This window comes from Taudactylus pleione, unplaced genomic scaffold (assembly GCF_031769625.1).
Source record: "Taudactylus pleione unplaced genomic scaffold, aTauple2 ptg000053l, whole genome shotgun sequence".
Lineage (NCBI taxonomy): Eukaryota > Metazoa > Chordata > Amphibia > Anura > Myobatrachidae > Taudactylus > Taudactylus pleione.
This window is the reverse complement of record NW_028284455.1, coordinates 21,431,395-21,503,483: the sequence shown is the minus strand read 5'-3', so window position 1 is coordinate 21,503,483 and position 72,089 is coordinate 21,431,395.

Sequence of the window (72,089 nt, the reverse complement as noted above, 5' to 3'; positions counted from 1 at the left end):
GTTTGGAATAGTTGGTAGTGTATATTTGATTGTCTTCAATCCCTACTGTAATATCTAAAAAAATCACAGACTTAAAATTTTCTGTAAATACAAACTCAATATTTAAAACATTATTGTCTAAATAGGTGTAAAATTATTTTAAAAGGTTCTGTCCCCCTTTCCAAATAAAAAAGACATTGTCTATATACCTTGACTGCCAAGTTCGCTCCGAAGGGGTTATGATCCAAAATAAAATCATTTTCCCACTGCCCATAAAAATATTAGCATAACTCGGAGCAAACTTGGTGCCCATGGCAGTCCTGACCTTCTGCAGATAAAAGACGTAATTAAAAACGAAATAATTGTTAGTTAAAATAAATTGGACCCCCTCTATCAATAATTTTTGTAAACCAATCTCTAAATTGCTGTTCTCTAAACATTTTTTTATAGCTTCAACACCAGCCTGATGGTCAACAATTGTATACAACGATTTAACGTCTGCCGTGACCATGATATAATTTTCTTCCCATTGGATCTTTGAAATAAAATTTTAAAAATCCTTCATGTCCTTCAGGTGAGATCGATTTTTTATGACCAATGGTTGTAGAAAATGGTCAATAAACTCATACATATTAGATGTTACAGAGTTGATTCCTGACACTATAGGGCGTCCAGGGGGGTGTAAGGGGTCTTTGAGAATTTTGGGAAGTATATATATATATATATAAAACCGGGATTACTGGTTCAGAATTCCATAGAAAAAGACTTTCTCTCTCTGTCAGTGTATTGTTTTTCTTATATTTTTCCAGTAATAATTCAAATTTATTCAATATACCTTGAGTGGGATCTGTACGTAATTTATGGTATGTACTTCTATCCTCAATCTGTCTCAAGACTTCTTCTTCATATATTCCCCTACTTAAAATCACTACTCCCCCGCCCTTATCGGCGGGTTTGATTACTATGTCTGAGTTTGGTTGCAAATCTTTTAGTGCCTTATGTTCTTTGTTTGTCAAATTATATTTCATTTTCTTTGTGTTTACAGCTTGAATATCATCACTGATTAGTTTATAAGATGTGCCTACAAAGTTTCCCTTCATGTGGGTCGGATAAAAAATTGATTTTGGTTTAAATGGGGTCCTCTCTTGGTGCATCCAATGCAACAATGTCTTTGGACAGAAAAAACATTTTTATAGACAATTTTCTAATGTATTGGTTGAGGTCTACAAAAGTAGTAAATTTATTCAATGGAATAGAGGGAGCATACTTTAAACCCTTTTCCAGAACATTATTTTCATCTGTTGTTAAAGTATACGTGCTTAAATTGAAAATTTTTACTTTCCCGTCTTGGACTTTGGAGGACATACTTTCTTGTGTAGTTTCCCCGTTAATAGATTTTCCATTTTTTACTTTTCTCCTATCTTTATGTTTTCTCTTTCGTTTTAAATTGTTCAGTTGTCCACCCCTACACCCTCTTTTAGTTTTTATCCCATCGGGTAATAATTCTCTCCTCTGTCTAAAAAATGGGACTGATTCTGTTTTCCCATGAGCTATTGATATCGATTGCTTGTTTCCGGAAACGGATTTCTTTCCCTTCCACCTCCCACTTGTTGATCGCCATATGTAAGGGGCAGACCTCCCCTTTCCATTTGTAATCTTCTATTTCTATATGGTACTGATTTCCATTATGAATATTTATCTTGTTTATCTCTATTAAAACTGTACTTTGAATTCCAGCTACGGTCTACCACACTGTGTTTATATCCTTTTCTCCAAGTTCGAGGGGAAGGATCTCTATGCCTTCTATTAGGTTTTCCAGGAAGTGACATTACGCGAACCAGAAACACCGTCCCGGTGCAGCAAAGGAACATGGACATTGTAGTTTTTTATGTATAGAGATCAGCTGCCCTGGCGGTGTTCAGATTAGGGATATGGGGTAGTTAAGGATGGGTGTCAGTAAGAGCAGCATTCATGATCAGGACACCTTGACAAATACCACCGGTGAGGGGTCAAAACGCATTGGTGCTGTGAGGAGGCATTCCAGGACAGACGGAGGTACTATTGCCGGAAGGCTGGGGACATGAGCGTGTATCAGTGGAGTGCCTGAGACTTACATTGATGTGATACATCACACGCCCATTGAGGTTTTTACCTCTCTGCCATCTGGTAATTACAAACCATTGTCTGTCGGGATACCCTGCCTAGGGAATGCTGTTATTTTAATTGTTTCTGTAACATTAAAAACTGTGCTTTACTATATGCACTTTTTTTCTTTTTATTCCCACTGGGAGTTTATAAGGTCTCCTGTTGAGACGGGTAATTCTGAATCTTGGTCAAATTACTGATCTCTTCAAAAGTGGATATTCAGAAAAATATTGTGAGTGCAGGTTATGTGATTTTCTCCTGTTTTTCACAAATTGTATTAGTGGAGGTGTAGGGGTACCTTCATATGAAATTCACTTACCAGCTGCACAAGTCTTTTGCGCACAGATCCACATTTCAAAAAACATCTTTTTTGCAATGAATTTTAGAAAACTAAGGGCCTCATTCAGAGCCGCTCGCAAGCTGCTCGATGTTTATGGTCTGCGCATGCGCGAGCCCCATCGAGCGACTGAGTTTCAGTTGTTGCGGGGCTCGCTGCAAGACGGGGTGGCTGTTGATGGTGAGTGACAGCTCACCCCGTTTTGCAGGCGGGGAGGGGGGTGGTTGGGCAAATGCAGGCATTCCCAAAAGAACTCCTGTCATTTGAGGGCGGACCTACTGACATCTACTGATGTCAGTAGTGGACTTCCTGGTCTATTAGAGCAGGAAGTCCACTTGGGCTTGTGGGAGCTGAGACCCTACCACAGGGTCTCGTCGCAAGCCCGATGGTCGCGATAATCACGACGGACTCCAGGCCACTCGCACAAGCTGTGGGTCACCCACAGCTTTGCGAGCGGCCTGGAAAAAAAATAAACATGCCCTCATTCAGAGCAACTCTGAATCAGGCCCTAAATTATAAGTAAAATCAATTATTAGTATTAAAGAGGCCAAGGTTATAGTACTATTAGGAGCGTTTATCCCACTGATATTCCACAAGCATATTTTTAAAACAGACATATTACTATATCACATAATAATAATCACAGGAAAATTGGAAAAACAAATAGAAGAATACGATAAGCACTGAGACTTGGATTCCACCACAACATGAAGCACAGAAAGAGCCCTGAATGATTAGATTTCCATATAAACAGTAGAAAGTAAAAATAACTTGTGTAAACATGTCCCTGGGGAAGCAGCAACAGAGAGAAACACACCCTATTGTCATAGAAAAAGAGAAAAACCATGGGAAAACATGGAAAAAAGTTAAAAAACTATGTGAAAATATGAAAATATGTGACAGGGTCAATCGTCACCAAATTTATGTAGTAAAAGTATATACCATTCAAAAGACATATGTTATAGCAAATCAACAGACATAATGTAGAAGAATAAAAGGAACTTCTAATCATTGGACTTCATAAGTATGTATCATAGGACTTGGCAGGTTGGTGGGAAAAGCATAAAATAGAAAATCATATGCATCAGTTCAGATGAAAAAGTCCTCATACCATCAAAAAGTAGCATTACAGGAACAAGGGGCCAAATTCAATTCAGTGAGATGATGAATAGCCGCGGGAGGAAGCTCCCGAAGCTATTCAATACAACACACTGTTTGGGCGGGTAAAGAATTTCTTCTCGCACCCCCCTGGGGATGCGAGGAGAAATCCGACAAAAGTGCTGGGCACACAGCTATTTACCGGCTTAGTGCAGCGCTAACAGCCACACGCCCGGCACTATAGTCAGAGAATGCCGGTTATCATGCCTTAACACCCAGGTTAAGTCGCGAGAACCGGCATTCCCTGACTTAACCAATTCCTGACCAGGCAAACAGCGCGTTGTATTGAATAGCTGCGGGAGCTCTCTCCCGCGGCTATTTATCATCACACTGAATTGAATTCAGCCCAAGGATAGCAGAATCGGGAATTAATGTGGAAGCTCCGCCTCCTTTTTAAGATACACCATGGCATCTCAGGAATTGGCAAAGTCCTTGAAGGTACAGTATCTCCGTCAAACAGGCGCAGCCTGGCAGGGTTTCACAAAGGAAATTTACTGCCTGCTTTAATCAGTTGGCTACAGACAGCTGAGAAATCCTTATGAGCCCTGGTGACCTGAATAATCTTGAAATAGATGCAACTTGTGGTTATCACCAGGCCCGCCGAGATTTGCAGCGGGCCCGGGTAAAGGGTGTGTGGCCTAATTGTGGGTGGCGTGGCCACACCCCCTTTGAGGAAGAAAAAAAAACAAGTTTTGCAGGGCCCCCTCAACCCGGCGCATAACCAGTGGGGGGCGCGATCAGCTTGATTGCTCCCCCCACAGGCATAGGAGACTGCTGTGGCTGCTTCATAGCAGCTGCGAGTAGTCTCCCAGTGCAGCCCAACACACACAGCAGCATGTGCTGGGCTGCTGTGATTAAAGAGGGGGGGAGCTGTACCGGACCTAGGCCCCCGCCAGGCCCACACGGCAAGCCGGGGCCCGGGTAATTTGTACCTGCTACCCCCCCCCCCCCCTCTCGGTGCCCCTGGTTCTCACACTGTAAAAACTTATGTTTCCTCAATGTCAACCATAATAGTTCCTTATGAAGTTAATAAAGGCACCAAAAATAGTGACACACGGGCGGGCATTGACATCATCTTTATGTGGCCCCAAACGTTGGGCTCTCTCTAGAACCAAATCACTGCAATCCATACTTGTCAACTCTCCCTGATTGTCAGGGAGACTACCTGAAATAGTAGCAATCTCACTGACTCCCTGAAGAGTCTAGCAATCTCCCTGATTGCACCTTACCCCATTATGTAGATGTTCTACAATTAAAAAAAATAATAATAAATCGTACATGTATACATTCAATTGGGATCATTTTCCCTGCATTGGTTATAAGGTACAATGATCCCTATGGCTACATGTATGTACATTTTGTGGCACATCCCTCAGATTTAGCAGTACACCTTTACTTTACCGCTGAGCTCATTGGTGTTGCTTTCACAATCTCCCTGAAATGCTTTTTCACAAGTAGGCAAGTATAGTGCAATCTCCTTCTACCTTCAGCAAAGCCGGTAATGTTTGGCATAGAAAATGATTCAACACTGGCCCTTTAACCTATTCAGATAAACCAACTAAACAAAAATTATTTCTTTTAGACCGGTTTTTCCGGGTCATCAATCTTGTTACACAGCATATGTTGTGTTTTTTTGCAGTGCTGCATTATGTTGTTTTATCCTGAAAAGCTTCACCTAGCCACAGTTCAGCCATATTAACCCTCTGTGTTAAGTGATACAAGTAATTCCACATCTCTCGCATACCTTGTTTAAAGTAGCTGTTTGTTCCTGAAGTAATGGAGCAATAGTCTTCTTGAATGCTATAACCATATCCTGATAAGAAGCCTGGAATGGAGCAGTAGAGAGAGGTCTAATGCCCTGTTGTCTGCTGCTCTTATGCAGATGTTGGGACATGTACAGCCGCCATCTTGGATTTTACTCCGAGCCTCTCAGGCCTCTGCTGCTGTTTTCTTCTAGGCATAGGAGAGAAATACAACTCCATGCACTGGTGACTGGACTCCCATGCCTCTCAGGTAAGGACCCTGTAGTTTAGACCGCTCAGTGGTGTAATAGGGGGTGCTACCCTCAGCAGTGCCCATGGAACTCCGCTAAGACTTGGCTGTTCCCATCAGTGCCAAAACCATAAGTTTCATTTGACCTTCTAAATAAAAGCCACCATTGATCCCCAGCGGTTTTTGTAGGCATGTTCAGATCCCGCCGCATACCTGCACAGATGCCTCATGAGAGGACCCCTATGGATAGCATCTGAGAGTGACCTGCAGTTTTTAAAAATTACCAAATTTGGGCTGTTTTTAAAACAATATATTTAAAGGTAAAAAACATTTACCTGTTGATGTTTGATCTGAAATTTTACATTTCAAATAAATAAAAATTCAAAGTCTCTTTACATAGAATGATCTACTGTATAGTATATGTCTATATGTAAGATGTAATTTTGGTTTCTAAAACATATGTGTGCTATTGGCCAAAGTATTTGAATAGTTTAAGTGTTATGAGTCTGGTTCCTGCAAAATACATTAAGCTTATGTGCTTCATCTTAACCAACTGTTGTGCTGCATGCTGCTCACTGGATATTTTTTAGCAGTTGACTTAAGGCATAGTTTATAGAGACAAATATAAATCCCTCATAACACAGTACAATTGACTTAAAATGGCAAAAAGAAATATGTAGCTGAACACTGTTTTTGTGTTTGTTTAATCAATAATGTATGGCACCAGTGCTTATACATGCTAGCAGAAGGTATAAAATTTGATACCATAACACAAGTTTAAAATACTTCTGTTTAGTATAGTGTGCTGGAGGAAGAAACTTGTTAGAACTGTCATGATTAGTGAATAATCGGGATGTGCGCCAACCCCTGTGTTTTGATTTCGGATTATCTCCTTTGTGTTTTTGGATCTGGATTTGGTTTTGCTTTTGGGTCTGGATTTTTTAAAAAAATTGATAAAAACTGCTAAAATCACATAATTTGGGCTTTTTTGTTCCTGTAGTATTATTAACCTCAATAACATTAATCTCCACTCATTTCCAGTCAATTTTGACCACCCCATAGCTCACAATATTGTTTTCATCTGGTTTAGACCCAAAATTTGCATCAAGCTAGCTGGCTGACTAAGCTAAGTGGCTGCAGTGGGAGGCAAAACACATGGCAGTTCAACTTCCAACATGGCACATAAGGAAACATATGTTTTCATCATTCAAGAGGCCTGAGGAAGATGGAGTATGTATGTAGTTGAAGGCAGGTGCAGGAAGGGTTGATTCGTAGTAAATTTAATTATATTTTTTTATTCCAGATTTATGAGGGAGGAGGGGAGAGCATGTCAGAACAATATGTCCCATGTTTTTCCCACAAAATGAACTTGGTGGTTCAGAATATTTTATTTAATTAAAGGGGCATGCAGGAGATGCTGTCTTTGGCCATCAACATTTCTGGACATTTTTTGGCATTCAGCAACCACATGTAAAAGAATTCAGCAGCCGTTGCAGTTCAACTTCCAACATGGCTCATCAGGAAACAAATGTTTTTTATTATTTGGTGTGTGTATGTAGTTGAAGGCAGGGAAAGGAAGATTTAATTAGTAGTAAATTTAATTTAATTTTATGATTACGAAGCAAATTTATGAGGGAGGAGGGGAGGCAAATACAAAAAATATTTAAATCATTCACATCAGTCCTTGCCCCAGTAGAATCATTGAGCACTAGGCCTGCTGCTGCTGGGAGTGGATTTTCATCCCAGAAGGGGAGCAGGAAGACTACTAGTAGTACTTTAAAAAACAATTGACTGTTAAACAATCCTTTGCAAGGGGAGCAAGTATGACAGCAGTCACCCAGCTGCACAGTGGATCACTGACGCCATAACATCTATGCTGGTATTAGATGTGCACCAATATCCACCAATAATGGAGTGAGTTTTAGACAGTTAATTGAGGTCCTGTGTCCTGCTACCAAATCCTATCTAGATTCCACTTCACTAGAAAAGAATTCCCAACCTGTACAGGGATGTTAAAGGAAACGTAATTATTGGTCTCCAAAGTGCAGTTGTACCCACTGTCCACTTAACCACAGATATGTGGACAAGCTGAACATAGCAAATGCAAGATTTAAGGTTTAAGTCATACATTGTGTCTTTCTTCCCAATGGAAACAGATTTGAAGAGATTCAAAGAACTGTTGTGAAGCAAATTGTCAGCTCAAGTTGCACATGATGCAGCAATGGCTTCTCCTTCAATTTCTCCAGCAAGTGCATCTGCCGAGAAAAAACAAAGCTTTCCCAAAAGACCCACTTGTGATGCAGATGAGTCAACACAACCGAATTTTGACATCTGGTCAGATCTGAAAGAATTTTACATTTTTTAATGATAGGCATGTCAGACAGTCCGTTTAATTACTGGCAGGAAAAAAAATTAATTTGGAGGCCATTGCACAAACTGACTTTGCTTTACTTGAGCTGCCCACCCTCCAGTGTGTACTCAGAAAGAGTTTTAATCACAGCCAGGAACCTTGTCAGTGATCGGCATAGGAGGCTACTTCCTCAAAGTGTGGAAAAGATGATGTCCATCAAAATTAACTACAAATTCTATGCCAATTACATCCAAAAATTACAGAGGCACCTGTAATGGTGGATTCTAGCGAGGACAAATTAATATTGTGTGAAGTTGATATACACACTGATGAGGGTGAGGATTTGGATGATGATGATGGTGACAACATCCTGCCTCTGTAAAGCCAGTTTGTGGACATAGACATCATTGCCAGCAATGTTAGCTGCCAATTGGTAGCTTGTTTTGTGGGGGCCCAAATAAACCAATCGTTTCATGAATGATATTGTTGATGAAGGTGTTGGTGGTGAAGATGGCAGGTGCTTCAATATAGCAGAGAGAAGGGAGCTCTGATGCTGGACTGCTTGTTGGTACTTTTTTAGCCAAAGTTTCAGAATTTTGAAAAAACTTTTTGGATGGATGCGCTGCAGATAAGTAAGGTTCCTACCTCTACTTTCTCTGGCTTTACAAAGGGTATAGATGGTTTGACAATTGTTGTCTGGATTTGGGTAGAAATAATTCCACCTAAAAGAAGTGGATCTATTGTCTTGTGCCCAGGCATGGCAATGGGCTTTTCCTTATCATGGGCAACAACTGTTTCTTCCACTGGTTCCTGATTTACACAAACAACATCCTCATCATCAACATGCTCATCATCAACATACTAATCTTCAACATCCTTATTAGCGTCAGCTACACAAATATCCTGCTCATCCTGGTGCACTTCCACAGGAGCATCCTTGATTTCTATGTCAGCATGTTCACTTGTGCTTACATCATCATAAGAGGCAGAACCATCAGTCATAAATTAAAGGCCAAGGCCTTAACCTTACCTTGTCACTTCGTGTGGTGAAAGGCATTTTGCCAATTTTGTCTTTCTGCAGCTAACTTTCCTTTGATGTTTTTTCTACCACTGTAAAAGATTGGTTCTTTGATTTTAGATGCCCAGACATAAGCCCTACATGCCCTTGGGCATCTGCTTTATTTGATAATGTAGATAGACTAGTATCGTCATGACTGGTGGCACTGGCAGCAGCTCCAGCACTAGTATGTGGTTCCTGCTCTCCTCTGTTGAAGTCGAATAATTCCATGTAGTTCAACTGTTATCGGATGATTTGGTTGTCCGCTATCCGATTTATGTTGGTACAATCCATTGCGTGTGCACGCACCCAGTGTGCGCATGTATCCACACATTTGCACAACACTAAATAGCGAATAATATACAATACTCTCACACTGACAAACACAATATTCATGCAGGGTTTAGTTAGTAATGAGAAACAGCTTCTGTATACATGTCTGAGAAAAGTAATTAAAAAAAATACACCAGGATACTGTGAGTGTTTCACATATGAATTGAGAAGCCCTGCATACACACAAGTATGGCTGTGGCAATTGAAATATAACCCAGACATTGATATGCACAATTTAATTTGTCTGAATGAAGAAGTTAGAAACAATGGTCAGAGGTTTGCTTAAGAAGTAATGACAAGTGTATTCTAAATAGGCAGAGGAAAACCTTAGAATTAGCTATCAGACAAAGTGGCAATGGCAGTCAGCTGGGGGTCTCCACCCTGCTTGAAAGTGAACCTCGCTGCTTGTAACACCTTGCACTGTACTTTTAAAATATGTTAGAAAGGGATAATATATATATATATATATATATATATATATATATATTAAATCCATCATAAATACACTGAAATGCATAACCCACACACATAGACTTACATGCATAAACACCGCACATTACGCACAGTTGCGCGTTTATCATAAGCACTCTACAGATAAACGCACCACGCATATTAGTAACTTTACACAATATTCTCTACCACTTACACATACACAAATTTCCAAAAAGGTTCCTTAGTATAAAGGCTGATATTAGAAGGTTTATTCGTTATTGTATAATGTTATAAAACGCATGTATTTGATATCTAAAGTTTAGTATGTACTGTAGTAGCCACAACGTGTTTGGTGCTATTCTAAACCACATTTTAATTGCCGATCTCTGGTTCCATCGGCAAGGAGATCGCAACATGCGTCTGCAAGTTATGGATTATAGCGAATTATGTGTTAGAATGTAATTTGTATGTAGTGTCTATTGGTTAGTTAAAACACACACAAAGAGCCATTGGAGGGCTGAACTACCATTGTACCAACTGACCTATGACAGAAGAACCAAGAAGTAGAACCAATAGGATTATGCCAACTTGTTTCTATTGTATTGCCTACTCTCTGTAAGGGTATATATTCAGGCACTCTATATTCAATAGGGAGTCATCATATTCTTTCTGTTGATGGAGGCTTCACCTTTGATGCCAGATATCTGGATCCAGAGCATCTGCATAATTGACTGTACCTTGTTTATGTATAATCTTTTGCGCTAATTGTATTTTAGATCACAGCGTGTAACTATCTGCTTTTTGGTGAATAATATCTTTTTGTACTTTGGAACCACAATCAAAGTCTGGAAAGCAATTATTTTTTGTGTGACTTATAACGCTAAATAGCGACATTTATGGTGTATAGATAAGTAGGAATTAATAGTTGGGGACTCGAAGTGTGAAATCACACTACCATTCACATGGTAACATGCGGTTATCGATCTCTCAGCAAAGGGTGGAGGCGCCATACGCAGGAAAGAACGCATTGCGCCTCCGAATAACTGCTGACAGACCGCTATCCGTTACTGTGTGAGTTCAAGGAGCGCTGATTAGAATCAAGGATAAGGAAGGAAAAAGTATGTTTTCCTTCGATGATAAAATTTCATGTTAAAATGGGAAGTCACACAATAGCGTATACGTATTTCTTGTATTGCTGCCACGTGTTTAAACAAAGCCGTTGAGATTTCATTGTGATATTGATAGCGTGATAGCATTGTTTTAAATATCGCAGTTGGTGCTGCCTTATCTGCGTCTGCAAGTTATGGATTATAGAGAATTATGTGTTAGAATGTACTTTGTATGTAGTGTCTATTGATTAGTTAAAACACACACAAAGAGTCATTGGAGGGCTGAACTACCATTGTACCAACTGACCTATGACAGAAGAATCAAGAAGTAGAACCAATAGGATTATGCCAACTTGTTTCTATTGTTTTGCCTACTCTCTGTAAGGGTATATATTCAGGCACTCTATATTCAATAGGGAGTCATCATATTCTTTCTGTTGATGGAGGCTTCACCTTTGATGCCAGATATCTGGATCCAGAGCATCTGCATAATGTATTGACTGTACCTTGTTTATGTATAATCTTTTGCGCTAATTGTATTTTAGATCACAGTGTGTAACTATCTGCTTTTTGGTGAATAATATCTTTTTGTGCTTTGGATCCACAATCAAAGTCTGGAAAGCAATTATTTTTTGTGCGATTTATAACGCTAAATAGCGACATTTAGGGTGTATAGATAAGTAGGAATTAATAGTTGGGGACTCGTAGAATGAAATCACACTACCATTCACATGGTAACACGCGGTTATCGATCTCTCAGCAAAGGGTGGAGGCGCCATACGCAGGAAAGAACGCATTGTGCCTTCGAATAACTGCTACCACTTTGTTGCTGACAGACCGCTATCCATTACTGTGCGAGTTCAAGGAGCGCTGATTAGAATCCAGGGATAAGGAAGGAAAAAGTATGTTTTCCTTCGTTGATAAAATTTCATGTGAAAATGGGAAGTCACACAATAGCGTATACGTATTTCTTGTATTGCTGCCACGTGTTTAAACAAAGCCGTTGAGATTTCATTGTGATATTGATAGCGTGATAGCATTGTTTTCAATATCGCAGTTGGTGCTGCCATATCTGCGTCTGCAAGTTATGGATTATAGAGAATTATGTGTTAGAATGTACTTTGTATGTAGTGTCTATTGATTAGTTAAAACACACACAAAGAGCCATTGGAGGGCTGAACTACCATTGTATCAACTGACCTATGACAGAAGAACCAAGAAGTAGAGCCAATAGGATTATGCCAACTCGTTTCTATTGTATTGCCTACTCTCTGTAAGGGTATATATTCAGGCACTCTATATTCAATAGGGAGTCATCATATTCTTTCTGTTGATGGAGGCTTCACCTTTGATGCCAGATATCTGGATCAAGAGCATCTGCATAATGTATTGACTGTACCTTGTTTATGTATAATCTTTTGCGCTAATTGTATTTTAGATCACAGTGTGTAACTATCTGCTTTTTGGTGAATAATATCTGTTTGTGCTTTGGATCCACAATCAAAGTCTGGAAAGCAATTATTTTTTGTGCGACTTATAATGCTAAATAGCGACATTTAGGGTGTATAGATAAGTAGGAATTAATAGTTGGGGACTCGTAGAGTGAAATCACACTACCATTCACATGGTAACATGCGGTTATCGATCTCTCAGCAAAGGGTGGAGGCACCATACACAGGAAAGAATGCATTGTGCCTCCGAATAACTGCTACCACTTTGTTGCTGACAGACCGCTATCCGTTACCGTGTGAGTTCAAGGAGCGCTGATTAGAATCCAGGGATAAGGAAGGAAAAAGTATGTTTTCCTTCGTTGATAAAATTTCATGTTAAAATGGGAAGTCACACAATAGCGTATACGTATTTCTTGTATTGCTGCCACGTGTTTAAACAAAGCCGTTGAGATTTCATTGTGATATTGATAGCGTGATAGCATTGTTTTAAATATCGCAGTCGGTGCTGCCATATCTGCGTCTGCAAGTTATGGATTATAGAGAATTATGTGTTAGAATGTACTTTGTATGTAGTGTCTATTGATTAGTTAAAACACACACAAAGAGCCATTGGAGGGTGAACTACCATTGTACCAACTGACCTATGACAGAAGAACCAAGAAGAAGAACCAATAGGATTATGCCAACTCGTTTCTATTGTATTGCCTACTCTCTGTAAGGGTATATATTCAGGCGCTCTATATTCAGTAGGTAGTCATCATGTTCTTTCTATTGACGGAGGCTTCACCTTTGATGCCGGAAATCTGGATCCAGAGCGCCTGCATAATGTATTGACTGTACCTTGTTTATGTATAATCTTTTGCGCTAATTGTATTTTAGATCACAGCATGTAACTATCTGCTTTTTGGTGAATAATATCTTTTTGTGCTTTGGAACCACAATCAAAGTCTGCAAAGCAATTATTTCTTATGCAACTTATGACGCTAAATAGCGACATTTATGGTGTATAGATAAGTAGGAATTAACACCTCTCAACTGATCGTTCTCCATATCAACAAACATGAATGAAGTGGGTTACAGCACACAAGTCAATTTGTACCAATTTTACAAAAATTTTTATGAATAAGAAAATAATAACACACTGTGCTACCAATTACAGTGTCAGAATATTTTTTATGAATAAGAAATGAATAACACACTGCACTACCACTTACAGTGTCACAAGATTTTTTATGATTAAGAAAAGAATAAAACATTGCAGTACCAATTAGTGTTAGAAGATTTTTCATGAATAAGAAAAGAATAACACACTGTGCTACCACTTACAGTGTCACAAGATTTTTTATGAATAAGAAAAGAATAACACACTGCGCTACTACTTACAGTGTCACAAGATTTATTATGAATAAAAAAACAATACACTGCGCTACCACAGTGTCACAAGAATTTTTATGAATAAGAAAATAATAACACACTGCGCTACCACTTACAGTGTCACAAGATTATTTATGAATAAGAATAAAACACTGCACTACCACTTACAGTGTCACAAGATTTTTTATGAATTAGAAAAGAATAACACACTATGCTGACACTTACAGTGATGTCATTATGTTTTATATATTATGCATGTTATTTAGCATTTTGTTGTTGTCTTGTAGTCGGCGTGTAGACTAATCATTGATTCACAATTGAGAAAAGAAGTGAAAAGTTGAATTTTACACTCCGCTACCACTTACAGTGTGACAAGATTGTTTTATGATTAAAACACTGCGCTACCACTTACAGTGTCACAATATTTTTTATGAATAAGAACGATACACCCCTGGTTGAGGCAGCAGTCCCTTGATGAACAACACAGCACCCCTTTATGGAAAACAAAGTACCCCTGTGGAGCAGCGGAGTGCTGATGGGCCACCTGCAGAGTCACAAAAATACGTGGATGATACACTGCGGTCTGGCCGGCAGTGTCACTGAACAATAATAGCATAACTGTAGTTACTAACTAGTAACTACCTAGCACACACACAAAAAAACTGAAAAGATTTTAATTTTAACTTTTATTTTGTTTACACTGGGGAAGAGCACCCCTGGATTGACAGAGCACCCCTTGATGACCCAGCACCCCTTTATGAACTGCAGCCCTAGCCCCTTGATGGACTGAAAAACACAGCAGCAACTCTTTTAGTAATGCAGCCCCTTCCCCTTGTTTGACAGGACAACAGCAAGTGACACAGCAGAATCCGACAGCGGGAGGATGACGATTTGCCTCGTTTTCAGATCCGGGTCATGCAGGAAAACCCGAGCCATACATTCACAGAAGACAACAGTTGTGGACAGGGGAGGAATGGGAATTTAAAGTGACCCTGGAAAAATTTCCTGAAAGTTGCCCCCTAACATACCCCTACCACCTGCCTGCCATTCTTCTACCCCCTAGCACACCCATACCACCAGCATGTCACCTTCTACTCCATCCCACCCCCACTCCACCAGCCTGCCTCCTTGTAACTCCTAACACACACCTCTAGCTTACCACCTAACACACCCACACCACCAGCCTGACACCTTGTACCCCCTAACACACCCACACCACCAGCCTTCCACCTTGTACCCCCTAACACACCAAACCACTAGGCTGCTCCCTTGTACTGCCTAACACACCCACACTACCAGTCTACCGCCTTGTACCCTAACACACCAATCCCACCAGCCGGGATGTAGTTAATAGACATGCGGATGCATTGCCGCTGGTCTAAATCCCGACAGGACCTGCCTGACAAGGAATTTAAGATAGGCGTTAAAATGGCGATGCCTATCTTAATCCCGATGCTGGAAGACCAACCCACACCATCTCAATCGTCCTTTGACAGGTAAGTATAACACTTAGCCCGGGGATGGGGGGCTTAGGGTTAGGGATCCCTGGGGGGACTTAGGGTTAGGCACCCCCCCTGGGAAGGTTAGGGTTAGGCTATGGGGGTTAGGCACTGGGGGGGAGGTAAGGGTTAGCACCCCCCCAGGAGGGTTGGGTTTAGGGGGAGGGGGGTTAGGTTTAGGCACCCCTGGGGGGAGGTTAGGGTTAGGCACTAGGAGGGGAGGTTAGGGTTAGGCACCCCTAAAGGAGGGTTAGGGTGGGAGGGTTAGGGTACTTAACAGCGCCCATCAGGATCTCTCCCTGTCATATTCACCCTGTTGGGATTTGAACCGGCGGCTGTTGACCACCAGCATTTCAACCCCTTTCCCACCAGCCTGCCCTCTTGTACCCCCTAACACACCCCCACTACCATCCTGCCACCCTGTACCCCCTAACACACCCACACCACCAATCTGCCACCTTGTACACTCTAACACATCTGCACTACCATCCTGCCACCTTGTACCTCCTAAGACACCCCACCAGCCTGCCACCTTGTACACCCCAACACATTCGCACCACCAGCCTGCCACCTTGTACCCCTTAACACACCCACACCACCAGCCTGCGCCCTTGTTCCCCCTAACACACACACACACACCAACAGCCTGCTCTCATGTTCCTTCTAACACACCCACACCACCAGCTTGCCACCTTATTCTCCCTAACACACCCACACAACCAGCCTGTCAATACCACCAGTCTGCCACCTTCTACCCAGTACAGAAGCTATTACCTGGACTCAGCATTGTCCACAAGACACCAGAGTAGTCACACTCTGACACAGATAAACATCCGTGCCTGAGACGTAAGTTGGAAGTAGAGCACAGAGTCGAGTCTAACTCTACAATTCATGCCTCTCTGACATCACCAAGTCAGTGGGGCAACTCTTGTGACATCATGTTGCCTGAGCTGGTTACCCATGCTCCACAGGAAACTGCACTGTTGCTATGGACTGAAGATTAGAATGCACTCAGAGCTATGCAGCCCATGTATACATTCGGCACTACACGTCCCATCATGCCTCCACTGCTAGTCCCTTATATACAGCTTCTGTCACTGGATAATATAGCATGTTCCACAGTCCTGACTTTTTTGTTTGGCTGTCAGAAACCTTCCCTGCCAACTGTGGTCAGTACCAGGGGGTGCTGCTACTGCCGCTGCCTCGCTGAGTTTCTTTGTCCTCCCCTGTAGTGCACAATCCGAGATACTGGGGTGAGAAGGGAGGGAGTCATCAGAGGCAGTAATGAAGCATGATGGCTACACACTCTCCTCTAGCTCTGCGGGACCACATGTAAAAAAAATGTAAAAAAGTAAATGTTGCCCTGCCACAGGTGCGTCGGTTCCGATGAGCCCTTTGGCCAATCTGGCCCTGGTGGTGGATGATCCCAAGAAAAATACCTTGAGAAGATCCAAGCAAGTGAAGAACATTCCCCGGGATGGCATATTATTTCAAAGTCTACCATAAAGAGAAGACTTCACAAGAGCATATATAGAGTTCACCACACAGTGCAAACCATTCATAAGCCTCAATAATAGGAAGGCCATATTAGACTTTGCCAAAAAAAATCTATAAAAGCAAGTCCAGTTCTGGAGCAGCATTCTTTGGATAAAAGAAATTAAGATCAACCTGTACCAGAATGATGGAAAGAAAAAAGTATGGAGAAGGTTTGGAATGGCTCATGACCTGAAGCATACCACATCATTTGTTTTACATGGTGGAAGCAGTATGATGGCATGGTCATGCATGGCTTCCAATGGCACTAGGTTAGATTTCTGAAGTGTATGGGGATATACAGGACCTCATTCAGAGGCGGTCGCAAGAAACGATCGCTTTCTCTGAATGAGGGCGGGTGCTTCTTTTTTTTGGTGCGGCCTCCTGGTCGCAAGCTAAGCTGTGAGTTACCATGCACAGCTTAGCTAGCGACCAGGGTGACGGTTGCGATGGTGATCACCATTGCGACCATTGGGGCTTGTGACCAGACCCTAAGGTTGGATCTGGGCACTCGCAAGCCCCAGGGAGCTTTCTGCTCTGATGGAGCAGGAAGCTCCCCACTGACATCACTGGTGATGTCAGTGCGGCCGCCCACAAAACGGTAAAAAAAGGGGCGAGCTGTTGATCAACATCGACAGCCACCCCTATTGTAGTGAGCTCCGGAGCGAGAGAGTTTATCTCTCGCTCCGGGACTTGCGCCCCCCCTGTTGGGCCGCTGCGCGTGCACAGGGATACCCATCGACCTGGTTGCGAGCACATCGGTGCTTGCAACCGGGTCTGAATGACCCCCACTGTCTGCTCAGATTCTGCCAAATTTAGCAAAGTTGATTGCACAGTGCTTCACAGTGCAGATGTACAATGACCCAAAACAAGTTTTTTAAAGCACAGAAGTGGAATATTCTGTAATGCCCAAGTCAACCGCCTGATCTCAACCTGAGCATGCATTTCACTTGCTGAAGACAAAACTAAAGGCAGAAAGACCTATTATGAACAAACACGAAGACAGCTGCAGTGAAGGTCTGGCAAAGCATAACAAAAGAGAAAACCCAACATTTGGTGATATCCATGGGTTCTGGACTTTAGGCAGTCATTGCCTGCAAAAATATTCTTGACAAAGTATTAAAAATTAACATTTCATTTATGATTATGTTAATTTGTCCAATTACATTTGAGCCACTGAAAATAGGGGACTGTGGATAAAAATGGTTGCAATTCCTAAATGTTTCATGCAATATTTTTGTTCAACCCCTTGAATTAAAGCTGAAAGTCTGCACTTCAATTGCATTTCCATTGTTAAATTTCAAATTCATTGTGGTGGCATATAGAGCCAAAACTATGAAAATGGTGTCAGTGTTTAAATATATATGGACCTAACTGTACAAGCCTCCAATCACACTGTCACCTAAGCGATCATTTGGCATTCCTTTCAGCTAAACATTTTCAGTTGGCATTATTGTTCTTAGGCCATACACTAACTCATTGGTACTTAGGCATTACAATCAGAATTATGGCCTATGGTTTTCCAATTGGCTCGCCAGCAGACACCAGATAAGCAACAGGGCATAAGCAACCAATTGTTAGGTGCCCTAGTGGTGAGTAAGAAGTAGATACAACTAAAGTCGGGAGAAGCACAAGAGGGCAGAGGGCCCTGCTCGTACGAGCTTACATTCTAAAAGGAGGGGGGGGAGTGTGCTCTAAGCCCAGACATTTTACCGTATACTAAGATTTTTCCCTACTTTTCACCTATTCAGGGAAGGTGAACTAAAATCTGGGTTTACTCCCATTAAAACCCGTGTTAACACAGATTTCAAACTGAATTGCAACAGCTTGTGGCCTCTGTCTGTTTCACCCGTGTTAAGACATTTTTGTCCAACTCGCGGCTAACTGAATCGGCCACAAAGATTTTGAAAAATGTAACCCATTTAAAAAAAAAAATCTATTTCTAAATGATTGAGTCTGTGAACTTGAAATGTTGTCTTCTTTAAACCTAGACATGTGTTAAACCAAATTAAATCAGTTATGTTCTCAACTATTGAAAATATCTTAATCTTGGCCTGAGAAAATTAGGTTTACGTATAGACAAGCATGCACTAGCAGGAGCAGTGATTCTCCAATCAGTGCCTGAACATTTATTTTTGTCGCAGTCATGGATATGTGGATTTATGAATAACAGGATTTATGAATAAGGGCTTAAAGTAAGTTGAAATGTGCAATATGGATTTTATGTGATTTATTAACAGTAAATGAAACAAATTAGCCATACGTTTCTCAAATATACTTATTTTAATCATGACTCTGGATTTATTACAATATTTTAACACTGATGTGTCATAAAAATGGTCTTCCGTGTCACATCATGAAAAGGAATGGGAAACTCTGAGCTAGAGTCATTAGTCAGAGCAATATACCTTCTATTATAGGGTCTGCCAGAGGTCACAATACACTGTGGCCAAATGTATTCAATATCCCTTTACAGTGCAAAATTTATAGCAATGTAATAGTGGAGATATTATGTATTATAATGACAGAGTGCACCAGAGATATGTTTTAGGACAGAGATTATGTTTCAAGCCATACAGATGTGTCCTTGCTCATCTAACCTCAGTACGCCATGCAGTGCGATATCCCTAGTGTGAGTGAGCTGCCAGGTCCCGTGCAACGTTTTTCTTTGACGAACATGCATCTACGGCGCAATGTGATGCGCCACTTGTATATGTATATATATGTATATCTGTGCAGCTGGATCTGTAAATAGGAATTTTGCGTGGAAAAAACTGTGGCCGCTGAATCGTAGCACTTTGCATGCTGATCCAGAGTTGCACACAGACACTTTCTCATGCAGGCATATCGCTCTGCATGGTGTATGGAGGCTAGATGAGCAGGGACACATTGCAAAAGAGACGCCAGGCGCAAGCAGAGTCTCACGAGACCTGGCATGCCAAGAGGGCCTGTTTGGAACGACTGCCCGCAACAATGCAGCATCTGTAATGTAGATTACAAGCTACACTTGGCAGGGGCTTGGTGAATAACTAAAACTTCTCTGTAAAGCACTCTGTAATGTGTGTGCACCAGGGCTGCCATCAGAAATGATGGGGCCCGGGACTGACAAAATAGGCAGGGCCCCTCCTCTTAGGGGGGGGCAGTTTGTCAGAGGTGGGCATCGCTGTGGATAATGTGGGTGAACAGCATGATGGTTAGGGTGTGAGCCGTGGGAGGGTAAAGGTGTGAGTGCAGGGTGAGGGTGAATGTGTGAGGGTGTGGGTGTTAGTGTGAGAGCAGGGTGAGAGTGTGAGAGCAGGGTAATGGTGTGAGTGTGAGAGCAGGGTGAGGGTGAATGTGTGAGAGCAGGGTGAGGGTGTGAGTGTGAGAGCAGGGTAATGGTGTGAGTGTGAGAGCAGGGTAATGGTGTGAGTGTGAGAGCAGGGTGAGGGTTGGTGTGTGAGAGCAGGGTGAGGGTGTGAGTGTGAGAGCAGGGTGAGGGTGTGAGTGTGAGAGCAGGGTGAGGGTGTGAGTGTGAGAGCAGGGTGAGGGTGTAAGAGCAGGGTGAGGGTGTGAGTGTGAGAGCAGGGTGAGGGTGTGAGTGAGAGAGCAGGGTGAGGGTGAGGGTGTGAGAGCAGGGTGAGGGTGTGAGAGCAGGGTGAGGATGTGAGTGTGAGAGCAGGGTGAGGGTGTGAGTGTGAGAGCAGGGTGAGGGTGTGAGTGAGAGAGCAGGGTGAGGGTGTGAGTGAGAGAGCAGGGTGAGTGTGAGAGCAGGGTGAGGGTGTGAGGGTGAGAGCAGGGTGAGGGTGAGAGCAGGGTGAGTGTGAGAGCAGGGTGTGAGTGTGAGAGCAGGGTGTGAGTGTGAGAGCAGGGTGAGTGTGAGAGCAGGGTGAGGGTGTGAGTGTGAGAGCAGGGTGAGGGTGTGAGTGTGAGAGCTGGAGTCTATGTACCTGATCAGTCTCCAGCCTCTCCTGCTCCTGCCGTCCTTCCTCTGCACCACACGCGGCGGCTGTAAGTAGCTTCTCCACCCGCAGCTGCTGCTCCCTCTATCCCCGGCTGTTGTCTTCCTTGCACGGCCTCTTCCTGCTGCTCCTGCTCGGCGCTCACATTTACCCGGACAGAGAGAGGGACCCGGGGGGCAGGCAACACATTTTGAATATAGCACTGGCCGCCAGCCAATCAGAGCTTGCAGACCGGCAGACCAATCAGGAGCCACAACTGCGGCCGCTCCTGATTGTCTGCCGGTCCACAAGCTCAGATCAGCTTGCGGCCGGCTCCAAATTGAAAATACCGCCGGCACTTGTCCACTCCGCTGCTACCCGGGCCCCCTTTCTGTCCGGGCCCGGGACTATAGTTCTGGCAGTCCCCCCCTGATGGCGGCCCTGGTGTGCACTATATAAAGAATGGTCAATAAATATATGAGAGTTCTAGAAAATGATCAGACTATATATATATATATATATATATATATATGTATATATATATATATACTGTATGTTGGGTGATGTTTTTATTCCATAAGCAGTAGAAGCCCTTTCAGTAATTCCACAAAAAATACTGGCTTCCTCATCCTTAAAAGGCTACTAACAAAGAACAAAAGTTTGCATTCAATTGCACAGCGATTTTTTTAGGTGCGATGTGGTCACAATACCGACAGTCAGGATGCCGACGCGTAGAATGATGGCACCGGAATACAAACAACTATCACAATCCCGGTGCCGACAGTAAGTTCTTGGGTTAGGGGCTAGGGGGACGGCTAGGTATAGGGTGCGTGGTGGAGGTTAGGTTTAGGCACTAGGGAGGTGGTTAGGTTTAAGCAGTGGGAAGGTAGAGTAAGGGTTAGGGAGAGGACGAGAGTTAGGATACTGACCGACAAGTGTCGGTATCCTAACCCTATCAGGATTATGTTACATTGTAGTGCCCCCAGTTTACCATCTGTCACATTGTCGTGCTGCCAGTATACATTATGCCACATTTTCCATCCACGTCCTATTATTATAGTGTTTCACAGTACATATTGTTGTGCCCTCAGTATATATTATGCCACTCTGTAGTGCCCCAGTTAATTTTCTGTCACACTGTAGTGCCCACAGTTCATATTATGCCACACTGTAGTGCCCACAGTTCATATTGTGCCATTACAATGCCCACAGTTTATATTATGTAACATTACATTGCCCTCCAGTTCATATTATGCTAATTACAGTGCCCACAGTACATTATAAAATCACACACCCTTCTTACCTCGTAATATCCATTACATACACCACTGAAAATGGATTATCTCCCCATTAGACAGCCTTATCTTACATAGAAGTCTGGTAAGGGATAATAGCCCATTGACCTCCAATTTTATAAATCTATATTTATAAAAGGCTAATGCTGCTCCTCAACTCTATGTGAAGAATTCAGGTGTGTTGCGTGTTGGCGGCCACTAGATGGCACCCGACGGAGCAATTCAATTGTTGTTCTGTTCAGCGCACAGTTGACGGCGCTGACATTTCTTCTCACAACTCCCGGGCTGGTGAGCAGAAATGACTGAAAAGTGAACCGTTTGAGTGCTCAAAAGGGACTTTTCGCGGGCGTGACAATGTCTTGTCATCTTGATGAGCTGCTGCTCCTCACCTCTATGAGGGGAATTCAAGTGTTTTGCATGCCGGTGGCCAGTAGATGGTGCCTGATGGAGCAATTCCATTTTTGTTCCATTCGAGTGCACAAGAGCCACCGGTGCTGACTATTCTACTCACAGCCCCCTGACCTGGCTAGCAGAAGTGACAGAAAACTGACCCATTTGAGTGCTCAAATGGGACCTTTTCACGGGCGCGACAATATCCCATAAATTTGACAGGCTGCTAACTAGTAGATTTATATATAATTAAGTTAGATTTAACTTTATATGTTGCCATTTTTTTTACATACACACACACATGTATATATATATATATATATATATATATATATATAGGCAATGGGGGAAGCTTGTTTAACTTAGCGACATTTCAGATGTTTGTACATCTTTCTTCAAGGCAACATCTGAAGAAGTTAAACAAGCTTTTGGAAGTGTTTTATCTGTGGAGTGCTGCCCCCATTGCCTGTGTCATTTTGAGTATCTTACCTCTGTGCTGGGCTCAATTTGGAGTAAGTGCACCCCGACAGTTGGATATATTGACGGAGTGCCGATCCCTGTACTGCATGTATATATACAATCAGAAACAAATAGGTGGCACTCCGGAAACGCTCATAACGTGTGTAAACAGTGGTGTCTTTATTCAACGTTTAGGGGTTCTGTGACCCCTTTCTCATGAACACACATAATGAGGAAAGGGTCACAGAACCCCCGAAACATTGAAAAAAGACACCACTGTTTACACCCATTATGAGGGTATCCGGAGTGCCATCTATTTGTTTCTGATTATATCGGATGGAGTGGACTCCATGTGGAAGGCACCCAGAGAAAGGTACTGACCCCCTGTGGTCTCCAGAGTGCCGGTCTTTCTTTCTTTCATTGTCTATTATATATATATATATATATATATATAGATATATATATATGTGTGTGTTTGTTTAGTTTTCTTTTATGGATTTAATAAAAATTTTTAATTTTACAAATAATACATTTTACACTCCCCATTTACTTATTAAAAAAAAATTGTAAAAATTTATAGAAATTGATTGCAACCTACCATTCACAAACAGCCCGATTAGATGCTGAATGATCATGTTGGAGAGTCTGTTTGGAAGCATACCTGGTGTAGTGGGAGCCTATAGAACCATTTAAGTACAAAAATAGTCACTTTTTTAAACCACAGATGGTTACGGCATTCAGTGATGGGCCTACATTACATTGTGACATGTTGTGTACAATACCTTTTATAAAGCATATTTCTTAATACACACAGGGGGTCATTCAGACCCACTCGCGAGCGGCAGTATGCTCGCAAGTGGGTCGATGTTCCCCACTGCGCATGCGCACGACGGAGGGAGCTCCGTCGTGCGCATGCGCGAGACCCGGGCAGCAAAGGACTTTCCTTCGCTCGGAGTATCTCACCAAAGGGGGCATGCTGTCGATGGTGACTGACAGCACGCCCCCTTTGGTGGGCTTGCCGGGGGCGTGCCTGCCAGACGGAGGCGTTCCTATGGGAACGCCTACCGTCTGAAGCCGGCCCCACTGACATCACTAGTGATGTCAGTGGGAGTGATTTTGGCTCTGATAGAGCCAAAATCACTCCAGGGCTTGCGGTTGAGAAACCCGACCACAGGGTTTCACTCGCAAGTCCGATGGTCGTGATGGTCAAGACCATCGCGACCATCTTGTTGGATGCTCGTATATGCTGGTGGTGGTGACCCACAGCTAAACGAGTGTCCAGGAGGATGCTCCATATTAATGGAGGAGGGCCCTGATTCAGAGCGAGCGCTCTGGTCAGAGCGTCCGGCTCTGAATCAGGGCCACAGATCACTGGAATTGTGTGTACTGTAGTTTCATTTTGTTGGAAGTCTTCCACAATTATTCCAGTACCTAAGAAATCCTCCGTTAAGGGATTCAATGCTAGTGGCGCTGACATCTGTGATCATGAAAACGTTTGAGCGATTAGTGTTAGCCCTTTTCAGTTTGCCTATCGTGCAAATAGGTCAGCAGATGATGCAGTTAACAAGGGGCTGCTTTATGTTCTTCAGCATTTGGATCTGCCAGCAACATATGCAAGAGTCCTGCTCATGTACTTCAGCTTGGCATTCAACACAATCGTTGCACGATTACTGTATCCCAAACTTATTAGTTTGGGGGTTCCAGTAGCTACTTGCTGCTGGGTTGTCAGCTTTTTGGAGTATAGAAAGTAGCAGGTTAGGTTGGGGAGGTTTTCATCGAGTGTTCTAATAATCAGTAAGGGGGCTCCTCAAGGATGTATTCTATCCCCCCTGCTTTTCTCCTTATACATGAACAACTTCACCTTAAGTGACCCATCCAGGAAGCTCTTGAAATTTTGTGGATGACACTACAGTTATTTGTCTCATCAAGGATGGTGAGGAGTCCGCTTATAGACGAGAGATTGAGTGGTTGGTTCATTGGTGTAGTAAAAATAACCTGGAGTTAAATCCACTAAAACAATGGAAATGGTAGTGGATTTAGTGTCCCTGATCACTATTGTGGACAGCGTGTTGTCTGTGGTGGAAACCTTTAGGTTTCTGGGTTCTGTGATATCCAGGGACTTGAAGTGGGTGTCCAACACAGACACCATTGTAAAGAAGGCTCAGCAAAGGTTGTATTTTTTGAGACAGCTCTAAAAGTATAAGCTGCCGCTGGAATTGGTAATTCTCTTCTATTCGGCAATATTTCAGTCTCTTCTTTGTACGTCGATCACTGTGCTGTTTGGATTGACAACAAAGCAGGAGAAGAACAGAATGGAGAATTATTGGTGGTTTATCTCCCTCCAATTCAAGGATTATATCTGGCTAGGATTGGAAGACAGGCAAGTAATATTGTGGCAGATAAAACGCATCCTGGTTATGATTTATTTCAATGCCTTCCATTAGGTAGATCATGCTGGGTTAAAACTGCTAGGCACTTAAATAGTTTTTTTTTTCCCACAGACAGTTATCTTGCTAAATAATTAGTGTTGGATTAGCGGAACAGTAGGTCCTTGGAGACTGTGCTGAATTTTAATTATTATAATTGCATGATTGTTGCTTTATATGTGTGTGTTATGGCTGGTTTTTATGATTTTTTATGGTAGTAGTAGCTGCCAAAACAAATTACCTTGTATTTGTTATACTTGGTCAATAAATTTGATTCTGATAATATTAGTAAAAAACATACTGTAATTATGAAACAAAGCTGGGCCTTGATGCTTCTTTATTGTTTTACTCCTTATTTACAAGCGTTGCCTGAATCTACAATAATTGAATTTTTACGGTCAGGACATACACTTGTTCATTCATAAATGCCTCCTTTTTTTCTGCTTCAAACATTGTGTGGATATACTTGTGTGCTGAGAGTTGCTGCCACGCTGCATGCCCATATTCTGATATTCCCCTGTGACAGTTGCTGATGCAATATAGTAATTCATTGTTTCTTCAGTTAATGCAAGCAATACTGTTCCTAAGGCTACAAAGCAGCCTCAAGCTATGGTACTCACAATGGTGTTTCATAGTTGAGAGGGAATTATTTTTTGTAATGTGTTCGGATTTATACAATCATAATATTTGTCATTTATGGGAAAAGTTGATTAAAATTTATCTTTATCCATTTAGAGAACTTAAAGCACTTAGGGCTCTATTTATTAACATTATTATTATTATTTGTAGTAAATTTGTATTTTTATTTTTATTGTATGTATTATTATTTGTAGTAAATCCCTGTGATATTGCCTGAATTCGCAATGCGGTCAGTCGGTAATATCACACTACAATCTGCATTACCAATGCGGATTGTAGTAAATAGAGCAGGCTTGCCTACCCTCCCGATTTTCCCGGGAGCCTCCCGATTTTCGGGTGGCGCTCCCGGCCCCCCGGAAAGGCAGGCAAGCCTACCGGAAGCCTCCGACCCTCCCGTCCTCCTCCCTGAAAAGATTAGAAACCCCCGCAGTGGGGGAGCAGGTGACACGATTCACGCTGAATCGCGTCATCGTGGCCCCGCCCCCTGCTTCACACTGCCGAAAATAACGGCATTGTGAAGAGGGGCAGACGCAATCGTGTGGCTCTGTCCCCGGCTCCACCCTCAATGCACCACCAACTGGCTGGACCGCCCCCGGCTCCGCCCCAATGACCGCCCCCGGCTGTTAGCCGACAATCAGCTCCCTCCCGGAAGGCTGGAGCTGATTGTCGGCAACTATGAAATAGAACCCTTCCAGGTCATCTTAGTATAATGGTGACCTGTATCTCAATTCCTTCAGTATCAGAGTCACCATGCAGCCCCATTATCTGTCTTTTGGTATAAACAAGATCAAGAGGGGAGGTAAAATCAAGAAAGTCAGCCAATCCTGCACTTGTACAGTGAGCTGATCAACTGAGAATGGGCAGGCTGTTGCTATAGGCTTAAATTGGTATACAAACAGGGCTCCCCATGGAAGCCCTGCACAGTAATCAGGGTTTTCCCTTGAAGTAATGCACAATAAAGGGCACACCGTTTAATCATATGACCAAAACTGTTAGAGTAATAGTTAACAGAAAATTATTTCTTAGGATAATTATTATCAATGAGCGGTTCAAATTTGGAGAAATACTACAGAAATATAATTTTGGTGAACTGGGGTTTCCCTCGGCAACTCTGAAAACATGTCAAAAATAAGAATATTAAAAATATATACCTATATAAAGTGACACCAATACAGTGGGGGCTCATTGACACTGGGGGGTGGCAACTGTGATTCTTGCTGAATCAGGCCCTCTGCTCTGTACTTAGGGCCTGATTAAGACCCGGTCGCTAAGCTGCGCTCGTTCACTCTGAGTGATGGTCGCACAACTGCGCATTCGTATAAGTCGCAGTGTGCGTGCGCAAACAAGCGTCTGCGATGTGAAATCGTCCGCTCGTAGTACATAGCCTGGTCGCTACTTTGAGTGACAGATATTGCCTTTTGTGGGTGGTAGCAGGGGAAGGTGCTTGTGAACAGGGGAGTGGATGTGCGAACGCAGGCGTGCCCGACCGTCAGAACGGAGTTTAATGGGTGTGCATAATTAGCAAAGTAGCGTTATTGGACATGTGACTTGGATGTTTTTTTTATGAATTGCTCGCACTGCTTGTGGGAGCCAAGGTCTGCCTTAAGTGCTGTGAGCAGTTCCGATGGCTCCCTATGGTCCCGATTAATCCTACATTTCCCAGAGATGACGTTTGTTGCGAGTGGCAAGGGGGCGTCTTTAAACACTTGCAAGCGCAATGAGCCCTTGCCTGCTAAGACATAGAGGCATCCTTACACTGCAAAGAGCGAGCGCATGTTTTGCATAGACGGCCCCTTTTTGAGAGCGAGCGGCCGCATATAGCGTCCGGGTCTGAATCAGACCCTTAGTGCTTATAGTTATATTATCCACATTAGATCCCAGTGTCTCTGTCACTGGGATTTATTACTCTTAGGGGAATGGAGTTAATACTACTGGGAATATTTTTCCATGGGGATGGGGGGAGGGATATTTTCAATAGGGGTTAGAAGTGAATTTACAATAGGGGCTTACAGCCACGTGTGGTGGGTGGGGTGTATTTTTTTAACACTGTTTTTTTTTATACTCTTCTGTAACTGTATTACTTGGTGGGTGAGAATAGGCTTGATCTTGTTGAATGGGAGAAGTGATGGGTTCAAATGCCTAGGTCCTTCTACACTTCCACAGGGCCACCTTAATAATAATAGAGTTACAGCTTTTTATTCTGATGTCCACGTATGGAAGAACAACTTTTTCCTTGCATAACATGAAGGCTCATTACTAGAGATGAGTGGGTTCGGTTCTCCGAGAACCGAGGCCACCCGAATTTAGCATAACCAAGTCGAATCCAAGCAGGCTCGGAGGGTCCCACATTACTCGGTTCTCGAAACCTAGGCAAAACCATAGAGACAGAAATCTCGTGGTTCGCGATTTTTGTCTCTATGATCAATGAAGTATATAAGGGACCACGCGACAGATGCCATTTCCACTCCGGCTGTGGAAAGTGAACAGGGAGGGTGGGTAGTGTAGGTTTGGGAGAGGTACTGGTGCTATCTGCTGTGTCCTGGGCTGGTGACTGCTAATCCATTCTGGTCTCTGGTCTCTGGTCATGGTGCTATCACTGTTATTGTGCTGTCTGCTGATCCATTCTGGTCTCTGGTCACGGTGCTGTCACTAATCACTATCACTGTGCTGTCTGTGCTGATCCATTCTGGTGTCTGGTCACAGTACAGTCTGGAGATCCATCTGGGCTGTCTGCTGTGTCCTGGGCTAGTGTCTCTGGGCCCAAGTTCTGGACTCCAAAGAAAAAAAAAGTGTCTTTTTATATTTTTCTGTGTGTGCATGCATGTTAGGCTTAACCACAGTAGCGCACAAGAGCCAGCCAGCAACGTACGTTGCACTTGCAACCTTGTGCTGCCCGACTCCAGTCATTCTTTAAAAAAAAAACAATAAAAGTGTCACTGTCTTATATATTTTTTTCTTCTGTGTGTGCGTGGGTGTTACCACAGTAGCGCACAGTCGTGTTCAATAAAAAAAAAACAATACAAGTGTCACTGTCTTCTGTGTGAGTGGGTGTTAGGCTTAACCACATTAGCGCACAAGATCCAGCGACTACAGTCGTGTTCAATCAAACAAAAACAATTAAAGTGTCATATTTTTTTCTTGTTTTTGTGGGTGGGTTTTCGGCGTAACCGTAGTAGTGGACAAGATCCAGAAAGTAATGCAAGTTTCAACCTTGTGCTGACAGACTCCAGTCATTCTTAAAAAAAAAATACAATTAAAGTGTCATATTTTTTTCTTGTTTGTGTGGGTGGGTTTTCGGCTTAACCCCATTAGTGGACAAGATACAGCCAGCAACGCAAGTTGCAACCTTGTGCTGCCAGACTCCAGTCATGATCAATCGTTACTCTGGGGCCAATTTCTTCTGGAGTTGACAAAAAATATACATCATCATTTGTCGTTTTTTCTAATATTTTTGTGAGTGCGCACGACTACACATGTGTTAATTTTGTAACTTCCTCGACCTCTAGGAAGGCCCATGCCCCAGGGCTTAAGTCACGCCATCGATATGGTAGTAATAGTAAAGCAGGTTTTACTGAAATGAATAAAAGAAAATTGAAAGGATATTTGACTTTAGATAAACAAAAAATTGGCAATATGCCATTCACTACACGAAGTGGCAAGGAAAGGATAAGGCCTTGGCCTTTTTACTTTATGAAGAAGACTGCTGATTCTGATAGGCCTTCTGCTTGTAGTAGTAGTGGTGGTGGTCCAATTAAAAATGTGAAAGTTGTTAAGACAGCTCCGGAAAAACCAACTGTGTGCCCTGAGAAATCGAAATCACAAATCTGCAAGGAGAGTGCAAGTGTATCCGCTGTTGCCATGTGTGAGCCCGACCTACATACTAGTGTCCTGGAGGATCATCCAATTTCCAACATTTGTGTGCCCTCTGTAAATGTGGGGAAGGGCAGTCAACATCTTGCACACATAGTCATTGAGGATGCTTCTGTGGAATTGCACATGGAGGAGGAGGATATTTTGGTGGATGAAGGCGCTAAGGATGATGAGGATGTTGGTGTTGGTGATGAGGATGTTGATGCCAAGGATGTCCTTTGTGTAAGTAAGGCAACAGCTGTTGCCCATGGTTTGAAAAAGCCAAAGCCCAAAAGACAAAAAAATCGACTTCTCACATGTGGAATTATTTCCATCCCGATCCGGACAACAGTTGTCAAGCCATATGTGCTCACTGCCATGCAAGAGTAGAGGGAGGGACCTAAACCACCTAGGAACCTCCTCCTTGTTACATCACTTGGAGTGCATTCATCAAATATCAAAGTGTATGTCGCCAAGTTCCAAAACTCAAAACATAACAAGTCCAGTGTCACCTACCTGCTCTCTCTCTGTGAGATCCAAGCGCCTTCGATCTCCAACACCAACACCTGCATCATCAACATCCTCATTCGTCATCGGGAGTAGTCCTGCTGCATCCAATGTTGGTATTTCAAACATGATTGACTCCTCTCCTATCTGTGATTCCTCAGAAGGATCCTTGATGACTACGATTGTTGCTGCGGCTGCTGCTGCTGTCAGTGGATCTTCATCCCAGAAGGGGACCAGGAGGAAGACTACTTGTAGCGTATCCTCCAAAAAGCAATTAACTGTTAAACAATCGTTTGCAAGGGCAAACAAGTATGACAGCAATCACACAGTTGCACAGCGGATTACTGACGCCATAACAGTTATGCTGATATTAGATGTGCGTCCAGTATCCGCCATTACTGCAGTGGGTTTTCAACAGTTAATTCAGGTCCTGTGTCCTCGCTACCAGATCCCTTCTACATTCCACTTCGCTAGAAGAGCAATCTGTACAAGGACATTAAAAAAACCTTATTAATGTCCTCAGAAATGCCATTGTACCCACTGTCCACTTGACCACTGATATGTGGACAAGTGGGACAGGGCAAACTAAGGATTACATGACTGTGACAGCCCATTGGGTAGGTGTATTGCCTACAACAGCAACAACATCTCCCAAAAGACAGTTGATACAGAGGCAAGCTACTCTTTGTATAACTGGTTTCACTAAGAGGCATACCACTGAGCTCCTCACTTGGACTCTCCTCGGGATTTGTGATTTCAGACAATGCCACCAATATTGTGAGAGCATTACATCTGGCCGAATTCCAACACATCTCATGTTTTGCTCACACAATTAATTTGGTGGTACAACATTTTTTAGAAAAAAGACAGGGGCGTGCAGGAGATGCTCTCAGTGGCACGCAAAATATCCGAACATTTTAGACATTCGGCGACCGCTTATCAAAGATTGCATGACCAGCAGGTACAGTTAAATTTGCCCTGCCATCAGCTGAAGGAAGAGGTAGTAACTTGGTGGAATTCTACCCTCTATATGCTTCAGCAGATGGAAGAACAGCAAAAGGCCATCCAGGCCTATACAGCAGACTATGACATAGGCCGTGGAGGGGCAATGCACCTTACTCAAGCGCAGTGGGGAATAATTTCCATGTTGTGCAAGGTTCTCAAACCCTTTGAACTTACCACACGTGAACTTAGTTCAGACACTGCCAGCTTGAGTCAGGTCATTCCCCTCATCAGACTTTTGCAAAAACAGCTGGAGAAACTGAAGGAGGAGCTGAAACGGAGCGATTGCGCAAACTATGTTGGACTGGTGGATCAAGCCCTTGATTCACTTCATCAGGATCCAAGAGTCGTCAATCTATTGAAATCTGAAAAACATATTTTGGCCACCATTCTGGATCCTATGTTTAAGTCCTACCTTTTGAGTTTTTTTCCAAAAGACCAAAATCTAAAACTATGCAAAGAGCTGTTGGTCAAAAAATTGTCAGCTGCAGCAGCATGTAAAACGCCTTCATCTCCTCCTTCAGTTTCAACAGCTGCCAGGAAAAAACTACATTTTCCTTACAGAGTGTCTGCTAGTCATGCAGATCAGTCACCAAAAAATGACATCTGGTCGGGCCTGAGAGAACTGCCTACTAGTGACATGTCTTCTACTGTGACTGTGTGATACGGTCTCCATTCACAGAATGGTGGAGGACTATTTCAGAGCTAACATCCTAATAGACATGTCAGACAGTACCTTTCAGTACTGGCAGGAAAAGAGGCTATTTGGAGTCCCATACACAAACTGGCTTTGCATTACTTAAGTTGCCCACCCTCCAGTGTGTACTCTGAAAGAGTTTTCAGTGCAGCTGGCAACCTTGTCAGTGATCGGCATAGGAGGTTACTTTCTCAAAATGTGGAAAAGATGATGTTCATTAAAATGAATTACAAATTCCACGAGGAAGACCTCTAGCAACAATTTCATAAAAAAATGACAGAGGCGCCTATGGTGGAATACAGCAGGGATGAATTGATATTGTGTGAAGAAGAGGATGTACACACTGATGGGGGGGACAAGGATGAGGATGACAAGAACTTGTAATGTAAAGCCAGTTTGTGTATGGGATTATTTTCTTTTCCATGTCCAAAGCACATTGGCAACTTTTTTTATGGGGGTCCAAACAAATCAATCATTTCAGCCACAATTAGCAGTCCTTGTAGCTGAAATGATTGGTTTGTTAAACTGTCCTGTTGCGTATACAACATAAGGGTGGGTGGGAGGGCCCAAGGACTATTCCATCTTAAACTTTTTCCATTCCATTACGTGCTGATTGGGGCATTGCTGCCTGACACTTTAAATTAATGTTATGGTTGGTTTAAGAACCAATGATTTTTTTTTATTAATTTATAATCAATTTAACAGCCAGGGGCTGCAACCAATGAATTGTTTATAATTAATTTATAATCAATTTAACAGCCAGGGGCTGCAACCAATGAATTGTTTTTTAATTAATTTATTATCAATTTACCAGCCAGGGGCTGCAACCAATGAAGTGTTTTTTAATTAATTTATTATCAATTTTACACCTGGCTGTCACTGTCATCGGCGTTGCTGCGCAGGGGTGCTGTGCTCCTGTCTGTCGAGGGGCTTCTGCCCAAAATAATAAACATATGTGCGTGTCTGCCACACCTGTCATCGGAATAGCTGCGCAGGGGTGCTGTGCTGCTGTCTGGCAAGGGGCTGCATGAATATTGCAATGAAAACTTTTTTTTTTAAGTTATTGGGTTACAAAAAGTTTTTTTTTGTTTTAATCTTAAACATAAAAGAAATATGCCCACGCTCGGTTTTACCCATATCATACATGGTACCAGCAGCATGGCAATATTAATGCCATAAATGTATACAAAACAGAAAAACTTTTGCTATCGGTGCTAACAATAATATACTACAAATCTATATATGTGTGCAGCAAATAAAACAAAGTGGATTTTGGCCCTGATTCAGAGGCGCTCGCAAGTGGCCGTTCATTCATAGTCAGCCGATGTTGTCCAACCACGCATGCGTCGGTGTAACAGTGCGCATGTGCGTACGTCTGATTGCGGTGATTTTTCAGTCGATAGTATACACAGCGAACAGGAAGTGACATGTGCAATGTGATTGACAGAACTGTCCATTTTGTGGTGGTGACGGGGGTGGAGATGGGAAAACGCAGGCGTGTCAAGGCATTTTTTGGGCGTACAGAAATTATCTTATGCGAGCGCCAAATGTGAACGGAACAAGTGATACGTCCCTGTCTGATCCAATTTCCATTAAAACTGCTCGCTCAGCTTGTGGTCTGGTATAGTCTACTGCAATGACGATGGTCTCTTCCTACTTCCCTGGGCTCATCGATGGTGTAGCGATTTATCAATTGAGGACACAAAAACAATCATCTTTTAATTGCTAAACTGCTTGTAAAGTGTTTAGCAAATAGACCTTTTTTAGTAGCTAAAAACCGAACGCAGGTGAACTACTCAGCTGCTAATTTCTGGGTCATACAATCAATTAGCTAACAAATGGATTTTTTTTGTGGGCTTTTAAAATATTTGTAAGTGTTTCTTTTTTAGGGAAACAATATTGTACGCATGTTTGTTTTTTTTTCAGATTTTTTTTTTGACCAAGAAACCAATCGTCCTTTTGTTTTTAAAAGTGTTAATTAAAACTCATAAATTGTTTTTAACCCTTGTTTTTTAAAAAAAAATTAAATGTTTCTATTTCCGTTGTATTGTTTGTAAGTTTGTTTGAGGGATTACCTTTTAACCAGTTTTTGAATAAATCAACAATAGAATTTTGCAGATTTTGAACATAATTTTATTAAATGATTATGTCCATTTTTGGATTTTTATTTATTTTTTTTCAATTTTGGGATAAAATAATAAAAACAGGGATATACTGTAAACAAGCACATGCAGGTATGAGAAAAAAAAAAACAGACACAGAAACACTTACTTTGGCCAATCCGGCGCCACAAAAGGGCAGCAGGCGTGGTGATCGGCGCCTCAGATCCGACCACCTGCGTTCCAACTGGCCGATATTACAGCGATAGCCGAGGGAACGCAGGCGGCGGCGCACCTCCGCGTAGGCCCTGAGCTTTTGAAGATTGGTGATGGGGAGCGGATGGTCAGTAATGCGCTCGTCCATGACCTCAACTAGCACCATTAGCTCCCGCCTACAGAAAGCATTGGCTCTCATGATGGCAATGATTTTTTTTACACAAACCAGTTTTAATAAAGGTCCTAGAAAAATTTTGATTGGCTAATGTACTTTGTAAATTAACAGGAACAATTCTATTGGTTAGTGTATGAGTCATGTGACCTACACCCTCACAAATATAATGTGAGTTATGATAGGCTTGATGCAGTGACATGCGTAAGCTAATTTAAATTTAAAAAAAAATGGAAAATCTGCATTTAAAAAAAAAAAAAAACATTAGTAGCATTCAAACAAACTTTTACATTAGAAAAACCATCCCCTTGGTCAAACCGTACATATTCTGAAGGAATGACACACACTAACAAGAATAAAGTTTATTGACATTGAAAAAAAAATCAGGATTGCAAACATGTAAAACAAACAATTAAGGTAATTAATATAGTGATTGCCAGTAATCGATTCAAGTATGTTTGCAGAATGAAATAGCAGGCAATGGATACTGACAGGGCCACTTCCGGAATTGACTTGTGCGAGCGCTCACTGCAACCAAAGAGGAGACGGACGCTCGCTATTTTGTACGTTCGCTAGCTAGAGGAGGGGTTGGGAGAACATGGGGCAGAAGGTTAGCTACGAGCGAACATATGAGCAAGCGCTTGGATTTAAATATTTCCGCTCGTATGGCGGACGAGCGATCAGCCACTTGCGTCCGGCTCTGAATCAGGCCCTTTGTCATGATTTGATCAAAACATTTAAGCCTGCAGCCCAGCATCAAGGGACCCCATTTTTCTGCAGGTCCCTAACACTAGCATATATGCCTAGCACATCATTACATTGCAGTTAAATGTACTCACCTCCTAGATACAGAGGGACACATCTATACAGGGGCTGGCTGTTAGCCACACCCAACTAGGCCTTTTATAGCCTTAATTGATAGCTGCCATGATAGCACAAGGCAAAATTTTGAAACAAAACAGAAAAGAAATATGCCTGTGCTCGGTTTTACCCATATCATACATGGTACCAGCAGCATGGCAATATTAATGCCATAAATGTATACAAAAGAGAAAAACTTTTGCTATCGGCCCTAACAATAATATACTACAATTTGAATTGTCTCATTTGCATGGGGAAAACACAACCCTCAGATGAGATGGATCTCAGGGGAAGCAATCGGGAACTCGACTGCCAGCTTCCCGACTGTCTTATCCCGGCATGGGTGAAATGCCGGGCGTCTAGATGTAGACGCCCGCATTTCCACGACGCCGGGAGACCGGCGCCCGGCATCCCGATCGTAGTGATGCCGGGCACCGCGAGCGGACAGCCGCGGGGGGGAGGGTTAGGTTTAGGGTTCCCGGGGGGGACTTAGGATTAGTCACCCCCCCGGGAGGGTTAGGGTTAGGCTAGGGGGAGGGAGGGTTAGGCACCCCCCCGGGGGACTTAGGTTTAGGCAGCGGGGAAGGGGTTGGTTAGGGATAGGCACTTAGAAGGGAGATTAGGGTTAGGCACTTGGGGGGGAAGTTAGGGTTAGGCACCCCTAAGGAGGGTTAGGGTTAGGGGGGTTAGGTTAGATTAGTACATACTTACCTATCCACGATCGGGATTTCCAGCGCTGTCGGGCTTCCACTGCTTCGCACTGTCTATGATTGAGCTAAAAGGTAGGTAGTCTGTGTCTGTTGATAAACAGCCTTCAGGAGATGGAAAGCCAGAATAACAACAACTATAATAATGTGTCCACTGATAACCAGCCTGATCCCTTAACAGCAACATACCCCAAATGGCCAACTCATAACATGACACCCAGTTTGCAGCCTCCTCTTCCTTATGACACTAATTCAGTCGCCATGGTTGCTCCAGTCCAAGACAGTGGGAACAATGGCAATTTGAAGGCCACTAACTAACTCTGTTTTTTTTAATGTCCCTTTACAGGTTGGGAAACAGAACAGAAGATTTATTTTTGGAAAGCACGCTTCCTGGTCCCCTTCTGGGTCGAAAATAAAATGCCAGCAAGCATGCATGGCGCAGACGCACAACGTAATACTTAAACCTTAGGTCTGAAATTTTGCATTTGCTGCTCAGTTCCGCTTGTTCACAATATATCTCATATGGTTAAGTGGATAGTGGGAACAACGGCAGTTTGAGCTAACTATATTTTTTTTTATGTCCCTCTACAGGTTCGGAAATGCCAGTTTATAGAAGATTTGCAAAGCATTATTTAAGTAATTTGTTTATTTATTTTTGGAAAGCACACTTTCTGGTCCCATTGTGAGCTGTGAGGTGGTCAAAATTGACTGGAAACAAGTGGAAATAAATGTTATTGAGGTTATTAATACTGTAGGAACAAAAAAATGTGCTGTTTTTTTGATTTTTTAAGAAAAATCCAGATCCAAAACCAAAACACGAAAACAAAACACGGAGGGTTAAATGACAGGAATCTAAATCTAGACGCCTGTCATTTTACCGACGCCGGGAGACCGGTGTCTGGCATCCTGATTGAAGTGATGCCGGGCACCGGGTGCAGACAGCCGCGGGGTTAGGTTAGGGGCTCCCGGGGGGGACTTAGGGTTAGGCACTCCCCCGGGAGGTTAGGGTTAGGCTAGGGGGAGGGTTAGGGTTAGGCACCCTTGGGGGAAGGTCAGGGTTAGGCACCCGCCCAGGGGACAGGTTTAGGCGGCGGGGAAGGGGGGGTTAGGTTTAGGCACTTAGAGGGGGGATTAGGGTTAGGCACGTGGGGGAGGTTAGGGTTAGGCACCCTAAAGGAGGGTTAGGGTTAGGGGGTAGAATTAGATTAGTTTATACTTACCTTTAGGACGATCTGGATTTCCTCCTCCGGCGGTGAATCATACCGAATACATACACTATATATACTGTACTTCTGATACTGTCAGTGTATTTCGATCAGCTATCCCTTAATGGAGCTTTGAAAGACAACCTCTGAGTTGGCATTAAAGAAAAAAACTCTCCATTTACTTTATTAAAAGTTATTAGTTAGCAATAGAGAATGCTCCTATCCATGTCCTTTAAGGTGTGGCCAATCAGAATAGACAGGTCTTTATAACTGTATAAATGTGTGAATAAAACGCTGTACTGTACAATTTATCTTTTTCTGGCAGGGCATAGAATGATTAGTGCTATGTTGTATATTTTGAAAGAATAAGCATCCCACGTTTCAATCTTTTTTTAAAACAACTGAAAGAGGTATATTTATTAAAGGTCCATTTTAATCACTTTCAATTTAATGAAAATCGATGACTGTTTTGTTTCTGGAGCTAAATCACACATTTACTAACATTTAAAAAACAAATCAAAAATTGTCTGTTAGTAAATGTGTGATTTAACCCCAGAAACACAACATCCATGTTGTTTGATTTTGATCAATTTTAAATCTAAAATCAACCTTTAGTAAATATACCCCGAATACTCTATTATTTGAATATTATCATTGTGTTGGTTTTTTAAAATGAAAACTGAACAAAAGTAACTCTTGGTATGATCTCATTAGCTACAGTATTAGTAGTTCTGATTATACATTTTGTCATACGGTAATTTAAGGGGTGCTCAGTTTGCTGTGTGTGCTTATTTGTCATGTTAGATTTTCCATTTGGTGTGCTATGCAATATATTATATAGTCACATGTGAATATTCATCAACACTAAATTAACGTTTTTAAGGACATTTTCCTTAAATAATGTTATTTTAGTATTCATGAAGCCACTTAGCACAGGAGATATCACTGCTATCTCCTTGCTAAGTCCCCCTGTGTTTATTTCCACCATCCCCATACATTAGTATGGGGATGTGGAAATTATAGTATTCATCAAATTCCGAAAATTATGAATTTTTGGAATTTGATGGAGGTACTATCCGCCACTGTGAGGTGGCAAATAGCAGGTGAAACTTACCTGCTTCCAGCTGGACAGGTCCCCCGGCATCTTCCTCCGGCGGTCTGGTGCGTCCTCTTGCTCCGGAGGCTGGTCGGACACTGTGTTCTCCCAGCAGAACACAATAAAGATTAGGAAAAAAAAAACTTTTTTTTTTCTAATCTGTACTGTGGTCTGCTGAGAGACCATGTGACTGACCAGCAGGACAGAGCCAGAGGCTGCTGCGCAGACAGGTAAGTGCTGAAGGGGGGGGTGAGCAGGGGGGAGGGGGACCAGGTGAGCGGATGGGGGGACACAAACTTATCGCATGTGTAGGCAGTGCTGCGCATGCACTGGGTTAACGAATTTAACAGCGCATGCGCAGCACTGTTTCCAGCTGCGGTAAGGTAGGTATAGACTAGGGATGAGCGGGTTCAGATTTCTGAAATCCGAACCCCCCCCCAGCCCCCCCGATCCGAGTCATATCCGAGTCAGGCTCGACTTTTCCGCCTGACTCGGATCTGAAATCGAGGCAAAATGTCATCATCCCGCCTTCCGGATCTCGTGGGTTTAGAATTCTATAAAAGGTCCCCGCCTCAGCACCATTTCTCACTCCGGCTGTGTTCATAGGGGCTGTGACCACTCAGTCTTTAGGGGCTGACTGGGCTGTGTTGTGCTGCTGTTGTCCATAGGGTCTGGCTGGGCTGTGTTGTGCAGTCAGTTTTGGTCATAGGGGCTGGCTGGGCTGTGTTGTGCAGTCAGTTGCAGTCATAGGGGCTGTGTCCACTCCAAAGTCTATAGGGGCTGGCTGGACTGTGGTGTGCAGTGTCCCATAAAGGCTGTAGCCCTAGAAGGGTGCTGTAGTGCTGTCCAGGGGGTGATTTGTGCATCAGGGGTGCTCCCCCAAAGTGCACTCCAAAAAAAAATATTTTATTTTTATTTTTTTGTGTGTTTGTGAATTGTGTGCGCAGTAGCCGCATGTGCATCAACAAAGTAACGCCAACCGTGCCCCGGTGTCATAAATAAAGGGCCGGCTGGCTTGACCATTAAAGGGTGCTGTAATCCCCAAAGTGCACTCCAAAAAAAATAAAAAAATATTTTTTTTGTGTTTGTGAATTGTGTGCACAGTAGAGGCACGTGCATCAACAAGGTAGCATCAAGCGTGCGCCTGTGTCATAAGTAAAGGGCTGGCTGGCTTGACCGTTAAAGGGTGCTGTAACCCCCAAAGTGTACTCCAAACAAAATAAAAATCATTTTCTGTGTTTGTGAATTGTGTGCACTGTGGCCACACGTGCATCAACAAAGGAGCAGCGCCAAGCGTGCGCCTGTGTCCCATAAGTAAAGGGCCGGCTGGCTTGTCCATTAAAGGGTGCTGTAACCCCCAAAGTGCACTCCCAAAAAAAATATATATTTTTTTGTGTTTGTGAATTGTGTGCACAGCAGCCGCACGTGCATCAACAAAGTAGCGTCAAGCGTACGCCTATGTCATAAATAAAGGTCCGGCTGCCTTGACCGTTAAAGGGTGCTGTAACCCAAAAAACTGCACTCGAAACAAAATAAAAAATTATTTTCTGTGTTTGTGAATTGTGTGCACTGTGGCTGCACGTGCATCAACAAAGGAGCAGCGCCAAGCGTGTGCCTGTGTCCCATAAGTCTGTTAAAGGGTGGTGTAACCCCCAAAGTGCACTCCACAAAAAATAAACAATTCTTTTTTTTCTGTTTGTGTGCGAAATGTATGCGCAGTAGCCGCACGTGCATCAACACAGCAGCAGTGCCAAGCGTGCGTCTGTGTCATAAGTCAAGGGCCGGTTTGGACATCTTGTCCAGACTGAAGGACGTGCCAACAATGTCAATTTCTGACATGTCTACTATCACTGCATATAATACTGTCACCACTGACAAAATGGTGGAGGAATTATTTTCTGTGTTTGTGAATTGTGTGCGCTGTGGCTGCATGTGCATCAACAAAGGAGCAGAGCCAAGTGTGCGCCTGTGTCCCATAAGTAAAGGGCCGGCTGGCTTGTCCATTAAAGGGTGCTGTAACCCCCAAAGTGCACTCCAAAAGAAATAAAAAAATATATTTTTTTGTGTTTGTGAATTGTGTGCACAGTAGCCGCACGTGCATCAACAAAGTAGCGTCAAGCGTGCGCCTGTGTCATAAGTAAAGGGCCAGCTGGCTTGTCCGTTAAAGGGTGCTGTAACCCCCAAAGTGTACTCCAAAAAAAATATATATTTTTTTTGTGTTTGTGATTTGTGTGCACAGCAGCCGCACGTGCATCAACAAAGTAGCGTCAAGCGTACGCCTATGTCATAAATAAAGGGCCGGCTGCCTTGACCGTTAAAGGGTGCTGTAACCCAAAAAAGTGCACTCGAAACAAAATAAAAAATTATTTTCTGTGTTTGTGAATTGTGTGCACTGTGGCTGCACGTGCATCAACAAAGGAGCAGTGCCAAGCGTGTGCCTGTGTCCCATAAGTCTGTTAAAGGGTGGTGTAACCCCCAAAGTGCACTCCACAAAAAATAAACAATTCTGTTTTTTCTGTGTTTGTGTGCGAAATGTATGCACAGTAGCCGCACGTGCATCAACACAGCAGCAGTGCCAAGCGTGCGTCTGTGTCATAAGTCAAGGGCCGGTTTGGACATCTTGTCCAGACTGAAGGACGTGCCAACAATGTTAATTTCTGACATGTCTACTGTCACTGCATATGATACTGTCACCACTGATAGAATGGTGGAGGAATTATTTTCTGTGTTTGTGAATTGTGTGCGCTGTGGCTGCACGTGCATCAACAAAGGAGCAGCGCCAAGCGTGAGCCTGTGTCCCATAAGTAAAGGGCCGGCTGGCTTGACCGTTAAAGGGTGCTGTAACCCCCAAAGTGCACTCCAAACCAAATAAAAAAATATTTCCTGTGTTTGTGAATTGTGTGCACTGTGGCTGCACGTGCATCAACAAAGGAGCAGCACCAAGCGTGCGCCTGTGTCATAAGTAAAGGGCCGATGGCTTGTCCGTTAAAGGGTGCTGTAACCCCCAAAGTGCGCTCCACAAAAAATAAAAAATTCTTCTTTTTTTTCTGTCTTTGTGAATTGTGTGGGCTGTAGCCGCACCTGCATCCTCAGCAGCAGCGACAAGCGTGCGTCTGTCTGTTAAAGGGTGGTGTAACCCTCAAAGTGCGCTCCACAAAAAATAAAAAATATTTTTTTTTCTGTCTTTGTGAATTGTGTGGGCTGTAGCCGCACCTGCATCCTCAAAGCAGCAGCGACAAGAGTGCATCTGTTGGTTAAAGGATTACATCAGTGACAGCAGGGGCGGATTGGGCCGCCGGGAAAGCGGGAAGGTTCCCGCTGGGCCGGTCCCTTGAACCCCTCTGCTGGCCGGCCGACACTGCCTGTGTATAGTAGGAGCCGCAGGAGCTATCCACTCATGTGCACACTGTCTGGTGTCAGCGTTAGAGGTAGAACCCATGCGGATAGAAGGAGACCCTGGCCCGAGTGAAGGTAATTAGTGTTCAGATTTCTTCTTCACAGACCATTCTGCGCACTTATTTCCACCACTGCTCCCACCCTGCTCCTCACTACTACTCCCATCTTGCCCCTGCTGACCACTTTTACTTCCATCCTGCCCCGAACTACTACTCCTCCAACCCTGTCCCCTGCTTCACACTACTCCCACCCTGCCCCCTGCTCTACACTACCACTCCAGCCCTGCCCCCTGCTCCACACTACTCCCACCCTGCCCCCTGCTCTACACTACCACTCCAACCCTGCCCCCTGCTCCACAATACTCCCACCCTGCCCCCTGCTCTACACTACCACTCCAACCCTGGCCCCTGCTCCACACAACTACTACCTCCCTACCCCCTGCTCCACACTACTACTCTCATCCTGCCTCTGCTTTCCACTATTACATCCTGTCCCTACTATTATTCACAGCCTGCCCCCTGCTCTGCACTACTACTATTCCAAGCCTGCCCCACATTACTAATACTCCCATGCTGCCCCCACTTCCCACTACTATTCTCATCCTGCCCCTGATCTGCACTACTACTACTCCCATCCAACCCCCTGCTTCCCACTATTACTACTCCTGTCCTGCCCTTGCAACCCGCTACAGTACCCACCCTAACTACCATCCCTGCCTCTGGAACTTACCAGTAACCCACCCTACCCCCAGGCCTCCGGATCTTACCCTACTCCCTGGCCCCTTAGACATACAATATCCCCCCAGGCCAGGGACATACACTACCCACCATACCTCCTGGCCACAGGGACGTACACTGCTCACTTTCTTGTGGAGGCCAATTTGTTTTAATTTTTTTTCTGCAGGGCCAATGTTTTTTTTTTTATTTTAATCTGTGGGGTCTAATGTGTATTTTGTTTTCTTGTGGGGGCCAATGTCGTTTTATTGCTTTCTGTTAGGGCCACTGTGATTGTTTTTTTTTCCCTGTGGGAGCCAATGTGTTTTATTTTTTTTTTGTGCATTGCTTTTCCTCAGCGCATGTGCCTGAGTTACACCGCACATGCGTCATGATAATGTTCGTACAGAGTTGTTGTACGGATTCATACGCATGCACCAAGAAGTATATAAGAAATGTTTTGGGGGTTCGTGGGCTGTTACAGGGGGTTGGCTATAGAGACGCTGAATTGCTCACATTGGAGGCCATTCACAGACGGATGATCTGCATATAGCGTAGCGCTGGTGAAAGTTTAAATGGCGCGACCGATGGTGGCATCTAAAGACGCATAAAGCATAATTGCAGCATCTGTAGACACTGACAATAGGCGTCTTTGTCCTTGCATATTCAAAAGCATGTATGTACACCAGGGAAGGGCATTGTAGCGTAATTAGCATAGAGTCGCAGACCCAACTGCAAAAGACGCAAGAAAGCCTGCAACTGCGTCCAACGCAACAAATCAGGCCATATGAGGAGGGGTCCTGCCCCCCCTAGACAGACGCCACCCCCTCAAAAGACCCCGCCCCCATTAGGGCTGCTTCCATAAATTTCCCGGGCTGGTTTTTCATCCCAATCCGCCCCTGGGTGACAGCATCCTAGTAGGCATGTCAGATAGTCCGTACCTTTACTGGCAGGAAAAAGAGGCAATTTGGAGGCCCCTGTACAAACTGGCTCTATTTTACCTGAGTTGCCCCCCCTCCAGTGTGTACTCCGAAAGAGTGTTTAGTGCAGCCGGGAACCTTGTCAGCGAAAGGCGTAGGAAGTTGCTTCCACAAAATGTGGAGATGATGTTCATAAAAATGAATTATCAACTCTTCCAGGGAGACCAGCCTCCAGAACGTACAGAGGACCTGTGGTGGTGGATTGCAGCGGGAATTAATTAATACTCTGTGATGATGAGGATGTACACAACACTGAAGAGGGTGAGGAATCGGTGGATGAGGAGGATGAGGACGACATCTTGCCTCCGTAGAGCCAGTTTGTGCAGGGACAGATTAATTGCCAACTTGTTTTGTGGGGGCTCAAACGAACCAATCATTTCAGCTACAGTCGTCTGGCAGACCCTGGCGCTGAAATGATTGGTTTGTTAAAGTGTGCATGTCCTGTTTATACAACATAGGGGTGGGTGGGAGGGCCCAAGGACAATTCCATCTTGCACCTCTTTTTTTTCTTTGCATTATGTACTGTTTGGGGCCTAGTTTTTCAAACTGCCATCCTGTCTGCCACTGCAGTGTCACTCCTAGATGGGCCACGTGTTTGTGCTGCCCACTCGTGTCGCTTAGCCTAGTCATCCAACTACCTTGGTGCAACCTTTTGGACATAAAAACACTATTGTGAGGTGTGAGGTGTTCAGAATAGACTGGAAATGAGTGGAAATTAAGGTTATTGAGGTTAATAATAGCATAGGAGCAGAAAAACCCACAAATTCTGTGATTTTAGCTGTTTTTATGCTTTTTTTTTTTTCAAAAAAATACAGATCCAAAACATAAAACCCAGAACCCAAAACACGGAAGGGTGGTTTTGGCAAAACCAATCCAGATCCAAAACACGAAGAAAGATCCAGATCCAAAACCAAAAAACAAAACTCGAAAAGTGGCCGGTGCACACCCCTAGTATAGACAGGGATAACTATCTATTTCCTGAAAAGCTGTCATCGCAAAAATGACAGCATTTCGGAATAAATAGTTATAGGGAGGAGGAATGATGAATTCCTCTGGTAATTAGGTAGAACTCCATGCGAGTTCTAAACCTAATTACCTCCAGGGAAAGTTTAGTAATGATGAATAGGCCCCTCTGTGTTATTGTATTCCCAAACCTAGAAGAGCTATGCTGAGACTGACAGCATAAGCTGTTGTATATTTCTCTCATGCCTGAAGCCTGATTCTTAATGTCATAAAAGTTGGAATAGTCACAAATATTGTAATATAAAACAGGCTTAATTTGGTGATGTTGAGCAAAGATCCAGGTACATAAGTAACTGAGGTTACTAATAATATGTCACATATGCCATCACAGTATTGATAGGTGGTGTCCCACTTATAGACCTACTGAACTTATCATCATGATTTTAACTCGCACCCCATAGAAAAATGTAGCAATGTTGAGGCATTGTATTTTATTGCAATGTGTGTAGTCAAACATAGGAGCATCGTATTGCAGCTTCCTCATTGAGTTGTGTGTGTGTATGTGCTGGGTGGGAGTAAGAGGGTATTGACTACTAGCCTGAAGTGAAGTTTGTGTTATTTTTTTGTAGGTCAAGACAACATTAAATAATTTGTACATCTTTATTCTAAAACAGTACCAGTTATGTACATACAGTGTAAAACATATTACATACATTTAAGGGGGTATTTATAAAAGCTGGGAGAGAGATAAAATTGTTAAAAATAAATTACCAACCAATCAGCTCCTAACTATCATATTTTAAACATAACCTGCAAAATGTAAATTGGAAGCTGATTGGTTAGTACTTTATCTCTCACAATTTGATCTCTCTCCCAGCTTTGATAAATAACCCCCTTAATCAAATAGAGATATTAAAAACATTACTGTGTGTATAGCCTATAAAGTCAGATCAGAACCATTTAGTACAATGTTAGGTTATTTTTTTTAACAGCTTGTTTGACACAGTGGATCTTTACATTATAAAAACAAATTATATTGGAATGTTCACTTAGATCCAGATCACTGTGGGGCAGATGTACTAAGCTCTGGAAAGTGATAAACTACCAACCAATGTCCTATCATACATCTTCTCTTTCAGCCTTTGTTTTGAAAGATATTTTCCAATTACTGTCTAAAAGCATTGTGAATAATTATTGTCTCTGTATTGATACATTTAGTGCTAATGGGATCCCTTGCACTGTATGGCTTAATGTGATAAATCTTATGCTGTTTATTTCCTATCACATTTGTGTTACTATATTAGCTGGAATTAATAACCCATTTTACTGTGATCCTTACTAATGAGTGGATATTTACATACAGTATGCAATGAGATAAAAGCTAAAACTAAACTTCTATAGGTTTTTTACACTTAAGCTCATGGATAGATGTCAGACAGAACATTATATACAGGTAATGGATTACCTGATCAATAATAATAGCAAATTTGCTTCTATTTTGTGGTGGTTTGATGGTTTGCTTTATTTGTTCTGATTGGCTGGTGGTGCTTGATGGGCGGAAAAGCATTTATATCAGCAGGTCAATGTGGTGCAGGAGGTGCATGCAGAATATTGAGTAGGATGAGGGTAGGGGGTCTATCATCAACTAATTTCTACAATTGTAGAAATTAAGTTTTTGGGCCATTTATCAAAAAAGTAATCCAGGAGATATCACAGATATCTCCTGCTCACATTTCTCTCCCAGGATGGCCCACTGTCCGCATACACTAGTATCACAGATATCTCAAGCTCACCTTTCTCTCCCGGAATGGCCTACTGTCCCCATACACTAGTATCACAGATATCTCCTGCTTACCTTTCTCTCCTGGGATGGCCCACTGTCCCCATACACTAGCATCACAGATATCTCCTGCTTACCTTTCTCTCCCGGGATGGCCCGCTGTCCCCATACACTAGTATCACAGATATCTCCTGCTTACCTTTCTCTCCCGGGATGGGCCACGATAGTATGGGGACAGAATCATCAAGCTCCGAAAATACAATATTAACGGACCATGACTGTGTGAGCATTCACCATCTTCAGATAGCGCTTGCTCCCACACTCACTGCTAACCCTGCTCATTCCCTATAGGAAGGAGTCCCGGGTTGTGAAGAGGCATCCTTTTAAAACCCTCCGTCCCTGTCTGGTGCATACACTCTGCATCCTGTAGTGCCACTTGAAACATCCTTAGGATGCTCCAGGCCATTGGCATATGTGTGATGGGTGCAGGGTGTGCACAGGAGCCTCTGGATCCAGCAGGGCAAACACCACACACCCTGATCCCATGTTTACTACTTAAGTCTCTGGAGTCCTGCGTTAGCACTGCAACAGAAGCACAAATCACTGGAAAAATGATGCAGCCCCCATTTTGAGAAGATTTGTGCTTGCACAGTGGAGCAGTCACTGGGAACATGGTGCGGGTACCATGTTCCCTGAGACCTGCTTATGCACAGTAGACTCTGGCACAATTCCATAATCTACAGCACTGGAATAAGGATGGGGCCTGCACAGAGTCTACATACAGGCCAGCTCTTCTCTTAAGTAGTCCTTTCTCCAGACAGTGCTTTTCTTCCTATTACTGGTGGCCCTGCCCCTTTGGCTTGATACAATGACTTCAGATGTTCAGGGGCAAAGCCACCACAGGTAGAAAATTGCCCTTGTTTGGCGCTAGTGTAGCTTTTGCTTTGGGCTGTAGTACACCATCCTCCAACCACTTTGTGGAAACACTTTGTGCCCCACAATTAGGTGCAGGTGGCTCCCATTTTAGGTGGAGCAGCATGAAGAGGAACTAAAAGTCCAAGTCTACTTATAGTCAAGACAAAGTTCCAAGTGTGTGAGACGGTCCTGACACAAGTCATCAGTCAGTCTACTATATTTTTTAGTCATTGTCTGCTGATCACCAGTCAATAATAAGGCACACCGTTTGAAAGAGGAGAATCCCCTCTTTGAATCAAAGCTACCCTTTGTGTTTAAACTCTCCCAATGTGCTCTGCAGGGTCCCCCATCTATTGAAAACATATTTTTTTCTGTAGCCCAGGGCTATTTGTGTTTATGATTTTAGTGCAATGTTTGTATATATGCTTTGTACTCATGCATTTGTTAATAAGTATATTGCATTGTATTAATGCTTTGTATTTATATATACCTTGTGTTTTGTACATCTGCGTCACCATGTTATGTCTAATAAATAAAAGATACTACTACTATTATTATTATTATTATTATTATTAATAATAATAATAATAATATTCTGTGGCGGATCTTATCTAGAGGCTGCGAGGCTGCAGCCCCCTCCCCCCAGTAAAATCCTCCACTTCAGTGAGCCAGTGCTACACTGTGACTGGAGATGGCTTCTCATTGGAAGCGCCACCTGTCAGTCACGCACAGGAAGCCCCAGGGGAGGCGTCTCCTCCCCCTGGGACTGCCAGTTTGGGCTGTGATTAGCAGTGAGTGGCTTCCAGTGGAAGCCGCTGCTATGCCTTTCGGGTAGCCCTACAAGGCTTCTCGGGGCAGCAGTGAATGCAGCCGTCAGAAGCCGGTGTCGTACTCATGCGCCGGTCCCAGCGCCTGCCCAGGGCCATACAGAGGGGGCGTGGCCTAATCACAGGAGGCGTGGCTATGCCCCCTTGAGCAAAAAAAAGCACTTTTGTAAGCCCCTCAGCCTGGCGCAAAGCAAGCGGCGGGCGTGATCAGTGTGCTGGGCTGCTGTGAGAGTGAGAGAAGGGAGTGGGGGGGCGGCGCCAGGCCCCTCAGGAAGCCCGGGTAAACAGTACCCGCTCCCCCCCCTCTCGGCGGTCCTGCGTCTGCCAGATATATTGCGCAGGCACCGGGACCCGACCACAGGAAGTACAGCAGCAGAGGCAGTCCCCCTCAGGTAAGAGGGCATGAGCCGCTGTTGATAATAATTCATACGCAGATGTATTTTTTGAAACATGCACATGTTGTGACTAATGTGCACCAGATAATGCAATGTCACATTCAGGGTTTTGAACTTGTGTGCTTAAGTCGTATTTTGGCACGCCATGTCATACTAAGAGACTGGGCATATTGCTAATATATAGTTATTATCTCCTCCATTATAAGTATTTATAAAACTGAAAATTAAAATTAAAGGAGTATTTGATGAATATGTGACCTTGTTAACCCATGTGACAATAATTTACCAATAAGCATCGCCATGTATTCTATGGCACAGGAAATAATATGTTCCCTGCATAACCCGTCTCACAAACAGGGGATGTTACCTTAGCCAATCAAGCTCTTTAGCTCAACAGCAAATGTAGTAAAAAATCAGAATAATATGTGTGCACTGCCAACCATTGTAGATCCTCTTTATGCTTTTTTTAATTTAAGACCATCTGATCAGAAGTACCAGATGTGTGTTTGATTTATTTTGTGTGAGCCGCAAATTCTGCATATAAGACTTCTGCGTTTGTTGCCAACCTATAGAGAACTTGTCACATTCTCAGCTGATTGACACTTAAAACAGTGCATTTTACAGTTTTTATTTTTAAAGCTGTTTCTTTGAGAGGGGGCATTCTTAGTGTTAGACAAGCCTGCACCTCTGTTACATCATATTTCATAGTGCATATTCCACTTGTGAGCATCTTATCGCTTCCATTTCCACCTGACATTTCCTAATGCTGGCTGTAGGATCCTGATGACGCCAATGCTTATGTTCCTCTAGGTAAATTATTACAGCCAGACTCTAGCAGTAAGTCTAGGGCATGGCTGTTATGTGCTAGCAGTAACAGAAGCATTGTAATCATTTGGAGACAGAAGCTGCTGCTGAGTCTTATAATCATTGACACGGCAGGCATACACAGCAGCGGCTGCTGTCTCACAATGCCAGCAGGGCTTCGGTGTAACTGCATGCATATCATTAAAGCTGTAACTAAGTGCCCACAGTCATGGGAGCTCTGCTATAGTGAAACAGCGGTCGCTGCTAAGGAAAATCAGTTGGGTATGGAGTGGATGCAAAGCTCACAAGGGGAATGGAGGTCATTTATGAAAGTACAAAAAATGCTGAGCTGCAGTGCATATGACATTTTGTGATCTCATGCTTCTGTTTTTGCACAGACAGATCTATTTTTATGGGAAGCACTTGTATTTGCAGGTCAAGATGGCAGGTTATGCAAGTGGCATTTTTTGATGGGAGGAAGTAAAGGATCCTGGGCATTCCTCTGCAAATGTGAAATAGGTAAACTTGTGATCCTTGTTCTGCATCTAGATGGAGTGTCGGACTGAGAAATTAAGGGCCCACCAGGTCAATGCAGGGTCAGGTAGGTGGTCAGGCAACGTGACAGTTGGAATGGCGAGTGGCAGTTGGTCAGAGGGGAAGACATTGACATTTTGTTACAGTGAGGAGGAGACCCTTAAAGGAAGTGAACTATCTTTACACAAATTTAGTGTAGAAACAATGACTGAAGTTGAAGCTACTGAATGTGCACGGAACAACAGGTTTATAATTCGGCCTGAAGATGTTCAACCACAAAAAGGGGTCTTGTCGTGCTTTACTAACACCGGGCAAATCATTTTGTAGTTCTATAGAAGTTATTCTGTGGTCTTGCTCCACCAGGTGACAAACCCTATAATAAAGTAACAATGTATAATTCAAGTACACAGTCTGAAACCTGAACCCTAGAGGGTCCCACCTGGGTTTTCCCCAGTACCCCCTGTACCCCCATGAGCCAGTCTGACACTGACTACATGTAAAAACAGTATTTGTTTTCACGATAATATTTAAATAAGGTTTGGAGAAAGTGCTGTAAGGAGGGCGTTCCCTATAGCAGGGGGCTGCACAACATTTTTCTCTTCACAAAAGAAATAGATTTTTTTTATATGTACTTGGAGACACTTAAGATTAGGTCTAATTTTATATGTTCAATAATTTGCCTTTAGCACCTTTCCGGGACACTATAGAACACTCATTTCTAGGCTCATGTCAACCTAAGTAATGAAAACATTAAAATGTATAATTTGTAATAAGAACAAATTAGATGTCCCCTCATTCGTATAATTAATGTACTGTAATATATAAATGAATCTGGAATAAGTAGTATTTTAACTTAGCAAAAACCGTTCTACTCAGCAGGTCATGTGCACTCAACATTGAAGTCTCACAATTACTAGCCTTTACCCTTCTCTGATCTCTCTCAGCAAAGTTGCCTTTAATGCTTTTTCCTGGACAGTAGGTGCCCCCAAACTATGAACAAAACTCCTCCTTTGACATTCTGACATTTACAGAAAGTACAAAGAAAATAAATAACAGCAATATGGTTATATAGATATCCATCAGATAAAGCAATCATTCAGGTTACCTACTGTTAAACACTTCAACTATACAGTACCAGTTGTTTTACACACACTAACCATATGTTTGACAAAACCAGGGTATCTAAAGAGTACAAAGACAGCACTACTAGCATCCATACTATTGTATGTGCTAGAGCTGCTGGGATATACAAGAACACAAATAAGTAAAGAAAGAAATGGTGAAACCAGCACTCAAAACCACGGCAATCGCTTATACGGAGGTGAACGATCTGGGAGCAAGATAGGTATTCGATGAACCAAAAATGTACTGGCAGCACATACAGGGCAATATAATCTCGATTTAATGGTCTGGCATCTAGGCTCAAAGCTTTACCATTAAACACTGTGAGATAGATTTACTAAAGCTTCCAAAAGAGACAAGTGGTGGTATTACTCATAGCAACCATTCAGATTTTGTCTATCATTTCTGTATTGCATTCTAGACAGATGGGCAACACCATCACTAGTCTATTTTACAGGATTCAGTAAATCTACTCCTGTGTGTCTTATATGCAGCCACAGCAAAAATTGATCTGAATGTTAATAAATCAGTTAATGTGCAGCGATTGTAAAATAAGTCTAGATACATATTCGCAGTGTTAAGTTTTCAGCGCAGATGATGTATAAATGTTACATCCAGTTTTACATGTTCTGGCTGTTCTTAGGATAACTAAAACGTTTATGCAGTCGTCAATGTAGTTATAAAAAAGAAACATCTGCCTGTCCCAAATTCTACCTATAAATTGTTGTTATGCAAATCTGTCCCAAATGATAGTATGCAGGTCTTTCCCCTCTACAAGCGGACAGTTCCTCAGATATAGTATAAAGCCAAGTATCAATTTAAAAAAATCTTTCATACATAATAATAATAATAGTAAATAAAGTAAACCATAAACCATACTGAACCTTTCACAACAAGATATTCTATACACAGGATGATGAATTAGGATTCCTGAGTGTGCAATAACTTGTCATAAGTCAATATAGTTTACTTAACTTATCAACATTTACTGTAGATCATTTGTGCTGTGGCTGCATCTCTGAGTAGCTGTTTTTTTTGTTTTTTTGTAAGATTGGAGTCTATGGGACCTACTCATGATCACTAATGGAAAATGCTAATTTCTGGGTGTTTTTAGTAATGGGTTAAATCATTATCAGGTGCCTGATGGGACCACCAAATATTTAGCAAACTTGCCTGCAGGAACCTATGCCATCTACAGACGGAATTGCTTAACAGAGCCCCTCCCCCTCCTATGGGAAGGAAGTCTGGGTTGCAAAGAGGGATCCGATCAGATCCCAACCCTCCTGCTTCACATGGGCAGTACGCATGCGTAAACTCTGGTCGCACATGATCACTGCCAGTTTGGTCCCAGCAGTGTAAAATTCTGCTGCTACTAATTATGGGCAGATACATTAATATAGAATTGCTTCAGTACTTTAGTATCCTCCTCCACAACTGGCGGTGTGTTGGATACTTAATCATAGTGTGCAGACTGACCCCCGATAACAAACTATTGCATCCAGATTAGAGATGTGTGTTTCGGTTTTCCTGAAATACGAACACATCCAAACCTAGGGGTTCCAAGTCAAATCAAGTCCTAGTTTGGAATCACTTTGAGGTACAAAGTCGAACAGAGTCCTGGTTTAGTTCTGCAGTCAATTCGGAACTCTGATTTAAAAACTGAACTCAGGTTTTGATTCATGTAAACAGGTCCAAAATAGCTGTTTTATCAATTTTTTTTTAATTGATATTTATAATTTTTCAAGGAATCTAAAACCGAACCAAAACCGATTCCGAACCAAAACACTTGACGGTGGTTTTACCAAAACATGATGATGAATTAAAACCATAACCAAAACACGGAGGTCCACGCGTATCTCTAATCCAGATTAAATTGCTGTGTACTGAATGTACTGTCTGTGTGTTTTTTGGTTCTTTCTTTGACTATTCTGCTCTCTCTTACATAACAGTCACCTCTGTATATGGGATAACCATGGTTTTGAGTGCTGAGTGACTGTTTGTTTAAAAGCAGGACATATGCCACAAGCACGTACTTCTAGGTCTACAAGTGATGCTCATGCATTTTTTTCAATGTATAATTAATAAGAGCAATCATGTTAAAAAAATGCATCTAATTAGTGACTATTGTATCAAAATGATATGAGAACATCAGACGAGCTCACTTATCTTGCTGGTAATGGCCTGAAAATTTCTGATGACTGCCTTCCATGCAGGCTAACAGAATAATCACAGGCATCTCATTAAAAGTTCTTAAATTGCCTTCGTTCCAGTTCTTGCTCATCTGCAGTTCAGAAGTGAGCGACACTTGTCTTCGGTAGATTGCAGACAAAGAGTTTCACTAGCAACAGTTAAAAAACAAAGAATAAGCATAAGAGGAGACTTCCGCTGGGGTAATGAATCTGGTGCCTGGAGATTCAGCACTGAGCTGTCTTCATTTCCTTATGCTTTTGTTGTCACTCATTTCTGGGATAAGGGTGCAGTTTGGCTTTTTCATCAAATTTGATGTATTTACCAATTAAAGTAAATTGATAAACGATAGGCATTATTCCTTTATGAGAAAATGTAACTAATGATCTGAATTTTTTTTTTGCATATATTTATTTTTTTCTATCGCAACAAATTTAAATTCAAAGAAATAATATTGATTTTAGATATCTCAGTATATTTTTTATACCACTCCTTATTACTGCAAAGACGGCATTCACAAAGGAAATTGCTTTATATTTTTAGATTTGGATTCCTGGTAAGGGACATTTATGAAAATAGTTATATTGTCAATTCTCTAGTGCATTTCAGAAAATGAGAGTGAGCTACAGCTGCTCCTTCCTATGGTTACAGTATCTTTTCCTCTGCATCAATATTGAGAAATACACCATATAACTTTCCTTTTAAAGGTGAGGAGGCAATATAGGCGAGAGGTTGGGGAGCAAGGCACCTTGAACTAATCCGCCCCTGCTGCGTGATGCTGATGCTGTGGGGGACAGGGCATTGATGACAGGGGATGTAGTGGGCATCCCGGCGCACACAATGCCAGCGGTCAGATTCCCGGTGCCGGAATGCAGACAGCAGCAAGAATTCTGGCTCCAGAATCCAGATGGCTGCGATCCCAATGGTGAGTATTAAATTTAGAGTTAGGGGATAGGGTTAGGACGGGGTGGTCAAAAAGCGTCCCTCCAGCTGTTGTTGAACTACACATCCCAGCATGCCTTGCAACAGTTTTAGAATTGGTCAAATAGCAAACCTTGGGAGGGCCTGCTGGTATGTGTAGTTCTACAACAGCTGGGGGCCGCTTACTGCCCACCACTAGGTTAGGCACTTGGGATAGGGTAAGGCTGCGGGAGGGGTGGAGTAGGCTGCGGAGAAGGGAAAGTTAGGGTTAGGCTGCAGGAGGGGAGTGTTAGGGTTAGGCTGTGGAGGAGAGAAAGTTAGGGTAAGGCTGCGGGAGGGGAGGGTTAGAGTTAGGCTGTGGAGGAGGGAAAGTTAGGGTTAGGCTGAGGGAGGGGAGGGTTAGGGTTAGGTTGCGGAGGAGGCAAAGTTAGGGTTAGGCTGCGGGAGGGGAGGGTTAGGGTTAGGCTGCGGAGGAGGGAAAGTTAGGGTAAGGCTGCGGGAGGGGAGGGTTAGGCTGTGGAGGAGGGAAAGTTAGGGTTAGGCTGAGGGAGGGGAGGGTTAGGCTGCGGAGGAGGCAAAGTTAGGGTTAGGCTGCAGGAGGGGAGGGTTAAGCTGCAGGAGGGGTGGAGTAGGCTGCGGAGGAGGGAAAGTTAGGGTTAGGCTGTGGGAGGGGAGGGTTAGGCTGCGGAGGAGGGAAAGTTAGGGTTAGGCTGCGGGAGGGGAGGGTTAGGCTGTGGAGGAGGGAAAGTTAGGGTTAGGCTGCAGGAGGTGTGGGTTAGGCTGCAGGAAAGGTGGGTTAGGGGTAGGGTTAGGGGAAGGGTTAGTATACTTACCTGCATGCGCCAGGATCTTCACCATCAGGATTACGCTGCAAGTTTTCTGACCACTAGCATTATCAGCACCAGGATCGCGTACCCGACCCGATGACAGGATTCACAGCGAGAGGTGAGTGTGGGACCCGTGATTGTTATATATTTTCCCTGCATTCTGGGAGAACTCCCCGGACATTCTGGGAGAATAGGCAAGTATGAATTAGACTTTCCTCATGTTGTTTATTTCTAAAGCAGACACTGTACAAGTTAAAAAGGGAAAGGAATAGGGGTATTTCACATAGCATGTTTAACAGTTTCCCTGGAACTTTCAACACACTTACAGCCAGGACAATTGATTGTTGCTTAGGTAAAATATCTCCCCATGATGATTACATATTCCTGAAAAACTTACATATAATAAGTGATAATCTAGGTCCACCTAGCTGGAGTTTCTTATTAATAGTTTCCTTATTTGCATGAATAATTTAGTTTTACATATTAAAAACATTTACTGGTTGACTGAGTTACTTCTACTTGTTCACTTTAAACAAATGGCTTGTGGACGGTGTTGGCACCATGCAGATCTAAAATGGAAGGAGAGGGGGCTGTTTGTCTGGACAAGCTCAGAAAACCGGCCCATGATAATGAAATAAAAATGTATACTGGAAATCCTGCACTGAAAAATATTAATAGTTCTTTAATAAAAAAGTGACTAAACACCCTCCTTGAGAATGAAAAGTACATGAGCATATTTTCTTTTATGCTAACATATACATAGCTGTTGGCAGATGCTATTGCTGGCAATGATACAGCTGGCGATCACAAAACAAACAAGGAACATGAAACTGAAGTGCAACAATAAATGCATTGGATATATTTAAACTGTTAATATTAAGAAAACAAAGAATGTCACATGCCATCAGTGTGATATAGTATTTCATAGCTTGGATTCCATTTGTCTTCTGAAATAGAAACATATTTATTCAAACTTAGGACAACCTTGTCCTCTGGTTTACTTGTCGATACTTAATTTAGATATTATTCAATCTCATTATGAAAGTTGCTTAAGCACAGGGGCAGTATAAGTCTGCAGGGAGCCACTGGTGATATTACATGTCAACTTGAAAACAGTAACGGCCTGGTTCCTAGTTGCATGCAATCCGATGGCAATGTTCACATAGATGAGCTGAGCGATTTTTTGCAATTGCGCAATTTTTTAAAAAAACCTCTTACGGCACATGCTTTACACAGAGGGTTCGCTCCAAGGTGCTGTTGCGATCAAGTTAGACAGTATTAGAAAAGTTGTAATAGAGTCAAACGGTATCAGTGATGGGCGTTCTGGGGCCGTAACTGGGAGGTGGCTAGTAGTGCACACAAAAATCGTTGTTCAGTGTGCGTGTTATGGGAGCGTTGCGGTCATCTGAATGCAGGTGGCCTAGTTCCCAGTTGCACAGCCACAGGCCTAGGAGCCCATGGTCAGATAGAGAAACTGTACCTACCGTAGAGCTGGTGCAAATTTTGGTGATGGGACCCATGGTGGCATATAAGGATGCATCAATTGGTGTTACAGCGGACGCTGACAGTGGCTGTCTCAATCTTTGCACATTTGGCCCCACCAATGGAGCAGCATTTGCATAAACTCGCAGACGGGTGACCGCCTATAGACGCTGCTGCGTGCACTTTTCCATGCGACTTAGAATCAGGCCTAAGGCTCTCAAGAGGGAGTCATTAACAGAACTATGCAAAATATCAAAGGGGTGATATTTCACCTTTTAAATACAGATCTACTGTTGTATCTTGTACTCTGTATAGCACGGAACAAATCATATTAGGTTTCCTATTATTCAGCTGCACAACATATCTCCCCTCACGGTGTATTGCCTGGCTTTTAGTAATTAAAGGGATTCTTCAGAAGCTTTAATTAATGCGTAGTCATGATCACTGTAACTGCACAGTGAAAAATTAGCTCATTTTATAGAGAAGGCTTTTTAAGATCCATGGCGTAGCAAAAGTAATGCATTACAATTTGTTGTACAGAGGTATCATTCTTCTAAATTACAGTATTTACCGGAATATAAGATGACTCCAGAATAATATAATGCTATAAATCTGCTACAGTCAGTGTGTGTATATAATATTAGCCCTCAATTATAAGGTGTTACAAATTTACGCAGCACCATACAGAACAAAGGGCCTGACTCAGAGGTGGAGGGAATGCAACTGCGAAAATATGTTAATGACTCATCTGCTGTCTTCAGTACAGAGACATTGAAATAAATATATTGGTTAAAGTGCTCCAGATACTTTGTAATATACCTGACAAGTTATTTTCTATGTGTTCTTGGGTGTAGTGGTACTGATATAGTACATATTATAATCAACCATACGATAAGTCCAGAATTTCATAAATACTGATACCAAAAAATTCCACTCTATCCCTAACTGTACATTACCTTAAAAAGTTTAATTAGTTCAGTAACTTGTTCTATGGTAAAAAATTGTATACAGAGATGTTTCAGATCGGCCATTTACATACAAAAGCCACAACCTCGGGACATCGGTCGCACTATCAAACTTATGAGCAACACTATGGTGTCTCATAATATCGGTCTCATGGTTCAGCCCAGCTGAGAATTAATTCACTTTGGCTGAGTAAGACAAAGGGTGACATGCCTACGTTTTTTGTGGCCATCCCGTTACCTCCCTCAAACAAGATAATCTAAAGTACAACATGAAGCCTAAATTAATAGTTTAAACGATGTTTATATATCTTTTGGTTGTAAGTTTATAGTCCAGTGCCTAGTTACTGGACAGTGGAAAATCTCTTTCCCTATTTTACCCTACCAAGTCTCGTGCGCTCCTCCACTCTCCTCCAGCTGTGTTCTGCTAGTACTTTAGATTGTCTTTTTCATTGCCGCTACATAACTGATTAATTCAACAGATTTTTTTAAGTGCCGCTATTTAGTATTAACATATTTATCAGTGCTTTCTTTATGTTTGCTATATTTAAGTGCTTTTCAAGTGCTGTTGAAGGCTGCGCACACATATGGAAGAACTCTTCTGACTTTTACATATATTAACAATACAATAGTTGACACAGGTAGATCTGGACTAATTTGTTGAAACATGTTAAAAATATTCCTGTGGCCACAAATCTGCAAATAATTGCACAAATCCGGTTGTAATATATATAATGCCAGGAAGCCTATAAAACTCACAGTAGCAATTAGAAGTAAACAGTGATAAAGTACCAGCCAATCAGTTCCTAAATGCCATTTTTCAAACACAGCCTGTGACATGGCAGTTAGGTTCTCATTGACTGGTACCTTATCACTGTTTATATCCTAACAAAGTTTAGTAAATAGACCCCTAAGTTTGTTAAAGTGGTGAAAATTTTGATTCGCTTCACTCTTTTCTTTGATGAAATGTATGTCATTCTTGTGAAATTAGCCATGAACGTTATGAAGTTTCTATATCCACATATCGATTTAACTTCCATCGTACCACACACATCTGTATGCACCAATTCCAGGGGTGCTTCAGCTCTGCTTGCTGATTCTGGAAATGAACAAAGACTTGGGCTTTTCTGTATAAGTCACTGATATTCCTATAACCATCCTATTTAGTAGATTTTGGACACTGTTATATCCAAGGTTACCTAATCTTCTGTGCTAGACAGAGCCCCTTAGACTTTGAGTCAGATGTCATCATTTTATAGCACTGTTGTGTTTTAAGGACATATAACTGACAGCACCAGATACCTGTTCCTATTACAGTCCCTCTTTTGTTCTGTACAATGCACTTTACTTTTTTGAACTGGACTCTGTAACTTCTTTGCTCTAAGACACTAATGGATATGAGATTTGCTCCAATAACTGGTGCATAAAGCACATCTTGGATTTCTATGACTTTGGTTTTAGTTCCTGTTTTCAAGTGGGTAGTGACTGTTTGAATTGATGTAGCTGTAAGCACTTCATTTCCTATTTCTTGAATTGTTGTAGGATCACATATGGTTAATGTAGTGAACCACTCTTCATTGCAGCTGAAATGTCTAGTGGCATCTGAGTCAATATACCAAAAATCTTTCCTAGAAGACTCAAAGCTGACTCATCTTTACTGTTGCACTTCTTACTTTGCGTAACATTTATCAGCTTACATTCAGATGCTTTGTGACCTATTTTATTTAATTTATTGTTTTTTGTGTGATTTGCCATTCGATTTGCATTGGATTTTCATTTGATTTTGCCTTTGGAGATTTACTAAAAGCAAAACCGAATGTCAAATCAAACATAAAACTGAATTCCACTCAAATCCCACTCAAAATAGAACATCTGCAAAAAATTGGTACTTTTACAGAGACCAACATACAAATCCAACATTTACTAATATGCGATTTGAAAAGGAACAACAAATCAAACTTCAACTCGAACTTCAAGTCCCCAAAGTAATAGACCTGCTTTACACTGGTTATTTTAGCATGAGCAGGTATGAATTGCACAGATGCATGCACAGATCAATGAGATGTGCAAACTTTAATGGTCAGAGCTGCGATGTATGTTTTAGTAACCTAGCTGTTCTCACCATTGAAATCAATGGTGAGAACCGTTCATTGGCTGAGAGAGGTGAGGGCTCACTTCTCTCAGCCAATGAATGCTCAGCTCATACATTTCTAAGAGAAGTGCTGCGGCTGAGCTCAGTGAGCTGTAATTTGAGATGTACCATCCTTAGAGAATGGTAATTATGTCCGTGGGTCTGGACTACATGTTTTTTTTATTTTAGGAAGATGTGGATGTCTACATGGAGAAGAGGATTGTAAGTGAGTATGCGTGAGAGTGAATGGGAGTGTAATACAGTTCGATTTTCACGGTGTGTGTGTCTTGTGTTTATTTGAATATTTATTTTGCAGGTGAACTAGAGGTATTAGTGGGTTATTACTGCCATGCATGCTGGTACTTGTGGTTCTCCAAGTACCAGCATGTGGGGGGAGGCTTGCTGGGACCTGAAGTTCTCCAGCAAAAGACAATATTATTACATCTATCTTTTACACTACACTTTCACACAATCAACCCAGCACCCACCGGCCAGGGGTGCCGGGGATATCCCCTGGCTATCAACCCCGGCCTGGGGTGCCTGGGGAGGGGGAACCCGGTGAAAGAGTACCCCAGCTGTGGCATTACACATTCACTAGAAGGAGTCTGGTGCTGGTTTTGGAAAATACGGAGGATCCCTATGTCTGTTGTCCCCCATATTTTCAAAACCAGGACCATCTCAGAAAAGCCTGGTGATGGATGTGCTTTTAGAGGGGAACCCCACGTCATTTTTTTTTTAAATTTTAACACTTTACACACTGTTTACACACAGAAGCATGCACGGATCTCACTGATCTGTGTATGCTTCTGTGTAATTCATACCTGCTCATGCTAAAAATTTGAGCATGAAGCAGGTCTATTATTTGGGGATTTGAAGTTTGATTTGAAGTTCAATTTGGACATGGGAATGCAAAATTGAACAAGAAATCACCCTTCAAAATCAAATCAAATCGAATTTGATTTAGAAAAGGCTTCAAAATTCGAATTTTAGTAAATGTGGGATTTTGACAGGGATTTCTATATTCAATTTGATTTTATGTCAGGTGAGCTAAATCAACCATATAATCGAATGCAAAATTGAACCTTGATAAATATACTCCAAAGTGTCTGTTCGGTTGCTGAAACATCCAAACTCAACACGGGACAGGGTGATCAGCATTTGGACTTTTCAGCAACCTCACAGGTACTTTGTCTGCTGTTTGCTCTCCGGTCAGTAACTGCATATTAATCTGGATACCAGAGAAGTGGCAAACTGGATTATTTTTTAATTGATGCAAGATCTCATATGAGCATCTGAACACCACCAGAAAAGACTGTTAATTAGTCTCCTTACAATACTGGATCATGACTACTGACTGATATTCACCTATATACTGTAGATCATTTTAACACACCTCTGCAGCCAGCACACTGGATTTTTTAGTGGGGATATATATATATTTACATTCATTTGGCAAGAGCCGGGAATCTACTATGCACATTGAATAATTCATAAACATCATTGCGTTTTATATTATTATCGATTTATATGCAAAATTGTATTTCTTTTTATGATGTCATCAATTAAATACGCATACATTTTATAAGTGTCTTGACTGTTTGACTCTGTCATGTCAGGTCTTATATTATACAGAATGCAGTGCCATCCTCAGTTTTATAGTTTTTATATACTTTTTTTAAGTATTTTTGAGATTCTATGGGTTCAGTTAGGCTACTGCAGCTATTTTTAATAATTAGTGGATCTTTCCAGGTGATTAAAATGTAGTCTTTCAGAGCCTGATCTTTTTGGGAGATTATACAATACATGCCTCAGATTCATTCTTCTCATCCTCAAACACTGCCTACAGTGCTGTCCACATGTCTTTTACATTTTGCCATGTATGATAGACTACATGTGCTATTCAACACTTAAGCCTACTCTTTCCATGGCTCTTTCTATATCATCTGGGCTTGGACTGTCACACAGGTCAATTGTAATATTCCACAATTAATTGCTAATTTCCATTTGGTGTAATTTTATGCACCCTTCAATTGAATCAAATCCATAATGGATGCAGCTTTTGTATACAAGCTGCACACTGAAATAGTTATGCAGTTTCACTGGTTTACACAATGACACAGATACACACCTTTACAGTGTTTCTAGGTATTGAGTAGTATAATAAAGTATTTCAGATGCTGTATCTACTACCTGTACTTAAGTTAAGAACATGGTTTTCAAGGCTATGTTTAGTCTTTTTAATGCATTAGCAAATTAATTGACTTGATTAAGTGTATAATTCAACAAATTAATTTAAAATCAGTCAAAAGGTTGGAATAGACCTGCTGCTGTGTTAGGCTCTGCATATAGTGAGCAATAACTTCATGGTTTCCTAGTGTTGATTTATGCATGTCTGCTTGTATATGATAGTTGATGCATGCTATTACGGCTAATGGGCGATCCTACTTGGGCATCTGCATTCCTTTGCGCAGATGTTTTAGTGTATGCTGTTTTTCATTTGCATGTTCATATACATGCGTGTATGCTACTGCATGTGTATGTGGTTGCTATTTCGTGCTATTTCTTGTGACTCAGAATCAACCCCATATGTGTTTTAAAAACACGTAAAACAGAATCTGCATTATCATTTTAAAATGCTAATTTTATTTTGAAAACCATTTTGTAGAAGAAGGATTTTTAAAGTTCTGGAAAGTTTGAATTTTGCTGACACAAGAACACCAAATCATTACTTGTGGTTAAAAAGCTAAATTAACAGTTGCTTTTAATTCACTTTAAATTCACTTTCTTGCAATTTCAGTAAAAAACACTGTTTAGTGGGAATCTGTATGTAATGTCGGTTATTGGCATGCCCATAGGCAAACGCAGGGGGGGTTCCGTCTGCCTGGAAACTGGAAACCCCCCTCCCCAGCACACACCATGACCACAATAGAAATAGTAATATAATAGAATGTTACTAGTGCTGCATGTTCTCACAAATGAAATGATTATCACCACCTGTGGATCTTTTAAAATGTGTCAGCTAGTAATAATAAATATACCTGTGCACCAACTAGGACATGTGGAAAACAAGCACTATTAGGGGTGCACTGCTATAGACCATAAATAGGGTTAATTATTAATACTGTATAATAATACACTATCCAGTACATAAGGAGACCAATATGTAAATATATATATCCAGGGCAGTGCTAAGTTCTTCTGTCGCTCCCCTAGACTCCCAGACTTGCTCCAATGCTCTGGAATGATGCCCACATCTGAAGAAAAACATTCTGCTCAGACAGGATGGATCTACTGCCGCATCTAATGGCTTACTGTGATCGCTGGTACTTTATATGCTGGAATTATGCAACACAATATACTTTGTGTATGTATTAAAGCTGGGTAAGTACTAATTCTGCCCTCTTCATGGACTGGCCACACTCGCTCTAAAATCAAGCATTTGGAAACCCCCCTCTAGAAATCCTGCGTTTGCCACTGATGCCTCCTGTCACAATACCGACAGCGGCATCCTGATGGTTGGTATCCCGACAGGGGTCGGGTAAGTATACTTACCCTCCCCACCCTAACCCTCCCTTCTTGTAGCCTAACCCTCCCCAACCCACACCCTAACCCCCCTGTTAGTCCCTGAACCTAAGTTCCCCTTCTTCGTTCCTAAACCTAACCCTCCCCCCTTAGTGCCTATATCTAACCCTCCCCCCAGTAGTGTCTGACCCTTACTCTTCCCCCTAGGGGTGACTAACCCTAACCTCACCCCCAAAACCTAACATTAACCCCGCTAACTGCCCTAAACCTAACCTTTCCCCCCCGCGCGGCTAACAGGACGGGCGCCCCGGACTTACCTCGTTTGGGTATGCATTTTCCTGGATTCCAGCATCAGGTTTAAGATAGGCGTTGGTATTTCGACACCTATCTTAATTCACTTACCAGGATTTGAGCATCGGCCTTTAGACTGGTGGCTAGTTAATTCACCCAGAGTAGCTGCAAGAAAAAAAATTCTTCTTGCACCACTGCCCACAATAAAACAAGCCAATAGATATTATACAAAGGAAGCTGTTTATAAAGGGGCATGTGGAGGAGATTGATGGCACATACGTAAGGTGCATGTAGAATGATCTGATGACACATAAGGGGTAAAAGCACTCTAGGGCATGCGGCACATAAGGGGTAAAAGCACTCTAGGGCTTGAGCCGAAAGCACTCTAGGGCTTGCGGAAATGAGACCCTACAACAAGGGTCTCGTCGCAAGCCCGATGGTTGCGATGGTCTTGACCATCGCGACCATCTTCCTGGCCGCTCGCTATAGCTGTGGGTGGTCACCCACAGCTATGCGAGCGGCCAGGAGGCCGCTCTAAAAAAACAGAAGGCCGGCCCTGATTCAGAGCGAGCACTCTGTCAGAGCATCCGGCTCTGAATCAGGCCCACAGGCTGCAGTGCAGACAGAAAAATAAAATATGTATTTTTTTTTCTATCACCATTAACAGCCCCGCTCATTGCCCAGCTCTCTCATCTCTCGGCCGACGTTTAGCCCCCAAAAATCGCGGTCTCATACCCCTCCTTGGCCCCCTCCTCTCCACTGGCAGACTGGCAGACCAAAGCCCGCCCACCTCGGACCCGCAGAAGCTCTGCCCCCGAGTCAACCATAGCTCCGCCCCCTCCCAATCGTCTAGTCTACCAGTCGGACTAGCAGGAGAAGTACAGGCAAACACATCCAGGTTATCTTTCCACAGGTCAGCGTAATGTCTGGCCACTGTGTATGTATGTGTCTATTTATGAGTGTGTGTGTTTATGTATGATTTTATATATATATATATATATATATACATGTATGTATGTGTGTGTATAAATGTATATATGTATGTATGTATATACTGTAAGTGTGTGTGTATATACATATATATATATATATATTGTAATACAGTCAGGTTAGGGGGTCCCTCTCCAGGGTAGAGGACTCCTTCCTTACACACACAGCAGCTGGGAAACAGTACGCCAGACTGGATTCGAGTACAAGCTGGTCGGCGCCAGTCTTTATTGTGCAATGTCAGAAATAACATAAAGGAAACAAAACATAACTCCTAGCCCTGTCGGGGCACTAACTTCACAGGTGGTTCCCTCACTACCAGAACCTGGCAGGGCCTAATGCCCTCACCAGCAACAAAGGCACAGCACAACACTCACAGATAGGTTTTTCCAGTGTCTCTGAGCAAACTCCCTGTCTGCTCTCCCAGGTGAGACACTCAGCCCTAAACACACTAGGCTTATATTGGCCACTCTCAGGTGGAAACCCTAACAAGCCTGTTACCAGGCTGCGAGAACCAAAACCTGGAGTGGCCGTGGGTGGAGCCCTCCCTCTCCTCTCACCCACAACCCCCAGGTCCCAAACCGGCTTTTCAAAAAGCCGAGACTCAAGCCTGCTACACTGCAGACTTTCTCCTGGGGGTTTAGAACACATAAGACAGGAATCTGGGACAAATGTACCTGCCAGAAACCACTTTACCAGTGATCCTATCACATATCCCCCCCTTTGTTTCGACCTGTGGGGCGGAACAACTGAAGCCCCCAAACAATGAACGCGTGACAATGCGTCTGCATTGGCCAGCTGGCTTCCTGGCCTGTGTTCCACTGAAAATTTAAAAGTTTGTAATGCCAAGAACCATCTCGTAATTCTCGCATTACTGTCCTTATTTTCGGACATCCACTTCAAAGGGGCATGGTCAGTGGTCAATTTGAACTTTCTTCCAACCAAGTAGTACCTGAGAGCCTCTAACGCCCACTTTATGGCCAACGCCTCCTTCTCCACTGTGGCATCGGGTAGGCATTGAATTTTGAAACACTGTTCAACTTTCGGAAGTCATTGCAGAAACGCACACTCCCGTCGGGCTTTGGAATCAACACAATGGGACTTGACCATTCACTACGTGATTCTTCAATAACCCCTAACTCTAGCATATTTTTAATTTCTTTCGACACCAATTCTCTTTGTGCTTCTGGTAACCTATAGGGCTTTAGATTAACTTTGACCCCTGGGTCAGTGATTATGTCATGTTTAATGACCGAGGTTTTCCCAGGTACGTCAGAGAACAGCACCCTATTTCTGATCAGAAACTCCTTGACCTCTTGTTGTTGAATTGCTGACAGGGTTTTTGCCACTGTCACTTCGGGAACTAAGGGCCCTGGATTTACTGGAGGGGCTCGGACGGCCGACAGTACCGTTCAATCTTTCCAGGGCTTTAACAGATTTATATGGTATATCTGTTCCGGCTTTCTTTTCCCCGGCTGGTAAACTGTGTAATTGACCTGTCCCACTCTTTCTAAGATTTCAAAGGGCCCTTGCCATTTAGCCAAAAGTTTATTTTCCACAGTGGGAACCAACACTAACACTCTGTCCCCAGGAGCAAAGCTGCGTAACCGGGCATTGCGGTTGTATACCCTCTGCTGTGCCTGTTGAGCCTGTTCCAGGTGCTCTCTCACTATCGGCACTACCGCAGCAATTCTCTCCTGCATTTGAGAAACATACTCAATCACCATTTTGTAAGGACTAGACAGCCCCTCCCATGTCTCTTTGGCAATGTCTAGTAACCCCCTTGGGTGTCTACCATACAACAAGTCGAAGGGTGAAAACCCGGTGGAGGACTGGGGAACCTCTCTTATGGCCAACAATAAATACGGCAATAAGTAATCCCAATCCCTACCATCCTTGTTGACCACTTTCCTAAGCATGTGTTTTAACGTCTTGTTAAACCTCTCGACCAGCCCATCGGTTTGGGGGTGATAAACCGAAGTTCTTAACTGTTCAATTTTGAACAGGCGGCATAACTCTTTCATGACTTTTGACATAAACGGTGTACCCTGGTCAGTTAGTATCTCCTTGGGTATACCCAGCCTGCTAAAGACATGAACTAACTCTCTGGCAATGGTCTTGGTTGATGTATTGCGCAACGGGATCGCTTCTGGTTACCTGGTAGCGTAATCCATTATGACCAGAATATACTGGTGTCCCCTGGCAGACTTCATTAAGGGTCCAACCAAATCCATCGCTATTCTTTCAAATGGCACCTCTTTAATAGGCAAGTGGACCCTTAAAATGTGGCCTGGGAGCATGATACTGACACTCAGGGCAGGATGCGCAAAAGTCAGACACCTCTTTATGAAGCCCGGGCCAGAAAACCTCTGCATTATTCGCTCAGTGGTTTTCTCTACCCCTAGATGGCCTGCCGTTATATGACCATGGGCCAGATCCAACACTGTTCTTCTGTAGGCTTTGGGAACTATTAGTTGTTCCACAATATCTTCCCCCTTCTTAGTCACCTGATATAACAAATCCTGACACATTGCCATGTGGGGATAGGACAAAGGACTATCAGGGTCTACGGGTTTACCATCAACTACTTTTACATTCTCCCTGGCTTTTACCAAAGTAGGGTCATTCAACTGCTCCAGGGCAAAGACCTCTCTTCTGACCTCTAAATCAGGCAGATGATCACCTGGCCCACCAACACTTCCCACCTCAATGGGAGGCACATCAGTTGGCGGGCCACCGTCACGCTCCGCATTCTCTAGTTCACCAATCATAGTAGAAAAAGGGAATAACTCTGACTCAGAAGAAACTCCCTCCTCCACTACATCGACAACCTTCTCAAATGGATCGGGGTTGTTCACCTCTGGAACAAAACGGCTTTCCCACAACTTCCAGAAGTGAGCAAAGTCTCTCCCCAATATTGCATCATACACCAGACCATGCACCAAACCCACAGAAACTATAGCAGAGCCACATGGTGTCTCGATGTTCACCTCGGCCATAACATAATATCGAGTATCCCCATGTATGCAGGTCACACCAACAGTTTTCCCCTTACGCCTCAAGGGGTTCACCAGCTCAGCTTTTATAAGTGTCACCAAGCTACCAGAGTCTAACAGTGCCTCTACTCGGTTGCCATCTACAGTGAGTACACACATGTGCTTATCAGTCTCAGCCTGCCGGTCAGCCGTACAGGCTGTCTGTGCAAAGAAAGACCCCCTGCGGTAGACATGAGCAGTATCACATTGCATAGGTTCAGTTGTAAGTGAACAATTAGCGGCAATATGGCCGAAGCCACCACATCAGAAACACTGAGTCATATTAATGTCTAGTCGTTTACGGGGCAAGAACCTTCCTGGCCTGGCAGGCCAGTCTCCAGGTTCTACACCCTCAGTCTTAGGTACATTCCACCACCCAGCACCCTTCTCCCCTGGAACAGTCTTACCAGTGTCTGTGGGAGTTCGCCGGTGCGCCATCGGGGCTCGGTGGGGCATACTCATCAGCCGCCACGTACCTCTCCACCAGCTCGACCGACTGGTCCGCGGACTTAGGGTCTGCATGGCTCACCCACTTGCGCAGAGATCGCAGGTACCAGTCCATCATGACCCTTTCCACGATCTGTGGTCCCGTCAGCGTCTCGGGCTGTAGCCATTTTGAGGACAGATGGACAAGGTCATGCATCTGTGAACGTGGAGGCTTGTCCATATGAAACTCCCAGCGGTGGACCCGTTGGGCACGAACAAAGGAGGTGACTCCCAAGCGAGTTAGGATCTCCTGTTTTAGTTTTTTATAGTCCTTGGCATCAGCCAGGCATAAGTCAAAATATGCTTTTTGTGGCTCCCCAGACAAAAAAGGTGCCACCAGACTTGCCCACTGCTCCTTGGGCCAACTCTCCCTTTTGGCCATTCTTTCAAATGCGGCGAGATAGGCCTCCACATCATCGCCCGAAGTCATCTTTTGGAGGAAGTGACTGGCTCGTACGGAGTGAGTGGTGGTGGGAGGACCAGTATTAACATCTCTGGGCCGGGCGACCAGGTGCTGTACCACCTCTTTTATGGCCTGGCTGTTTTCCGCTAAGGCCTGGCGGTTTTCCACTAAGGCCTGGCGGGTTTCCTCGATGGCGACCTGTTGTTGCCTGGTGGATTCCTGCTGAAGTTTGTTAGTCTCCTGCTGAGCCCTGGTAGCTTCCTGCTGAGCTGCTGTAGCTTGGACCAAGGCCTTAATAATTTCCTCCATTTTGTCCTGGGGTGTAGATTGGAAGCTGAACCTTGCCTCTCTGAGCATTGGCTGATGCCTCCTCTATGGGACTCCAAGGACACAGTGTTATTTCCACACTCACAAATTGGGTGTCTGTCCCTTTAATTTTTAAATGGAAAGTATTCCTCTCGCTGCAACTTCAGTGTGTGTGGATGCCCGCATTCTCCACCATATTGTGACACAGTCAGGTTAGGGGGTCCGTCTCCTGGGTAGAGGACTCCTTCCTTACACACACAGCAGCTGGGAAACAGTACGCCAGACTGGATTCGAGTACAAGCTGGTCGGCGCCAGTCTTTATAGTGCAATGTCAGAAATAACATAAAGGAAACAAAACATAACTCCTAGCCCTGTCGGGGCACTAACTTCACAGGTGGTTCCCTCACTACCAGAACCTGGCAGGGCCTAATGCCCTCACCAGCAACAAAGGCACAGCACAACACTCACAGATAGGTTTTTCCAGTGTCTCTGAGCAAACTCCCTGTCTGCTCTCCCAGGTGAGACACTCAGCCCTAAACACACTAGGCTTATATTGGCCACTCTCAGGTGGAAACCCTAACAAGCCTGTTACCAGGCTGCGAGAACCAAAACCTGGAGTGGCCGTGGGTGGAGCCCTCCCTCTCCTCTCACCCACAACCCCCAGGTCCCAAACCGGCTTTTCAAAAAGCCGAGACTCAAGCCTGCTACACTGCAGACTTTCTCCTGGGGGTTTAGAACACATAAGACAGGAATCTGGGACAAATGTACCTGTCACAAACCACTTTACCAGTGATCCTATCACAATATATATATATTAGGGGTGAGCGGGTTCGGATTTCTGAAATCCGAACCCCCCCAAGCCCCCCCGATCCGAGACCGATCCGGGTCAGGCTTGGCTTTTCCCGCCTGACTCGGATCTGAAATCGAGGCAAAACGTCATCATCCCGCCTTCCGGGTCTCGCGGGTTTTGGATCCTATATAAGGTACACGCGTCGGCGCCATTTTCTCACTCGGCTGTGGACAGTGAAGAGGGAGGGTGAGAGTTAGGGCTGGCTGGGCTGCGTAGTGTAGTGTAGTGTAGTGCAGAGTAGTGTTGTGCTGTGCTGCTGTTGTCCATAGGGGCTGTGTCCACTACTTCAAAGTCCATAGGGGCTGGCTGTGTTGTGCTGTGCTGCTGTTGTTAATAGGGGCTGTGTCCACTACTTCAAAGTCCATAGGGGCTGGCTGGACTGTGTTGTGCAGTCAGTTGTCCATAGGGGCTGTGTCCACTTCAATGTCCTGTGCAGTGTCCCAATCCTAAAGGGGTGCTCTAGTGTTGTCCAGGGGGTGCTCTGTCCATCAGGGGTGCTCCCCCCAAGTGCTAAAAAAAAATATTTTTTCTGTGTTTGTGAATTGTGTGCGCAGTAGCCGCACGTGCATCAACAAAATAGTGCCAAGCTTGCGCCTGTGTCATAAGTAAAGGGCCGGCTGGCTTGGCCATTAAAGGGTGCTGTAACCCCCAAAGTACACTCCAAACCAAATAAAAAATATTTTCTGTGTTTGTGAATTGTGTGCGCAGTAGCCGCACGTGCATCAGCAAAGTAGTGCCAAGCGTGCGCCTGTGTCATAAGTAAAGGGCCGGCTGGCTTGACCGTTAAAGGGTGCTGTAACCCCAAAGTACACTCCAAACCAAATAAAAAAATATTTTCTGTGTTTGTGAATTGTGTGCGCAGTAGCCACACGTGCATCAACAAAGTAGTGCCAAGCGTGCGCCTGTGTCATAAGTAAAGGGCCGGCTGGCTTGACTGTTAAATGGTGCTGTAACCCCCAAAGTACACTCCAAACCAAATAAAAAAATATTTTCTGTGTTTGTGAATTGTGTGCGCAGTAGCCGCACGTGCATCAACAAAGTAGTGCCAAGCGTGCGCCTGTGTCATAAGTAAAGGGCCGGCTGGCTTGACCGTTAAAGGGTGCTGTAACCCCAAAGTACACTGCAAACCAAATAAAAAAATATTTTCTGTGTTTGTGAATTGTGTGCGTAGTAGCCGCACGTGCATCAACAAAGTAGTGCCAAGCATGCGCCTGTGTCCCATAAGTAAAGAACCGGCTGGCTCATTTCTTAAAGGGTGGTGTAACCCACAAAGTGCACTACTCTCCAGCAAAAATAAAAAAATATTTTCTGTGTTTGTGTGTGCCTTAGCCGCACGTATATATCAATATAACATAAATGGAGGACCAAACTTTCTCCGATAAAAATAAAATAGGGAAAGATCAAGAACCACTTCCTCCTAGTGCTGTTGCTGCTGCTGGGAGTTTTTCATCATCCCAGAGAGGAAGTAGGAACACCACTACTTTTACTAAACAATTGACCCTCCAACAGTCCCTAGCGATGAGGATGAAGTACGACAGCAGTCATCCTGAAGCAAAACGTATAACTGAGGCCTTGACTGCTATGTTGGTGTTAGACGTGCGTCCGGTATCCGCCATTAGTGCAGTGGGATTTAGACAATTGATGGAGGTAGTGTGTCCTCGGTTCCAAATCCCGTCTAGATTCCACCTGTATCCTCAAAGCAGCAGCGACAAGCATGCGTCTGTCTGTTAAAGGGTGGTGTAACCCTCAAAGTGTGCTCCACAAACAATAAAAATATTCTTCTTTTTTTTTCTGTCTTTGTGAATTGTGTGGGCTGTAGCCGCACTTTCATCCTCAAAGCAGCAGCGACAAGCGTGCGTCTGTCTGTTAAAGGGTGGTGTAACCCTCAAAGTGCTCCAAAAAATAAAAAACTATTTTTTTTATGTGTTTGTGACTTGTGTGCGATGTAGCCGCACGTGCATCAACACAGTAGCCGCGCCAAGCGTGCGCCTGTGTCATAAGTCAAGGGCCGGTTTGGACATCTGGTCCGGACTGAAGGACGTGCCAACAATTTCTGACAAGTCTACTGTCACTGCATATGATACTGTCCTCAAAGCAGCAGCGACAAGCGTGCGTCTGTCTGTTAAAGGGTGGTGTAACCCTCAAAGTGCGCTCCACAAACAATAAAAATATTCTTCTTTATTTTTCTGTCTTTGTGAAATGTGTGGGCTGTAGCCGCACCTGCATCCTTAAAGCAGCAGCGACAAGCGTGCGTCTGTCTGTTAAAGGGTGGTGACACCCTCAAAGTGTGCTCCACAAACAATAAAAAAATTCTTCTTTTTTTTTCTGTCTTTGTGAAATGTGTGGGCTGTGGCCGCACCTGCATCCTTAAAGCAGCAGCGACAAGCATGCGTTTGTCTGTTAAAGGATTACTTCGGTGACAGCATCCAAGTAGGCATGTCAGACAGTCCGTACCTGTACTGGCAGGAAAAAGAAGCAATTTGGAGGTCCCTGTACAAAGTGGCTCTATTTTACCTGAGTTGCCCCCCCTCTAGTGTGTACTCTGAAAGAGTGTTTAGTGCAGCCGGGAACCTTGTCAGCGAAAGGCGTAGGAGGTTGCTTACACAAAAGGTGGAGAAGATGATGTTCATAAAATGAATTATCAACTCTTCCAGGGAGACCAGCCTCCAGAACGTACAGAGGGACCTGTGGTTGTGGATTCCAGCGGGGACGAATTAATACTCTGTGAGGATGAGGATGTACACAACACTGAAGAGGGTGAGGAATCGGTGGATGAGGAGGATGAGGACGACATCTTGCCTCCGTAGAGCCAGCTTGTGCAGGGACAGATTAATTGCCAGCTTGTTTTGTGGGGGCCCAAACGAACCAATCATTTCAGCCACAGTCGTGTGGCAGACCCTGGCGCTGAAATGTTTGGTTTGTTAAAGTGTGCATGTCCTGTTTATACAACATAAGGGTGGGTGGGAGGGCCCAAGGACAAT